The following is a 64,234-nucleotide window of genomic DNA, read 5'->3' on the forward strand; positions in this document are numbered from 1 at the left end:
ACTTACCCGCCAGTGTTGTGATTGGCTGCGATATTCGCCTATTGATTTCTCCCGGCGGAGCAGCATCTGTTGTCAAACTGGGAAAGCTGTCTTTACTTTGTGGCTGTGTTATCTAGTGGAAATTGTTCTGTCATTTCCTGGTTGCAAAAATTCTACACTGTGTGTGTGTGACCAAAACCGCTGTTTAAAGCTGGTGGTAACCTTCACATTTTGGTCCACCAGCTTCAAATAGCTGTAAAATAAATCAAACAGAGAATACTAGAGATACTGAGAATAACAGTAGACGGATGAACAGTGAAAACAAACCACGACACATTCCCATGCGTCACAGGAGACATGCACGCGTGTGGCTCTGTGTGTGCATGTGTGATACGTGCTCGTGTGCAGGTGCATGCGGGCGTAAGTGCTGTGTACTGTATATGTGCGTGCATTTATGTGCTTGAGTGCGTGCAACAGTGTCTGTGCATGTGTCTAACTGTGTGTGTGTGTGTGTGTGTGTTAGTGTGTGTATTTGTGTAGCAGTCTAGTAGCAGTCTACACTCATCCAATATAAAGTCAGTTGGAACAGTGTGGAATGCAGTGTGGGTTGCCATGACACCACTGTGTTAAGTCTCTTTTTCTCCCTCACACCACACAAACAGTCCAAACACAGCTGAGATGGAATGTTGGTGGGGTTGAGTGTGTGTGTGTGTGGGGGGGGGGGGACAGGGAGGGAGGGGGGAGTGAAAGAGTGGGGGGAGTGAAAGAGTGGACAGGAAAAGGGGCACAAAATAAGGAGAGGGGTGGGGGGGGGCATCTTTATTATACTCTTGGTGTGGGTCATATCAGGTCACTGCAGCACTTTTCAGCATAGGAAAAGTGTATTCAGTTTACATTTGTAATATATTTATATTACTGTAATAATTTTGATTGTTTCCCACCTATTTGGACCAAGGCAGTTGCTCTAGTTTTGCCTCACTGATACATGACTCGATGCTGACACGTCATCCCCTCCCAAAGACCTCGAAACCCAGTTTTGGCACAAGAACATGCAAATAATGTTTTAGGTTTTTAACCTAGTTCCAACCTAGTTTCATTGTATCTGTCGAAGTTGTCTGAGGGGTTGTGTGTCTTTGTCACTACAGGGCGAAGCTGGACCTCCCGGGCCAGGTGGACCTCCTGTAAGTACAAGTTCATCTTCCATCTCTGTTACATGCCCAATAAGACATCAACGTAGCCTGTATCACCGGTCCATGTTCATAACATATATTAAACCAGACTGATCACTAGAAATATAGATGCTGTTGATTACACACACTCACCTGTCAACAGCTAAATCCATAACTAGGGCCCAGAGTTTCCTGGTCGAGTCACATGGTCAAGAAAAATGCTGAGCCCTACCTATATGACACATACAAACGTTCCCAGTTATATCATAACACAAACACACACAAGCACACACAGCTGTCTATCACCGTATGCATACGGTGTACTGTCACACATCTTCAATTCCCCCTATACATTTGAACCATTCTAACATCAGCTAATGGCTAATAAGTTGTCTTGTGTGTGTGTGTGTATGTATGTATGTCTTAATATGCCTTTCCCTGTCTTCCGTAGGGCAGAGGGAGACCGGGAGCTCCAGTGAGTACAGATGGCGTGTGTGTGTGTGTGTGTGTGTGTGTGACTCTGTCTGTCTGTCTGTCTGTCTGTCTGTCTGTCTGTCTGTCTGTCTGTCTGTCTCTGTGTAGATATTTTTGCATGTCTATATATGACTTCTTCTAGTTACGCACGTGTTTGTGTATGTCCGTGCCTGCTGCGTGTGTGTGTGTGTGCTCTCACCCAACCCATTTCTATTGTTTCCAGGGGCCACCAGGAGCCAATGGGCTTGCGGGCGGAATCGGGCCACAGGGACCAGCAGTGAGTGTTAAGACCAATTAATGAATTCATCCCGATTAAGAAAGATGTACAACAGACAGGAAACAGGGAAATATACACATACACTTAATCACCTCTTTGACTGCCACTACTGGGTATCTAGTGGACTCCCTGGTAACTCACGATGAAGCAATCAAGTTTGCAAGTTTAATGTTTAACCACTGAATGACAAGTAAAATCTACAGTACCAGAAGCAGCATCACTCCAGGACCAACACTGGAGATCCCTGAGACAGAGAAGACAGGCACGTCTCTCCAATCGTTTTCCCATAAACACCTCCATAAACAGTTCTCATTTCCGGGGAGTGGAGTGGGGAAAGGGCCCTAGAGAGAGAACCAGGGCTGATTGGCGTGATCGTGATGAGGCATGATTTCAGTTGAGCTTCATATCGGAGACGCTGGTCAGAGGTTCAGCAATGGAGCGTTAGCTTTGATTTCCTTTATTTTAACATGATGAGAGTATGGGGAAGTGTAAGTCTATGCAGTGATTTTGGTACAGTTTATATGCAAATGAATCAGGTTGATTGATTGACTCTAACCTGTGTGTTCCTTTGCCTCTCTCCCAGGGCCCTGAGGGTCTTGCAGGATTGGCTGGACCACCCGGCCCTGACGGACCCCCAGTAAGTACAGAACATCTACATTATCTGTTGATTCTCCACCTTAGTGACATTGTTATTGCTGCCATCAGTCAGGGATGGATATGCGTGGTCACACAGATGTGGGGTGAAGAAATGCTTAAAGAAAGAAAGATGGAAATGTTACACATTCATTTGGGCTCCCGAGTGGCGCAGCGCTCTAAGGCACTGCATCTCAGTGCTAGAGGTGTCACTACAGACCTTGGTTCGATTCCAGGCTGTATCACAACCGGCCGTGATTGGGAGTCCCATAGGGTGGCGCACAATTGGCCCAGCGTCGTCCGGGGTAGGCCGTCATTGTAAATAAGAATTTGTTCTTGCCTAGTTAAATGAAGGTTAATTTTTAAAAAAAAGTATATATCAATCTGAACTTCATTCTACCTCTCTAAGGGTCTTCCTGGGGCTCTCCCTGATGGCAGTGGAGATCTGTTGGTAAGTGTCAGGACGTTTTTTCAGACCCAACACATTTAAGTACATCATCTGTGCTGCATTGAACAGCAATGGGACATTATTTTTATTACATGCCTTTGCCTAATGCAGTGTTGTCTTTCCCCTTTATAGTGTCCTGCCATCTGCCCTCCTGGCCCCTCCGGCCCTCCAGGAATGCCTGGATTCAAGGTGGGTACAGGACATTGTTGCTCTACTTTACTGAGTATGCCTTTTAAAGCTCGGAAATGTGCGCTTTTCAAATGACCATTTCCCCCAGGAACATGACAGCTAAACTAACTGTTGTATCTCTCCCATTCTCATGATCTACCCTTCTTGGTCTTTCTTTATATCTCTCGCCATCCCCCTCTAAATATGATTCCCTTGCTTCTTCCGTATGTCTTTCCTTCCATCCCCTTCCTCTCTCTCTCTCTCTCTCTCTCTCTCTCTCTCTCTCTCTCTCTCTCTCTCTTCATTTAGGGTCACACAGGACACAAAGGAGATAAGGGAGAGCTCGGGAAAGACGGAGAGAAGGTGAGATCAATTTAGAATGAAACTCGGGGAGCAGAAAGGTTTACTAGTCTGAAGTGTTAATTTGGATGCGGAATACCTATTGGTAACTGTGTGTCCTGTTGTCTCTCCCAGGGTTATGCTGGCCCATCTGGTCCTCCGGGTACTCCCGGCACTGTGGGCCTGCAGGTGAGGGATGTCACCTAATGTGGCTCGAAACACAGACATTTTTTATCTGTTGCCTGTTTGTTTAGATTGTCCAGTACTTTCTGCCTCGGGCCTGATGTGTGAATGGTATGCAGTGTTGATCGTTCTGATTGATTCTTATGGTTGGGATTGATTCTGATTGGTTCTTAACCATCCTGTGGTGTTTTTTTCCCAGGGTCCTCGTGGTTTGAGGGGACTTCAGGGCCCGATGGGTGCAGTAGGAGACCGGGTGAGTACCATGCCTCTGAATGTCTTTGTCACAGACCTCTGTCTTCTGTCTGGAACTTACAGACCAGCACTTCAATAGGCTGCGGTGGAAACGCTATGTCAATTTCCCTGATTGTAATGCATCTACTGTCTCTCTCTCATTATTCTTTTCAGGGTTTACCTGGTTTCCGAGGCAAACCTGGTATTGCTGGCATCATCGGCAAGACAGTGAGTCTCTCCTTGTTTGTACTATCTGTTGAGTAGCATATAACCCGTACCTCACTTCGGCACTGGTGTTTATTACATTGTGTTAGGTGTCTGCCATTGGTCCCATCAATAAAAAGCTCTGTGTCTGTCATTTGACAATCCCAGGGTGATGTTGGAGAGAAAGGACCAGAGGGATTTAGAGGGCCAAAGGGCGAGATTGTGAGTAAATAATACACACATGCTGTACATTTTTGTATTGATATTTTGCATGTCTGACTGAACATCCTCTTTAAAGGCAACTCTAATCTCTAATGACATAGCAGACTAAACAGCCATGTGATGGTACACGGTGTGAGTACAAGAGATTGTAAAGGATCTAATGTTGCGCTACAAACCGTTCAGGTAATGTAACATTGTACCTTGTCATTTCTCAATAGGGCAAAATTGGTCCAAAGGGAGTTCCCGGGGGAGCAGGACCCAAAGGGGAGCCTGTAAGTCTTAAAATACAAATCTCTTAAAATACACATCTCTAATAAAATGTAAATCTCTCATGAAAACAGATATTGGAGATCTCGGATCCCCTGACCAACAGAGTGTTTCTCTCCTCCGCAGGGCATCCCTGGCAGAGACGGGAAAGATGGCACCCAGGGACTGGACGGTGAGAAGGTAAAGTGGCACCCTTTCCTGCCAAAATGCTCTCTGCTCTACTGACATTTCCCATGAGCCCACGGTGGGTGTGGCTGATGTCATAAGTGACAGTGTTTCTCTGCGTTGCCAGGGCGACGCCGGACGGAATGGGGTACCCGGTGAGAAAGGACCCAACGGCCTTCCTGTGAGTATCAAACCCAGTGTGTCTCCCTCCCCGTGGCCGTAGCTGCTGTGTTAAGCATGACATTATCTGTCCCACTGTATCCTACTTAGGAGATCGCTTTTAACCTGCACACACTGATTCTCTTACACACTCTAACGACCACACAATCATGTCTAACTGAGTCTCTCACAGTGTGTTTACTAGGCCCAAGTCCCATTATAATCATCGTACTACTGTGGAAACTAGCCCAGAGTCATGTTTCTATGTCTGTGTTTCAGGGTTTACAAGGAAAGGCTGGCTCAAAGGGAGCCACAGGAGGAGTTGTGAGTATGACAACAATGCATAACCAGGTCATGAAGACAGTGATTTCATATAGGCACGGATATGATGTATACAATGGGGCCATCTAGAGAAGGATATCATCATTTTTACCACCCCAGAGATCATATTCAATTATTCAGTTCTAATATGTAATTCTATGGTTTAAACCCCAAGTCGCTATTCACTATTTCCACACCTTGGGGGTAAAATTGGGGGAGTTCTCATAGACAGCCAGCAAAAAAAGCCTACATTTACATGTAGCTTATGGGTGCATTTCACACTAGTTTTTGGTTCTAATTGGATTGTAGGGTTTGTATGAATGTCCTGCTTAATATAATGTTTGTGACATCGTTGTAAATAAACTGCATTATACAACAACAACAAAACACTTCAACTTAACCTTCAACCAGTAAAATGGCTCTTTGGCTACAGCCTATGTCAACGAGCAATAGCATTTTAGGTAACAACTGCTGCATCCAAAATAGGCATTTTGCAACTATCACAACCAAATGTAATTTTTGCGACTGTAAAAGCAATAATCAAAACAACAGTGCAAGCATATGAGAACTCCAACAAGTGTTTTTGTTTCGAAGTAAAAACGACGCAAATCTAGGCTATTTTCTTAGTGATGTCATAAAGCCATTGAGGTCACAATGATATTATGCAATCAAAAGATGGAATCATTCAGCTAATATTACAACTGATATCATAGACCCAGTTGGTATTAGATATAACGTCACAGCCCGCCTGTGGGGAAAACACATCATCTTTTTGGCATGTTTGTTTTCTTTTCTGTATAACAAAAAAATCGAAGTTGTCTCTTTTACCATAGGAGTCAAATGGAAAGAATGTTTGTTTTCCCCAATTTGTGGGCGTGGTCGAGGGGGATTCATTCTTATTATGTGAATACAGACTCAAAAGAAACAGCTAGTGGTGTCATAGTCAGTGATGTCATAAATGTGTACTGTGATGTCACACACCCAGTGACGTCACAAATGGTATCATACAATCAGATAATAAACCATACAGACAGTGATGTCACCAATTATGTCATGTCAATTACAATCAAAGGTTCCCTGCTCAGACGTTGCATGCAATGGTTGCGTGCCACTTCATCAACTGTGCCGTCAGGAACCAGATTGCTATAACATATGATGTGGTTAGCTAATACTTAAAATACCTATGCAGGTGTTGTAAGATCTGGCAAGAATGTGCCCATTGGAACCATGCCGACAGTAAAGTCACAAATGACATCATACTTTCAGATGAAATACACAGTGGTGTCACAAATGACATCATACAATTAGAGGAACCATTAAGCCAATGGCAGTGAAGTTAAGCCATCACATAACCCTTCTGTTAACCCTTTTCTTCCCAGGGCGACCCAGGAGAGATGGGAGAGGCAGGGCCGTCTGGAGAGCCAGGTATTCCTGTATGTATCTGATGGGCTTCTGGGGCAGTGGGGTATTTTCGGGGTGTCTGTGTGTTGTGTGTTGTTTTGTTACATTGCAGTTGTGGTGTATCAGCTCGTCTCACATGCCTGCACCATCATCTGACTCCTCCCACAGGGCGACATCGGTATCCCAGGAGAGAGGGGCGAGGCGGGAACCAGAGGAGTGGCTGTAAGTAGTCTAGGTCAAAGTTCAATACCGTATCCATGGAAACGTGGCAGCATCCACCTGTTGAGATGGCAGTGGGTAGAGTGGAGCCATGTACTAAGGTGGTAGGTAGTTTACTGGTTAGAGTGTTGGGCCAGTAACGGAACACTGGTTTGAATCCTGGAGCCGACAGGGTGAAAAATCAGCCGATGTGACCTTGAACAAGGCACTTATTAACCCTAATTTGTTGTAAAACAACACATTTCACTGCACCTATCTGGTGTGTGTGACAATAAAACATTATTTTATTTGTTTTATTACCAAGCAGAAGTGTTTTTCCTGACCGTTAGAAAGTATGGTTAAAACAGAGCGTAAAACTTCTGCCCTGCCAGAGCTTCCCTAGTCAACTGTAAGTGCTGTTATTGGGAAGTGGAAACTGCCGATGGAAGCAGCGTCAGCACAAGAACTGTTTGTCAGGAGCTTCATGAAATGGGTTTCCATGGCCGAGCAGCCGCACACAAGCCTAAGATCACCATGCGCAATGCCAAGTGTCGTCTTGAGTGGTGTAAAGCTCACCGTCATTGGACTCTGGAGTAGTGGAAAGACTGTCTCTGGAGTGATGAATCACGCTTCACTATCTGGCAGGCCGACAGACGAATCTGGGTTTGGCGGATGCCAGGAGATCACTAACTGCCTGAATGCATAGTGCCAACTGTAAAGTTTGGTGGAGGAGGAATAATGGTCTGGGGCTGTTTCTCAATGTTCGGGCTAGGCCCCTTAGTTCCAGTGAAGGTAAATCTTAACACTACAGCATACAATGACATTCTAGATGATTCTGTGCTTCCAACTTTGTGGCAAAAGTTTGGTGAAGGCCCTTTCCTGTTTTAGCATGATCATGCCCCGGTGCACAAGGTAAAGTCCATATAGAAATAGTTTGTTGAGATCGGTCTGGAAGAACTTGACTGGCCTGCACAGAGCCCTGACCTCAACTCCATCGAACACCTTTGAGATGAATTGGAACGCCGACTGCGAGTCAGACCTAATCGCCCAACATCAGTGCCCGACCTCACCAATGCTCTTGTGGCTGAATGGAAGGAAGTCCCCGCAGCAATGTTCCAACATCTAGTGGAAGCCTTCCCAGAAGCGCATAATTTTGGAATGAGATGTTTGACGAGCAGGTGTCCACATTCTTTTGGTCATGTAGTGTATTGTACATTACCTATTGATGAGTCTGCTGCTCTCTCATTCTCTCCCATTATACTTACAACAAGTCTGAAATGAAACAAGAGCACAGAGGCGTTATTAGAAGGATTTCAACGCCCAACAATACACAACTCTTTCCCTAAAGTTTGGGTGTGACATTCATTTTAAGTTCCAAAGCTTCTCGCCCCTAAAAGATAAGTCATAACTTCCTGGATTACTTGTATTGTTTTCATGTGGACATTAGCAAGTGAAACAAGATTGTGTTACACATTTTATCCATCGTCTTATTGTTTGTTTGAACATACAGTATGACGATTGAGAGAGGATAAGGGTGAAAACTTCCCCTTATTAGTTAAATGATAAAACACAATTGGTTGTGATCAACTAGGAGACTGTTGGATAGCAACATACAATATGAGTGAGAAAGGTACAGAGGAAGAAAGAACATAACACCCCCCAAAAAAAAATGCACCCCCCCATTACTAATAACAGGGGAGGTTAGATTATCTGGTTCGAATCCCAGAGCTTTGAGGAGGACACTTAACCCTAATTTATCCTGTAAGTCACTCTGGATACGACTAAAATGTAAATGTAAACGGTAAAACATATGTATGAAAATACCCTCAAATAAAAGATGACATTCTGTACTATTGCCTCATATGAAAGATTTGATCTCAAATCCAAAATGCTGGAGTATAGATCCAAATGTACATATTTTAGCTTCCCTGTCCAAATAAATACAGAGGGGCGTGGATATTCACACTATATACACACAGTGGCCCGTTTATTAGGTACACCATCCCATTCACTAAAATGGATTGCTCCTACAGACAGTGAGTAACGTGGCCATGGCTTGCTATATAAAGCAGGCAGACAGGCATCGAGTCATTCACTTACTGTTCGATTTAACTTTTCAATGGGAAAAACGAGTGCATAGTATAATCGTCGGTGCCAGGCTCGCCGGTTACTGTAGAAAAGGCCGGCCTCCTAGTCTTTTCACACACAACAGTGTCTAGGGTCTACTGAGAATGGTGCGACAAACAAATAGCATCCAGTCAGCGGCAGCTTGTTGATGAGAGGTCGAAGGAGAATGGCAAGAATAGTGCAAGCTAACAGGCGAGCCACAAACAGGCAAATAACAGCGCAGTACAACAGTGATGTGCAGAACGGCATCTCGGAACTCATTGGCCCTTGTCACAGATGGGCTACTACAGCAGACGACCACTCTGGGTTCCACTCCTATCAGCTAAAAACAAGAAGTAGAGTCTCCAGTGGGCACGCCATCACCAACACTGGACAGTAGAAAAAGTAGAAAAACATTTTCTACTGGTCCGACTAATCCCGGTTCCTGTTGCGTCATGCTGATGGCAAGAGTCAGGAATTTGCATAAGCAGCATGAGTCCATGCCCCCATCCTGCCTGGTGTCAATGGTACAGGCTAGTGGCTGGGGTGTAATGGTGTCGGGAACGTTTTCCCTTGATGCTAATTGAGCAACGTTTCCATGCCCTGAAGAATTCAGGCTGTTCTGGAGACAAAGCGGGGTACGACTCGGTACTGGAAGGGTGTACCTAATAAATTGTATATAGCTATTCTCCTCCAGTTAGATGGAGGTAGTGGTGAAGACAGGAGTGTATAAAAGAGGTATGGATGGAAGCGGGTCAGAGACACAGAGGGGATTTTGTCTTTGGATCCCCATCAGAACCCTAGAGGGAGGGAATTCAGGATACAGCCAGGATATAAAAGTGATTATCATGCTCTACACCAGGGTTTCCCAAACTGGGTCCTTGGGCCCCTCCCCCTCCACGGGTGAACTTTTTGGTTTTAGCCCCAGCACTACACAGCTGATTCAAATAACCAACTCATCGTCAATCTTTGATGATTTGAATCAACTTCGTAGTGCTAGGGCAAAAACCAAAACGTGCACCCAGGGCGGGGCCCCCAGAACCGAGTGTGGGAAACCCTGCATGACATCAACAATGACTCTTGGGCCTCTTTCATCAAGTGCAACCGCAATACCAAGTATAAACAATCATGTCCTTCTTTGTTGGTGTCTCTTAAAAAGGTGCGGTTCGGGCCTCCCGCAAAATTGGCCTAGCGTCGTCCGGGTTAGGGAGGGTTTGGTCAGTAGGGATATCCTTGTCTCATCACGCACTAGCGCTCCTGTGGCGGACCGGGCACAGTGCACACTGATCAGGTCGCCGGGTGCACAGTGTTTCCTCCGACACATTGGTGCGGTTGGCTTCCGGGTTGGATGCGCGCTGTGTTAAGAAGCAGTGCGGCTTGGTTGAGTTGTGTTTCGGAGGACGCATGGCTTTCGACCTTCGTCTCTCCCGAGCTCGTACGGGAGTTGTAGCGATGAGACAAGATAGTAACTATTAACAATTGGATACCACAAAAAGGGGGTAAAATTCACACACAAAAAAAGGTATGGTTAAAATAACAGATCATATTGGATGAGGGAAGGCAAAAAGTCAAAGGTCCGGATGAGATGTACTTCCTGTGTCTGCAGGCCCTGATGTATTTCTTGTTGTGCTAACAAAATGTTGTATATTTCCCAGGGGGGCATCGGACCAGTGGGCAACATCGGGGTACGGGGCAGCAAAGGCTTCCAGGTCAGTGGTATGATGGGATACATCCTTTCTGGACAATCCCTGAATGAAATTCTGTGTCATGTGTTGGAGGTCTTCTGATGGTGTCTGTCATGTTCAACAGGGAATAAAGGGGTCTCTGGGGGACCCTGGCCTTCCCGGACCAACCGGAATCCGCGGCGGATTTGGTGAGAGGGTGAGTGTGACCCCGAACAGAACGCTTGCTGGCCAAAGACTGCAGAAGTGACCCACAGTGATGTTCACCCTGGGGATTTGAACATTTCACCATCAGTTTCCAAGCCCACGAATCCCTATTCACCACACAGATGTCCTTGTGGGAATTAACAAGGCCTTTCATTTGTAGCTATGCCTTTAAAAACAGATTACAGCTATTGACCATCTGACCCAATATTGGACTGCACACAAACACGCACACACATAGCTCCTCCTGCCACACTCATTTAGATCAGAGCAGTGTATGCTCATAACCTGGACAGTGTGGGCTTACTCACTCCAGCCCTAACGGTGTACTGTACTGTACCCAGGAGAGAGGTGAGAAAGAAGAGTCCTGTTCAGGAGCCGAGGGCAGAACAAAGCCTGGCTTTATCCAGCTTCCTGCTCTGTCCCACTCCACAACCCCCCCCCCCCCCCCCCCTCTCCTCACTCAATGCACACAGTCTGCCATCTATGGAGCCATGGGCTCTGCTACTGGTCTCCACAACCACTGGCTCTCTTTTATTCAACAGTCCTCTCTCTCTCTCTCTCTCTCTCTCTCATTCTGTTCCTACTGCAGGGTCCAGTCGGAGCATCAGGCCCTAAAGGAGACGTGGTAAGTTCACATGTACTACACTTGTAGCTCTCTACAGTAGGGGTCAAAGGTCAAATTAAGTTGAGAATAATAATACCATAGAAACCCCGTACCCACTGTCTTCATTCAGCATTCAGTGTGCTCATGGGGTTACCCTGTTTCTTGCCTAGTTAAATATATATATTTTTAAATAAAGGGTTTGGAGAATATCTTGCCATTGTCATTGATAATGGGAAAGGTTATAAAGGTGGGAATATGTTTTTTTGGGCTCATTATGGAAGATATTGTGGGGGTATATTTTACTTTTGTAGGGACATAACCAAAGATAGATGTGATATTTTCTATGGAAGCTTCTATGCACACCCAATTATTGTTATTCAAATATTCACTCAGGCTTGAAAAGCAAAAGAAAAAATTATAACCACTCAGTAAATGGCATCAAAAAATAATTATTTTGTTTTCTGTTCAGGGTGTGGCAGGAGCTGATGGTTTGCCCGGGGAGAATGGAGAACCTGTAAGTTATCTTTCATATTTTAAGTTCAGTCAAATTAATATTCATCCAGTCAACATGAAAACATGTGTGTCATCCAATTTCTTTTGTCTTATTTATCATTTTCAGGGTCCCTTCGGTCCAGTTGGCCAAAAAGGAGAGGTGAGTAATCTCTTTATCTTCATCCAAACGATGGAGTGAGTCCTTGTCAGTGTTGAATGTATGTTTGACAACCACATATACAGTGCCTTGCGAAAGTATTCGGCCCCCTTGAACTTTGCGACCTTTTGCCACATTTCAGGCTTCAAACATAAAGATATAAAACTGTATTTTTTTGTGAAGAATCAACAACAAGTGGGACACAATCATGAAGTGGAACGACATTTATTGGATATTTCAAACTTTTTTAACAAATCAAAAACTGAAAAATTGGGCGTGCAAAATTATTCAGCCCCCTTAAGTTAATACTTTGTAGCGCCACCTTTTGCTGCGATTACAGCTGTAAGTCGCTTGGGGTATGTCTCTATCAGTTTTGCACATCGAGAGACTGAAATTTTTCCCCATTCCTCCTTGCAAAACAGCTCGAGCTCAGTGAGGTTGGATGGAGAGCATTTGTGAACAGCAGTTTTCAGTTCTTTCCACAGATTCTCGACTGGATTCAGGTCTGGACTTTGACTTGGCCATTCTAACACCTGGATATGTTTATTTTTGAACCATTCCATTGTAGATTTTGCTTTATGTTTTGGATCATTGTCTTGTTGGAAGACAAATCTCCGTCCCAGTCTCAGGTCTTTTGCAGACTCCATCAGGTTTTCTTCCAGAATGGTCCTGTATTTGGCTCCATCCATCTTCCCATCAATTTTAACCATCTTCCCTGTCCCTGCTGAAGAAAAGCAGGCCCAAACCATGAGGCTGCCACCACCATGTTTGACAGTGGGCATGGTGTGTTCAGGGTGATGAGCTGTGTTGCTTTTACGCCAAACATAACGTTTTGCATTGTTGCCAAAAAGTTCAATTTTGGTTTCATCTGACCAGAGCACCTTCTTCCACATGTTTGGTGTGTCTCCCAGGTGGCTTGTGGCAAACTTTAAACAACACTTTTTATGGATATCTTTAAGAAATGGCTTTCTTCTTGCCACTCTTCCATAAAGGCCAGATTTGTGCAATATACGACTGATTGTTGTCCTATGGACAGAGTCTCCCACCTCAGCTGTAGATCTCTGCAGTTCATCCAGAGTGATCATGGGCCTCTTGGCTGCATCTTTGATCAGTCTTCTCCTTGTATGAGCTGAAAGTTTAGAGGGACGGCCAGGTCTTGGTAGATTTGCAGTGGTCTGATACTCCTTCCATTTCAATATTATCGCTTGCACAGTGCTCCTTGGGATGTTTAAAGCTTGGGAAATATTTTTGTATCCAAATCCGGCTTTAAACTTCTTCACAACAGTATCTCGGACCTGCCTGGTGTGTTCCTTGTTCTTCATGACGCTCTCTGCGCTTTTAACGGACCTCTGAGACTATCACAGTGCAGGTGCATTTATACGGAGACTTGATTACACACAGGTGGATTGTATTTATCATCATTAGTCATTTAGGTCAACATTGGATCATTCAGAGATCCTCACTGAACTTCTGGAGAGAGTTTGCTGCACTGAAAGTAAAGGGGCTGAATAATTTTGCACGCCCAATTTTTCAGTTTTTGATTTGTTAAAAAAGTTTTAAATATCCAATAAATGTCGTTCCACTTCATGATTGTGTCCCACTTGTTGTTGATTCTTCACAAAAAAATACAGTTTTATATCTTTATGTTTGAAGCCTGAAATGTAGCAAAAGGTCGCAAAGTTCAAGGGGGCCGAATACTTTCGCAAGGCACTGTATGTTTAGGGCCTAGATTCAATCAGATCAAGCGTTAACCGGTGATAGCAGACACCCGCATTGCGGATGTTGTGGTGGTGTCAGAGATGGAACTGTGTTGGAGCAGTCGAATTGGTGAATAGCTACTCTTGCGATCATTGTCACAAAGCCACAACCACCCCACTCCAGTTAGAAGTTCAGAATGAGAAAGTGTAAGCTACATAGAAATGATTACGCTCAATTGGAAAAAATATATTTTTAAAGATAGGGCCTCCCGGGTGGCGCAGTGGTCTAAGACACTGCATCGCAGTCCTAGCTGTGCCACCAGAGACTCTGGGTTCGAGCCCAGGCTGGCTGCGACCGGGAGGCCCATGGGGCTGGCGCACAATTAGCCTAGCGTCGTCTGGGTTAGGAAGGGCTTGGCCGGCAGGGACATCCTTGTCTCATCGCTAGGTGTTTCCTCTTGGTGCGGCTGACTTCCGGGCTGGATGCGCGCTGTATTGAAAAGCAGTGCGGCTTGGTTGGGTTGTGTTTCGGAGGACGCATGGCTCTCGAACTTCGCCTCTCCCGAGTCCGTAGGGGAGTTGTAGCGATGAGACAAGACAGTAACTACTACTGCGACTCCATGCAGTGGGAGCCACTTGTGGATTTGACAGCTCTAGCTAAAGTGGATCTGATTGAATAGAGCCCTAGGTCCAACTCCATTCATTGACACATATTTTACTGGCAGGTTTGTCCCTCTAGATACCTACCACAACAGTTGTGATCACATTCACTAGGCGTACAGTCAAAAGCTCTACTTAGTTGGGCTTACTAGACCAGTCTATCATTGACCCTTTTTCACTATCTCACACATCTGTAGTGTCTCTTTCCCTTATTATGGTCTCTCTCCACTCTCTATCTTTTCTCTGATATGTTGCCAGAGATTTGGTGTTTGCACTAAATGCTGGTGCCCAGGCCAGACTGCAACTCACTAACTCATTGTACAGGATCCCAGCTCACATTCCAGGATTAGCTGGATTAATTAGCCTGCCATATGATTGCTTAGCCCAGTCTCTGCTATCCCCACTCTCTGCCATCCCCACAGGGGAGAAGGGAGTCACGCTAAGCTGCAGCACAGTTTACCTCACAATTAATGTAATTACAGCCAAGGCACTGAGGTGGCTCGCTAACACTACCTGCTGCTAGCTACAGCAACTCTCACACTTAGGATTTGTTGTGATCATTCAATTAATTATCATATGAGACATATGTACACTCCCACACTGATGTTCTCACGGAAGCGCACAACTACAGTGTTTACTTTTCCAACGCTCTTTGATAAGTCAGGTTGTTTCTTATTCTGGGGTCATCTCAAATGAACTACTGAACCAGAAACAATTGAGCTGTCTGATTCCCTTAGATCAAAATGTTGGAGAAGTTCTAAGTTTCGCCACAGAGTGCAATAGACCTACACTTTCTTCCCTGACAACGGAACACCTCCACTGAATTGAACTCTGTTTGACATTTACTTAGTGAACACAAGAGCTGTATATTTGATTTCGTTTTTTTTGTGTGTTTACAGTCTGGGAAGCGTGGAGAGCTGGGACCCAAGGGCGTGGTGGGACCACAGGGAGAGCTCGGAGCCAGAGGGGTTCCTGGGAAACCAGGCCTCATGGGCTTTCAGGGTGAACAGGGTCTGTCCGGAATCGCTGGCAAGATTGGTGTTCCCGTGAGTAACCTCTTTGAGTAACTAGGGTTAATGCTGTACTTCGATCCATGTCAACTTGGCAAGTTGGTGTCCCGGCAACAAGAATGTCTCAGATCGACTGAACTGTCACTGACGACACCTGCTGAATTAAATGTGTCTTCCCTGCCTCTGTTTTCAGGGTAAACTGGCAAGCGAACAGCACATCAGAGAATTGTGTGGATCTATGATTGATGGTGAGGATTTTGGAGATCAAAAGGGTTGTAAGGGTGCAGTGTCCTTTAACTCCTTTTTGACAAAAACATGTTTGCAAATTTCTTGTTCCTCTGTCCTGCCTCTCTCAGATCAGATTGCAAAGCTGGCTTCCAACCTCAGAAGACCCCTGTCCCCTGGCCAAGTGGGTCGCCCCGGCATTGCCGGACCTCCGGGGAAGCCAGGCGAGACTGGGTCTATCGGTCACCCCGGCTCCCGTGGACCTCCTGGCTACAGAGGACTGCCTGGAGACCTGGGAGACCCCGGTCCCAGAGGTAAGTAACAGGAGATACACAGGTCCATGCCGAGAAACAATACGGCTCAAACTGCCTATGTGATCAGCACAGAGCAATGGACTAACAGATAGTAACTTTGCAGCACAAAACGTACTGTACCTCTCATATGAAGGGTACAGACAGATGTGACCATCTCTAGTATGTTAGGCATATTGCACAGTTCTCAAAGTAGTGCCAATAGATAGTCTTTTTTTGTAACATTGTTTTCCGTCTCTTCCACAGGTGATCTTGGTGAACAGGGTGACAAGGGACCCATTGGAAAAGCCATCGAAGGGCCCGTTGGAGACCAAGGATACCAAGGTATGACAGTTTATACACCGTGCATTCACAATGAGTGTGGTTTGGGCTAGAATGATACAAGTTCATGGGTAGTGAAGGGGAGTTGTATCAGTAGACTCTCTTTGCCACAAACCCCTTTGTGGGACATCTGAGCCTCTATTTAAGAGTAACGCAGGGTTCCACTGTGTGTTTGAATCAGTGTGTACTTGTTGGGAGACTTGGCTCATCCCCTGCACTCTTGTTTCTGTGCCCATAGGTATCCCAGGAGTATTTGGAATCGTCAAAGACGGGCGTGACGGATCCCCAGGAGATCCAGGAGAACCAGGAGAGGCAGGTAGGACAGGAAGGACCGGGCACTCGGGCTCCCCAGGAATCTGCGACACTACCGCCTGCCAGGGGGCAAATGTCCATGCGAAAACCTCCAATCCCAAGAACCATTAAACATTACTTCCCTCATCCCGGAACTAGCCACCCCTGGGAGGAGAAAAGATGAGGAAGAGATGGAGGAGAGGAGAGAGACGAGTCACATAATGTCCTCTTTAAATGTATTTAAAACAAGACGGGAACAGTAGCAACAGATTTATTTTGAGGAAGAGAAGAACATCCCAAGAGTGTTAAAAGAAGGAAAACAGCAGTTTGGGAAAACAAAGAAACAAACTGAGACTACAAATCTAGACCACCCATCCATGAAGTGGACAAAGCTGAGTAAACATTTCACAAGAGAGTTAGAAAACACCAGCGTTGCTCCAAATACCATCAAAAGTGAATAACATTTTTTATTTTTTATTAACAACTGAAAACAACTTTACTGGAAAAGTGCTTATAGGCCATTATTTTTCAAAATCATTTATGCGTGTAAAAGTATGTACTTATGTTCTTTCACTCCATAAACATCTTGCGTCACATACCCCCCTATGGAAGATAACTCTCCAAAACACTACAACCGTGATTGTCCTTGCAGTGAATGTGTATGTGTCAAGGTCCTTTCTGCATAGGCCGCGGGTGTTACCTCACAAGACAAGCTTATGATATTGTAAAATAGGAAGATATGTGCCAGTGAGCAAAGTGAAGTCTGCCAAGGAGCTTTGTGTGTATCGCAAACAGGCAATGAAGAAACCTAAGTGCCCAGATATTTTGTATATTGATGCAACCACAGTATTTTCCAACTCTTGATAGATTCGTTGTTTTTTTTTTAATCAGTTTGTAAAGTTTTTTTTGTCAATTTCCTTTTTTTAAATTTCGTTTCACTTTTCACGATTTTCATGTTTGATTTTAAAATCTCCCCTTCCAATATGTTTTGAAAATAAATACAGTTGTGGATGCATCAGAAATTGTAATTGTAGAATAACACAATTTGTGTTCTTTATCTTTTTAATTTTGCAATGACCACATCCACTATATACCGGTGCTGTATTTATTAAATATACATGACTTTAAATACTATTTATTATTTGTGGGTGACAGTAAGATGCTACAGCACCATGTAAGAAATAACAAATAAAGCCACTTTTCAGTAAAACATTACTATTTTCTACATACAGTGCCTTGCAAAAGAATTCATCCCCCTTGGCATTTTTCCTATTTTGTTGCATTACAACCTGTAATTTAAATTGATTTTTATTTGGATTTCATGTAATGGACGTACACAAAATAGTCAAAATTGGTGAAGTGAAATAAATAACTTGTTTAAAAAAAAATCATAACAGAAAAGTGGTGTGTGCATATGTATTCACCCCCTTTGCTATGAAGCCCCTAAATAAGATCTGGTGCAACCAATTACCTTCAGAAGTCACATAATCAGTTAAATAAAGTCCACCTGTGTGCAATCTAAGTGTCACATGTTCTGTCACATGATCTCAGTATATCTACACCTGTTCTGAAAGGCCTCAGAGTCTGTAACACCACTAAGCAAGGGCCACCATGAAGACCAAGGAGCTCTCCAAACAGGTCAGGGACAAATTACAGATCAGGGTTGGGTTATAAAAAAAGTATCTGAAACTTTGAACATCCCACGGAGCACCATTAAATCCATTATTAAAAAATGTAAAGAATATAGCACCACAACAAACCTGCCAAGAGAGGGCTGCCCACCAAAACTCCAAGACCAGGCAAGGAGGGCATTAATCAGAGAGGCAACAAAGAGACCAAAGATAACCCTGAAGGAGCTGCAAAGCTCCACAGTGGAGATTGGAGTATCTGTCCGTAGGATCACTTTGAGCCGTACACTCCACATAGCTGGGCTTTACGGAAGAGTGGCCAGAAAAAATGCCATTGCTTAAAGAAATAAATAAGAAAACACGTTTGGTGTTCGCCAAAAGGCATGTGGGAGGCTCCCCTCTGGTCAGATGAGACTAAAATTGAGCTTTTTGGCCATCAAGGAAAATGTCTGGCGCAAACCCAACACCTCTCATCACCCCGAGAACACCATTCCTGCCGATGAAAAACATCAAGACTGGGAAACTGGTCAGAATTGAAGGAATGATGGATGGCGCTAAAAACAGGGACATTCTTCCAGAGATTTGAGACTGGGATGGAGGTTCACCTTCCAGCAGGACAATGACCCTAATCATACTGCTAAAGCAACACTCATGTTGTTTAAGGGGAAACATTTAAATGTCTTGGAAAGGCCTAGTCAAAGCCCAGACCTCAATCCAATTGAGAATCTGTGGTGTGACTTAAAGATTGCTGTACCCCAGCAGAACCCATCCAAATTGAAGGAACTGGAGCAGTTTTGCCTTGAAGAATGGGCAATAATCCCAGTGGCTAGATGTGCCAAGCTTACAGAGACATTCCCCAAGAGACTTGCAGCTAAAGTATTGACTTTGTGGGGTTGAATAGTTTTGCAAGCTCAAGTTGTTTTTTTGGTCTTATTTCTTGTTTGTTTCACAATAAAAATTATGTTGCATCTTCAAAGTGGTAGACATGTGTAAATCAAGTGACACAACCCCCCCAAAAAATATATATTTTAATTCCAGGTTGTAAGGCAACAAAATAGGAAAAATTCCAAGGAGGGTGAATACTTTCGCAAACCCCTGTATCAAGTTAATCAACTGAATATTCATGCCCGAAAACAATCAGTAGATAACACTAACCAAAAACAAGTCAATTGTCACATTTATTTTTCAACTATCCAATATAAGCAGGGTAATGTGAAAAACTGTCCCAATAACATACGAAACAACTTTTGAACAAGAGTAAAGCATCATTGAACAATATACATTTAGTGTGTTTACTGCAGCCACAAGTACTAAACAAACTTCTTCTAATTTTTGTAATGACTTGGTGCTGCCTATCTTGGCCAGGACGCTCTTGAAAAATAGATTTTAAATCTCAATGAGCCATTCCTGGTTAAATAAAGGTTAAATAAAAATAAATAAAAAATGAGTCTCCGATCTCAAAAACTTGTCTGGGACAGCTAAATCGAAGGCCAAAATCGTGTAGTGTCCATCCGGCTTAAGACATTGTTTCACTGCTTCGATGCCTGTGGGTCGCTTGGTGGCTCTGCGGTCTCCTGGCAGACCATGACCTGGCATGAGACACTGCTCGGCTTCATCCGCTGACCAGTCAACTCGTTCTCCTTCTGAGAAATAAGGTAGGCCACTTGATTTCAACATCTGAACAAAGTGGACAGGCTAGCATGCTGTTCAAGCAGTTTGAGGACAGAAGGGTGCATTCATAACAATTAAACTGCTTTAAATTGTTAGCTAGCAAATACTAGATCCAAATTGGCTAGATTTTCAATATAAAGATTAGCTGGCTACTCACTAGCACGTGGGCTTATGCTTGAGAGATTGTACATGAGACCTGTGCTCATTTTCTACAATGCCTGCTACCAGAAGTTGGTCATTATTAGTGACTGTGCATTTTGCATGGTTCTGGTTACATTTGTAACAAAAAGGGCATTGTCATAGACTGACTTGAAAACCAGATCAGTGATTATTGCAAAAAAAAAGCAGGGTGCATTTTGTTGATAAAGTACATTATTAGTGGTGGGTCTTATATTGCGGAATGCTTATATTTGGCCTAAGTATAATTTCACAAGCCCTGAATTCATTCGATTATTGCTGACTGTTTGAAATGCAGTGTATTTGAACGTTAATTGTACAACAAAGCTTATTTAAAGATCAAGTAAATAAACAGAGATATTGTGAGTCGCCCAAAATAAATGTATGATTTTTTAGGCCATATCGCCTAGCTCTACAATGAGGCTGATGTAAGAGATCAGACCGTTTATCTTAAAATGTTGATAGCGTTTTATTTATTCATATTATAAGCTCAACAATGCACACTTGGTTGTAGGCTACGTGGGAATGATCTAAAAATGCAATTGCGGGAAAACACCATTCTCAAAAGCGTACCACACGTGTGAGCGATTTCATGTGACAGAGATGAAAATATCAGTTAGAAATTAAGAAAGAGGGGAGCTCTAAAGATGCATCAACTAGCATGGGTTACTGACAATGCATTCGGGAAAGTATTCAGACCCCTTGACTTTTTCCACATTTTGGCACACACCTGTCTATATAAGTTCCAACGGGTTGACAGTGCATGTCAGAGCAAAAACAAAGCCATGACGTCGAAGGAATTGTCCGCAGAGCGCCTAGACAGGATTGAGTAAAGGGTCTGAATACTTATGTAAATGTGATATTTTATTTTATATATATATATATATAAAAGAAACACTCAGCAAAAAAAGAAACATCCCTTTTTCAGGACCCTGTCTTTCAAAGATAATTTGCAAAAATCCAAATAACTTCACAGATCTTCATTGTAAAGGGTTTAAACACTGTTTCCCATGCAACACCAAAAGAAAGATGCCCAGGGTCCCTGCTCTTCTGCGTGAACGTGCCTTAGGCATGCTGCAAGGAGGCCTGAGGACTACAGATGTGGCCAGGGCAATAAATTGCAATGTCCATACTGTGAGACGCCTAAGACAGTGCTACAGAGAGACAGGACGGACAGCTGATCGTCCTCGCAGTGGCAGACCACGTGTAATAACACCTGCACAGGATCGGTACATCCGAACATCACACATGCGGGACAGGTACAGGATGGCAACAACTGACCAAGTTACACCAGGAACGCACAATCCCTCCATAAGTGCTCAGACTGTCCGCAATAGGCTGAGAGAGGCTAGACTGAGGCCTTGTAGGCCTGTTGTAAATGCAGGTCCTCACCAGACATCACCGGCAACAACGTCGCCTATGGGCACAAACCCACCGTCTCTGGACCAGACAGAACTGGCAAAAAGTGCTCTTCACTGACGAGTCGCGGTTTGTCTCACCAGGGGTGATGGTTGGATTCGCGCTTATCGTCGAAGGAATGAGCATTACACCGAGGCCTGTACTCTGGAGCGGGAACGATTTGGAGGTGGAGGGTCCGTCATGGTCTGTGGCGGTGTGTCACAGCATTATCGGACTGAGCTTGTTGTCATTGCAGGCAATCTCAACGATGTGCGTTACAGGGAAGACATCCTCCTCCCTCATGTGGTATCCTTTCCTGCAGGCTCATCCTGACATGACCCTCCAGCGTGACAATGCCACCAGCCATGCTGCTCGTTCTGTGTGTGATTTCCTGCAAGACAGGAATATCAGTGTTCTGCCATGGCCAGCGAAGAGCCCGGATCTCAATCCCATTGAGCACGTCTGGGACCTGTTGGATCGGAGGGTGAGGGCTAGGGCCATTCCCCCCCAGAAATGTCCGGGAACTTGCAGGTGCCTTGGTGGAAGTGTGGGGTAACATCTCACAGCAAGAAAAGGCAAATCTGGTGCAGTCCATAAGGATAAAATGCACTACTGCAGCTGGTGGCCACATCAGATACTGACTGTTACTTTTGATTTTGACCCCCCCCCCCCCCCCTTTTTTCAGGGACACATTATTAAATTTCTGTTAGTCAGATGTCTGTGGAACAACTTCAGTTTATGTCTCAGTTGTTGAATCTTGTTATGTTCACACAAATATTTACACATGAAAATAAATGCAGTTGACAGTGAGGGGACGTTCCTTTTTTTTTGTTGCTGAGTTTAGTTATGTTTTGTAGGCAGTGCTTAATTTGAGCCAGAGCCTGTCGGAACAGGATCCCGCACCTCTCCGTTTTGGACTGTTTCGTGCTGGAACCTATTTTCCCAGATCTGGTACATCTCCTGACATGACAAATAATTTTCACTGTTTGCAATGTAAAACTTCCTTTGAAAGTGATTAGCGTTTATTCGACTGGCCTCCTCTGTAATTTTCCTGCCTCCTTAATAAACTTAATGTGAAAACGTGCCTGGTATTCTAATTTATTTGTGTTGGGCTGGCCGGGTTTATGGTTTGTGCAACATTGTAGGCTAGCCTAGAGACTGACCAAACGTGGCTGTTACTGTTGTGAGAGAGAGAAGGGCGCTTGAATCTCCCACATAACTACAGTGAGATTCATTGAAATAATTCTGAATTCTAAACCAGTCGTAGGCCTATAATTTAGACACACAGTATTAATAGCTTTTTAAAATGATTTTTTTATAGCCTAGCTGTGGGTTGTGTGTAGCCCAAATACATGGTATAGCCTAGTCGGGAACAGACGACAAATCTTTCAGTGAACAGAATGCAGCCAAAACAGGCCTTTCGCAATATTTCAAATACAATACAAACGCAGGTTGGATAGCAAATCTGCCCTGGCAAGCAAAAAGGCAGTAACTGCTCATGTGGTCGAAAATGAGATAATGTCTGGCCCTGGACCCCTCGTGTTTGACCCGGGACCTCTCGTGTCTGGCCCTGGACCTCTCGTGTCTGGCCCTGGACCCCTCATGTCTGGCCCTCTCCTCTCATCCCACATGTCTGGCCTTGGACCTCTCATGTCTGGCCTTGGACCTCTCATGTCTGGCCTTGGACCTCTCATGTCTGGCCTTGGACCTCTCATGTCTGGCCCTGGACCCCTCATGTCTGGCCCTCTCCTCTCACATGTCTGGCCCTGGGTCTCTCCTATCATCCCTTGTGTCCTGCCGTGGACCTCTGATGTCTGGACCCAGCCCTCTCCTATCAACCCTTGTGTCTGGTTCTGGATCTCTCCTGTCTGGCCCTCTTCTATCATCCCTAGTGTCTGGCCCTAGTCCCATCATATCTGGACTTCTGATTCCTGGCCCTGGGTTTCTCCTTCCCTCACTAGTATCAGGATCTCTCCTCTCTAAACTGCTGGACCGCTAACCCTGGTTGTTTGGAGAGGCCCTGTGGGGAAGACCTTGTGATGGTATCTGGCTTTCTTTCAGAATGTCCGAAGGGCTCTGTATACTGTGCTCCCTTGATGTTACAAGCGAGGCAGGAACAGGTGTTACCACTGGCTGTGGACACTCAAAACGGAACTGTGGCTGCCCCCCCCCCCCCCCCCTCCCATTGTCTGCAAAATGCCCTGGAGGTAACCCTCTGGGCTGGTTGAACCTCGAGGGACGAGGACCCCTGGGGCCATGGAAACCAGGATGATGTGTTCCCCTTTGATCCTCAAAATGTCCTCTTTGAACAGATGAGGAAATCTTTGGACTGTTGAAATAAGGCCTCCAAGGTTAGCTATAGGTGTGAAGTGGTCCCATTTCATGTCTGGACTTCTCAGGTCTGGATCTGGGCCTGGCATTTCTGGATCTCTCATGCCTGGGCCTGAACTCCTCATGTTTGTATTTCTAATGTCGGGTCCTGGATCCCTCATATCTGGGTGTCTCCGTTCTTTTCTCATATCTGGACCTCTCATGTCTGGCTCTGGACCTGTCTTGTCTGGCCCTGGACCTCTTCGATCATCCAAGATGTCTAGCCCTCTCCCATCACCCCTCATGTCTGGCCCTGGACCTCGCATGTCTGGGCTTCGACCACTCATATCTGGGCCTCGTACACTAATGTCTGGCCCTGGACCTCTCATGTCTGGGCCTCGACCCCTCATGTCTGGGCCTGGAACTTGCATGTCTGGGACTCGACCTCGTATGTCTGGCCCTGGACCTCTCATGTCTGGGCCTCGACCCCTCATATCTGGCCCTGGAACTTGCATGTCTGGGCCTCAACCACTCATGTCTGGACTTCAGTACACTCATGTCTGGCCCTGGACCTCTCATGTCTGGGCCTCGACCCCTCATGTCTGACCCTGGAACTTGCATGTCTTGGCCTCGACCTCGCATGTCTTGCCCTGAACCTCGACCCCTCATGTCTGGCCCTAGAATTTGCATATCTGGGCCTCGACCACTCATGTCTGGGCTTCGTACACGCATGTCTGGGCCTCGACCACTCATGTCTGGGCTTCGTACACTCATGTCTGGCCCTGGACCTCTCATGTCTGGGCCTCGACCCCTCATGTCTGGCCCTAGAATTTGCATATCTGGGCCTCGATCTTGCATGTCTGGGCCTGGAACTCACATGTCTTGACTTCGACCACTCATGTCTGGGCCTCGACCCCTCATGTCTGGCCCTGGAACTTGCATGTCTGGGCCTCGAGCACTCATGTCTGGGCTTCGTACACTCATGTCTGGGCTTCGTACACTCATGTCTGGCCCTGGATCTCTCATGTCTGGGCCTCGACCCCTCATGTCTGACCCTGGAACTTGCATGTTTGGGCCTCGACCACGCATGTCTGGCCCTGGACCTCGCATGTCTGGGCCTCGACCACTCATGTTTGGGTCTCGACCCCTCATGTCTGGCCCTGCAACTTGCATGTCTGGGCCTCGACCACTCATGTCTGGGCTTCGTACACTCATGTCTGGCCCTGGACCTCTCATGTCTGGGCCTCGACCCCTCATGTCTGGCCCTGGAACTTGCATGCCTAGGACTCGACCACTCATGTCTGGGCTTCGTACACTCATGTCTGGCCCTGGACCTCTCATGTCTGGGTCTCGACCCCTCATGTCTGGCCCTGCAACTTGCATGTCTGGGCCTCGACCACTCATGTCTGGGCTTCGTACACTCATGTCTGGCCCTGGACCTCTCATGTCTGGGCCTCGGCCCCTCATGTCTGGCCCTAGAACTTGCATGTCTGGGCCTCGACCACTCATGTCTGGGCTTCGTACACTCATGTCTGGCCCTGGACCTCTCATGTCTGGGCCTCGACCCCTCATGTCTGGCCCTGGAACTTGCATGCCTAGGACTCGACCACTCATGTCTGGGCTTCGTACACTCATGTCTGGCCCTGGACCTCTCATGTCTGGGCCTCGACCGCTCATGTCTGGCTCTAGAACTTGCATGTCTGGGCTTCGACCACTCATGTCTGAGCTTCGTACACTCATGTCTGGCCCTGGACCTCTCATGTCTGGGCCTCGACCCCTCATGTCTGGCCCTGGTACTCTCAGGTCTGGGCCTCGACCCCTCATGTCTAGCCCTGAGACTTGCATGTCTGGGCCTCGACCTTGCATGTCTGACCCTGGACCACGCATGTCTGGGCCTGGGCCTCGACCTCGCAAGTCTGGGCCTCGACCACTCATGTCTGGGCCTCGACCACTCATGTCTGGGCTTCGTACACTCATGTCTGGCCCTGGACCTCGCAAGTCTGGGCCTCGACCCCTCATGTCTGGCCCTGGAACTTGCATGCCTAGGACTCGACCACTCATGTCTGGGCTTCGTACACTCATGTCTGGCCCTGGACCTCTCATGTCTGGGTCTCGACCCCTCATGTCTGGCCCTGCAACTTGCATGTCTGGGCCTCGACCACTTATGTCTGGGCTTCGTACACTCATGTCTGGCCCTGGACCTCTCATGTCTGGGCCTCGGCCCCTCATGTCTGGCCCTAGAACTTGCATGTCTGGGCCTCGACCACTCATGTCTGGGCTTCGTACACTCATGTCTGGCCCTGGACCTCTCATGTCTGGGCCTCGGCCCCTCATGTCTGGCTCTAGAACTTGCATGTCTGGGCTTCGACCACTCATGTCTGAGCTTCGTACACTCATGTCTGGCCCTGGACCTCTCATGTCTGGGCCTCGACCCCTCATGTCTGGCCCTGGTACTCTCAGGTCTGGGCCTCGACCCCTCATGTCTAGCCCTGAGACTTGCATGTCTGGGCCTCGACCTTGCATGTCTGACCCTGGACCACGCATGTCTGGGCCTGGGCCTCGACCTCGCAAGTCTGGGCCTCGACCACTCATGTCTGGGCCTCGACCACTCATGTCTGGGCTTCGTACACTCATGTCTGGCCCTGGACCTCGCAAGTCTGGGCCTCGACCCCTCATGTCTGGCCCTGGAACTTGCATGCCTAGGACTCGACCACTCATGTCTGGGCTTCGTACACTCATGTCTGGCCCTGGACCTCTCATGTCTGGGTCTCGACCCCTCATGTCTGGCCCTGCAACTTGCATGTCTGGGCCTCGACCACTCATGTCTGGGCTTCGTACACTCATGTCTGGCCCTGGACCTCTCATGTCTGGGCCTCGGCCCCTCATGTCTGGCCCTAGAACTTGCATGTCTGGGCCTCGACCACTCATGTCTGGGCTTCGTACACTCATGTCTGGCCCTGGACCTCTCATGTCTGGGCCTCGACCCCTCATGTCTGGCCCTGGAACTTGCATGCCTAGGACTCGACCACTCATGTCTGGGCTTCGTACACTCATGTCTGGCCCTGGACCTCTCATGTCTGGGCCTCGACCGCTCATGTCTGGCTCTAGAACTTGCATGTCTGGGCTTCGACCACTCATGTCTGAGCTTCGTACACTCATGTCTGGCCCTGGACCTCTCATGTCTGGGCCTCGACCCCTCATGTCTGGCCCTGGTACTCTCAGGTCTGGGCCTCGACCCCTCATGTCTAGCCCTGAGACTTGCATGTCTGGGCCTCGACCTTGCATGTCTGACCCTGGACCACGCATGTCTGGGCCTGGGCCTCGACCTCGCAAGTCTGGGCCTCGACCACTCATGTCTGGGCCTCGACCACTCATGTCTGGGCTTCGTACACTCATGTCTGGCCCTGGACCTCTCATGTCTGGGCCCTCGAGCACTCATGTCTGGGCTTCGTACACTCATGTCTGGGCCTCGACCACTCGTGTCTGGGCTCCGACCCCTCATGTCTGGCCCTGGAACTTGCGAGGTCTGGGCCTCGACCACTCATGTCTGGGCTTCGTACACTCATGTCTGGCCCTGGACCTCTCATGTCTGGGCCTCGACCCCTCATGTCTGGCCCTGGAACTTGCATGCCTAGGACTCGACCACTCATGTCTGGGCTTCGTACACTCATGTCTGGCCCTGGACCTCTCATGTCTGGGTCTCGACCCCTCATGTCTGGCCCTGCAACTTGCATGTCTGGGCCTCGACCACTCATGTCTGGGCTTCGTACACTCATGTCTGGCCCTGGACCTCTCATGTCTGGGCCCTCGAGCACTCATGTCTGGGCTTCGTACACTCATGTCTGGGCCTCGACCACTCGTGTCTGGGCCTCGACCCCTCATGTCTGGCCCTGGAACTTGCATGTCTGGGCCTCGACCACTCATGTCTGGGCTTCGTACACTCATGTCTGGCCCTGGACCTCTCATGTCTGGGCCTCGGCCCCTCATGTCTGGCCCTAGAACTTGCATGTCTGGGCCTCGACCACTCATGTCTGGGCTTCGTACACTCATGTCTGGCCCTGGACCTCTCATGTCTGGGCCTCGACCCCTCATGTCTGGCCCTGGAACTTGCATGCCTAGGACTCGACCACTCATGTCTGGGCTTCGTACACTCATGTCTGGCCCTGGACCTCTCATGTCTGGGCCTCGACCGCTCATGTCTGGCTCTAGAACTTGCATGTCTGGGCTTCGACCACTCATGTCTGAGCTTCGTACACTCATGTCTGGCCCTGGACCTCTCATGTCTGGGCCTCGACCCCTCATGTCTGGCCCTGGTACTCTCAGGTCTGGGCCTCGACCCCTCATGTCTAGCCCTGAGACTTGCATGTCTGGGCCTCGACCTTGCATGTCTGACCCTGGACCACGCATGTCTGGGCCTGGGCCTCGACCTCGCAAGTCTGGGCCTCGACCACTCATGTCTGGGCCTCGACCACTCATGTCTGGGCTTCGTACACACATGTCTGGCCCTGGACCTCTCATGTCTGGGCCCTCGAGCACTCATGTCTGGGCTTCGTACACTCATGTCTGGGCCTCGACCACTCGTGTCTGGGCTCCGACCCCTCATGTCTGGCCCTGGAACTTGCATGTCTGGGCCTCGACCACTCATGTCTGGGCTTCGTACACTCATGTCTGGCCCTGGACCTCTCATGTCTGGGCCTCGGCCCCTCATGTCTGGCCCTAGAACTTGCATGTCTGGGCCTCGACCACTCATGTCTGGGCTTCGTACACTCATGTCTGGCCCTGGACCTCTCATGTCTGGGCCCTCGAGCACTCATGTCTGGGCTTCGTACACTCATGTCTGGGCCTCGACCACTCGTGTCTGGGCCTCGACCCCTCATGTCTGGCCCTGCAACTTGCATGTCTGGGCCTCGACCACTCATGTCTGGGCTTCGTACACTCATGTCTGGCCCTGGACCTCTCATGTCTGGGCCTCGGCCCCTCATGTCTGGCCCTAGAACTTGCATGTCTGGGCCTCGACCACTCATGTCTGGGCTTCGTACACTCATGTCTGGCCCTGGACCTCTCATGTCTGGGCCTCGACCCCTCATGTCTGGCCCTGGAACTTGCATGCCTAGGACTCGACCACTCATGTCTGGGCTTCGTACACTCATGTCTGGCCCTGGACCTCTCATGTCTGGGCCTCGACCGCTCATGTCTGGCTCTAGAACTTGCATGTCTGGGCTTCGACCACTCATGTCTGAGCTTCGTACACTCATGTCTGGCCCTGGACCTCTCATGTCTGGGCCTCGACCCCTCATGTCTGGCCCTGGTACTCTCAGGTCTGGGCCTCGACCCCTCATGTCTAGCCCTGAGACTTGCATGTCTGGGCCTCGACCTTGCATGTCTGACCCTGGACCACGCATGTCTGGGCCTGGGCCTCGACCTCGCAAGTCTGGGCCTCGACCACTCATGTCTGGGCCTCGACCACTCATGTCTGGGCTTCGTACACTCATGTCTGGCCCTGGACCTCTCATGTCTGGGCCCTCGAGCACTCATGTCTGGGCTTCGTACACTCATGTCTGGGCCTCGACCACTCGTGTCTGGGCCTCGACCCCTCATGTCTGGCCCTGGAACTTGCATGTCTGGGCCTCGACCACTCATGTCTGGGCTTCGTACACTCATGTCTGGCCCTGGACCTCTCATGTCTGGGCCTCGGCCCCTCATGTCTGGCCCTAGAACTTGCATGTCTGGGCCTCGACCACTCATGTCTGGGCTTCGTACACTCATGTCTGGCCCTGGACCTCTCATGTCTGGGCCCTCGAGCACTCATGTCTGGGCTTCGTACACTCATGTCTGGGCCTCGACCACTCGTGTCTGGGCCTCGACCCCTCATGTCTGGCCCTGGAACTTGCATGTCTGGGCCTCGACCACTCATGTCTGGGCTTCGTACACTCATGTCTGGCCCTGGACCTCTCATGTCTGGGCCTCGGCCCCTCATGTCTGGCCCTAGAACTTGCATGTCTGGGCCTCGACCACTCATGTCTGGGCTTCGTACACTCATGTCTGGCCCTGGACCTCTCATGTCTGGGCCTCGACCCCTCATGTCTGGCCCTGGAACTTGCATGCCTAGGACTCGACCACTCATGTCTGGGCTTCGTACACTCATGTCTGGCCCTGGACCTCTCATGTCTGGGCCTCGACCGCTCATGTCTGGCTCTAGAACTTGCATGTCTGGGCTTCGACCACTCATGTCTGAGCTTCGTACACTCATGTCTGGCCCTGGACCTCTCATGTCTGGGCCTCGACCCCTCATGTCTGGCCCTGGTACTCTCAGGTCTGGGCCTCGACCCCTCATGTCTAGCCCTGAGACTTGCATGTCTGGGCCTCGACCTTGCATGTCTGACCCTGGACCACGCATGTCTGGGCCTGGGCCTCGACCTCGCAAGTCTGGGCCTCGACCACTCATGTCTGGGCCTCGACCACTCATGTCTGGGCTTCGTACACTCATGTCTGGCCCTGGACCTCTCATGTCTGGGCCCTCGAGCACTCATGTCTGGGCTTCGTACACTCATGTCTGGGCCTCGACCACTCGTGTCTGGGCCTCGACCCCTCATGTCTGGCCCTGGAACTTGCATGTCTGGGCCTCGACCACTCATGTCTGGGCTTCGTACACTCATGTCTGGCCCTGGACCTCTCATGTCTGGGCCTCAACCCCTCATGTCTGACCCTGGAACTTGCATGTCTTGGCCTCGACCTCGCATGTCTTGCCCTGAACCTCGCATGTCTGGGCCTCGACCACTCATGTCTGGGCTTCGTACACTCATGTCTGGCCCTGGACCTCTCATGTCTGGGCCTCGACCCCTCATGTCTGGCCCTAGAATTTGCATATCTGGGCCTCGACCACTCATGTCTGGGCTTCGTACACGCATGTCTGGGCCTCGACCACTCATGTCTGGGCTTCGTACACTCATGTCTGGCCCTGGACCTCTCATGTCTGGGCCTCGACCCCTCATGTCTGGCCCTAGAATTTGCATATCTGGGCCTCGATCTTGCATGTCTGGGCCTGGAACTCACATGTCTTGACTTCGACCACTCATGTCTGGGCCTCGACCCCTCATGTCTGGCCCTGGAACTTGCATGTCTGGGCCTCGAGCACTCATATCTGGGCTTCGTACACTCATGTCTGGGCTTCGTACACTCATGTCTGGCCCTGGATCTCTCATGTCTGGGCCTCGACCCCTCATGTCTGACCCTGGAACTTGCATGTTTGGGCCTCGACCACGCATGTCTGGCCCTGGACCTCGCATGTCTGGGCCTCGACCACTCATGTCTGGGTCTCGACCCCTCATGTCTGGCCCTGCAACTTGCATGTCTGGGCCTCGACCACTCATGTCTGGGCTTCGTACACTCATGTCTGGCCCTGGACCTCTCATGTCTGGGCCTCGACCCCTCATGTCTGGCCCTGGAACTTGCATGCCTAGGACTCGACCACTCATGTCTGGGCTTCGTACACTCATGTCTGGCCCTGGACCTCTCATGTCTGGGTCTCGACCCCTCATGTCTGGCCCTGCAACTTGCATGTCTGGGCCTCGACCACTCATGTCTGGGCTTCGTACACTCATGTCTGGCCCTGGACCTCTCATGTCTGGGCCTCGGCCCCTCATGTCTGGCCCTAGAACTTGCATGTCTGGGCCTCGACCACTCATGTCTGGGCTTCGTACACTCATGTCTGGCCCTGGACCTCTCATGTCTGGGCCTCGACCCCTCATGTCTGGCCCTGGAACTTGCATGCCTAGGACTCGACCACTCATGTCTGGGCTTCGTACACTCATGTCTGGCCCTGGACCTCTCATGTCTGGGCCTCGACCGCTCATGTCTGGCTCTAGAACTTGCATGTCTGGGCTTCGACCACTCATGTCTGGGCTTCGTACACTCATGTCTGGCCCTGGACCTCTCATGTCTGGGCCTCGACCCCTCATGTCTGGCCCTGGTACTCTCAGGTCTGGGCCTCGACCCCTCATGTCTAGCCCTGGGACTTGCATGTCTGGGCCTCGACCTTGCATGTCTGGCCCTGGACCTCGCATGTCTGGGCCTGGGCCTCGACCTCGCAAGTCTGGGCCTCGACCACTCATGTCTGGGCTTCGTACACTCATGTCTGGCCCTGGACCTCTCATGTCTGGGCCCTCGAGCACTCATGTCTGGGCTTCGTACACTCATGTCTGGGCCTCGACCACTCGTGTCTGGGCCTCGACCCCTCATGTCTGGCCCTGGAACTTGCATGTCTGGGCCTCGACCACTCATGTCTGGGCTTCGTACACTCATGTCTGGCCCTGGACCTCTCATGTCTGGGCCTCGACCGCTCATGTCTGGCTCTAGAACTTGCATGTCTGGGCTTCGACCTCTCATGTCTGGCCCTGGTACTCTCAGGTCTGGGCCTCGACCTTGCATGTCTGGCCCTGGACCTCGCATGTCTGGGCCTGGGCCTCGACCTCGCAAGTCTGGGCCTCGACCCCTCATGTCTGGCCCTAGAACTTGCATGTCTGGGCCTCGACCACTCATGCCTGGGCTTCGTTTACTCATGTCTGGCCCTGGACCTCTCGTGTCTGGCTCTCGACCCCTCATGTCTGGCCCTAGAACTTGCATGTCTGGGCCTCGACCACTCATGTCTGGGCTTCGTACACTCATGTCTGGGCCTCGACCCCTCATGTCTGGCCCTGGAACTTGCATGTCTGGGCCTCGACCTCGCATGTCTGCGCCTTGACCTCGCATGTCTGGGCCTCGACCACTCATGTCTGGGCCTCGACCACTCATGTCTGGCCCTGGACCTCTCATGTCTGGGCTTCGACCACTCATGTCTGGCCCTGGACCACTCATGTCTGGGCCTCAACCTCGCATGTCTGGGCCTCGACCTCGCATGTCTGAGCCTCGACCACTCTTGTCTGGCCCTATCCTTCTCATGTCTGGGCTTCGACCAATGTTTCTCTCTCATAATCTCTGATGGACTCTGTACAATGTTTTGCTCCTTTATTTCTGATTGAACAGCCCCACCTTCATTGTCATGATGCTGGTTGTTGGCGTCTCTTGTGGTTTCTAGCAGCCCTTGAAGTCTGATCACGGGCTGATGTGGACCATCAAACCAGGACCGTGGATGCCTCATTTGCAGCCCTCTCCTTCCCCCCCTCATGTCTTGCCCTTGTCCTATCATATCTGGCCCTTGGTTTGGAGACGCCTTGTGGGGAGTACCTTGTAAGGAAAACAGTTTCTTTCTCATAATGTCTGCGTTGCTCTAGTATTTCCTGTTGAGAGGGCCTATCCCTATTGTCTTGACGCTGTAAGTTGAGGCCTTGCTGGTTGTTGAGGCCTGCTGGTGGTGATCGGAGCAAGCTTTGAGGAGGTTGTTGATCCCCAGGTTGCTGGGGAGTGGGATTTTCATGGGGCAATTGATGGCCTGCGTACTCAATCTCTCCCTGTGGTGGACGTCCAGAACGATCACACAGCGATTCATTAATGTCCTTTCTATCAAGAGGGGGCTGAGGTGAGTCATTAGTCTCCATGACCAGTGCTGGAGCTGGGCTCGTAGGACCCATGTCTTCAGGAGCCTCTGGACCCTTGGAGTCTTCCGACACTGGAGGAGGAGAAGACTCCCTTTGACTCCCCTAGAGGCGAAATCTAGTTTTTTTCTTGGTGTAGATGGGGATCTGCTATGGCTACCAGAGCTGCGCCGAGAAGTGCGCTCTTTATGAGGGAGATGGCGGCCTGTGCGGTCAGAGTGGTCACAATCTCTGTGATGCGGTTGGCTCCTCTCACCCCGTCTGTGTCTGTCCCTCCGCCTATCAGAGCGTCCAGGGGACCACCTGCCAGATCTACGAGGAGGGCTTTTGTGGCGGTCCTTAACTTTACGGTCCCGTCTTTTGGGTGAGTGAGTATCCGGCTGGCTGCTATGCTTACGCCTCCTATCAGGAGTGTCATTGCACGATGTGCCACGACACGAGCTAGACACCAAGGAGTCACGAGACCGCTCAGAACGCCTTGCTGAATGTGATAGAGTTTTCACCTTCTCTCCTCCATTACTTTCTTGCAGCTCATCAAAGATAGTGTCATCCTCTGGGACGTAAGCTACATCAGAGTCCTGGATCTCACCAGCTTCAGGATCTGAATTGTCGGTTGCCTGAATATTTCCCTTTTTAATCTCTTTGACCCGCTTCGGTGTTGCACTGGGCATTTCCACATTTCTTGACTCTGAAAGAGGTACAGTCTTCGTCTCGGTCTTAATCTCTTGTTTTATTGGTACTTCTGTTTTCAAGAGACCTTTCAAAGCTTTTTGATTCGCTGAAGGATTTGACTGCTCTCCATCAGTCTGCTGTGTTTGGAAGTGAGACAGCACAGATTTAGGAGGGGGAGACATCAAGGCATCAGAAACAGAGAAGTGGGCCATGAACATGCCCACTGCCTCTCTCTGCTGACGCAGTGCCCACTCCTGCTCCTTCAACTGCTGTTTCTGCTCCTCGATCTGCCTGCTGAGCTCCTCAAGCATTTGCTGTTGTTCAGTCAGAGTAGCGGCTGAGACAATTACATCACCAGTAATGGGGAGGCTCAGAGGGGCTGGAGTGGGAGCTGGGACTGGGGCTTGTACTGTGACTGGGGTAGGAGCTTGAGCTGGGGTAGGAGTTGGAGAGGGGGCTTTTGCTACACTGACCCCATCATTGTGCATATCCTCAATGATAGTCTCATCTTCAGGGTCGTAAGCCACGTCGTCATCATCAGCACAAATGGCCAGAGAGGCAGCTTTCGCCTCAAACATTTTATCAGTACAAATTGGGGCAACCAATCCATTGCCCATTGCTGGATCATACTCTTCCCCTGGGTCGTATGGTCGATTGTATTCATTTCCCTCCTCCTCAATCTCTTTGACTTTGGATTTCTGCCCGTACTGCTGGACTATTGGATCCACCATTGAGAGAGGGGGAAGAATGGATGGAGGGGCACTGCTGCAACTGCTGGGACTGCAGGAGAGTACATCCCAAACAGTGACTTCAGGATGGTCTGCAGGGGACTGGTGGCCGTGCTGCTTGGTGTAGCGGAGGAGCTAGTGGTGGGGGAGGGGCAGAAGCCGGCGGAGCAGCTCTAATGGAAGACAGAAGTGATGGGCTAGTCAGTGAGCCAGAGGAGGAGGAGTGTGACAGGGATCCAGTGGAAGGAGGGGAACCAGGATGGGTGGACATGATGGGCATCTCTGGGTCATAGGGCAAGAATTCCTCCATTCTAGGGTCAGACCCATACAGCGAAGGGGGTCTAGGGAGGCCTATATCTCTGGGGTCTTTGGACATGTGGATCTTGGGTCTCTTCTCTTCGACCGCTTGTGGTACGCTTCCCGCACGTTTGGGTTTCTGGCAAATAACCAGTCCCAGAAGAAGATTGGGGCTTGTTACATAAAGAGGGTGAAGGGAGATGAGTTTTGAAAAAATAATGCAGTGTGTGCCATCTGTATGGCCTTCTACATGTTGGCCTAAATGACAGCATTTTCTTACCTGATCCTTCGAAAGGTTGGAGTTTGGATGGAATGGATTCCTTTGCGCTGACTGGGATGAGGTAGATATCCTTGATGCTGCGGCTTTTGTTGGCCACCACCCCAAAGCGCCGTCTGCTGCTGAAATAGGAGAACAGAGACACGTAGGCCACTTCCTCCTCCTCTGTCGCTGGGTGGAACCGAATCACACAAAGCTCCTGTGGACCGACAATCATCTCTTAACATTGAGATTCCAATACATACACAGACCCCATCTAAATTGTATAGGTTTTTCCATAATGACAGAGGGAGGGCTTGCCTTTGTAACAGAGGCCTTCACTCTCCCGATGTAGTCCCACACAGTTTGAGGCATGATTCTTCCACCAATCTGGATGGTATCAGGCAGGTCCTAATAAACTTGTTGTAAATATCCACATAGCCAAAACTGCTATGTTTGTTTATGAGATTAATTGTTTTAAATGTTTAGAAAGAAACTATCCAAAAAGACTATCTGAAAATGCTCTCCTATTTTTTCTCTTGCAGTCACGGTAGCAAAGTTCTGTTCTGTTATATCTGTTACCTCTTTGAGATATTCGGAGGGCCCTGAGACCAGATAGCCCTTGGTGACGAACTTGGCCACGCTGATCATGTTGAGGAAGCCCTTCCACACTACTTCCTGCTTGGCCAGGAACTGGGCCGTCTCCCCATCTGGAGGGGTGTGGGAGTTCATAGACCTGCAAACACAACATCACAATGAGAGTTTACTACTACCCATTCACTCAGCTGTAAAGCAAATATTGCTCATGCACAGAGGACAAAACAAGACTCATATTATGACTGAAATGAACCTGCACTAATTATCTTAAAACCCTTTCTTATCAAGGTTCACTTGTAGTGATAGTGGCAAACTGAGAGGAGATACCTTGAAGAGGCTGCAGATGATCCAGATGAACCATAGAACGATGAGGAGGATGGCTTCATCGGGATAGATTTGGGTAATGCTGGCATTGGTGGCTGGGATGGGGGGGGGTGGCGAGGGCATGAATGGCTTGCTCAGAGTACCACTCTGTTTCACAGGGGCATAAAAGACTGGTGGAAGTGGGGCTGTAGACAAGGCGACACTTGCCATGGCAGGAGTGCAGTTGTCAGCTGTGCGGGGGTCACCATAAAGAGCAGCAGAACGGTTGCCAATGGGGGTCACGCCTTGTGATGGTTACCGTAGAAACAGCTGGGATCATGACTGGGGTATACATTCTGGACGGTGTCTTGGCTTTGCAGTTTTCCGGAATAGAGGAGGCAGGAGAATCCAAAATGGGGGAGGCGGGAGATTCCATTGTTGTAGAAGCGGGAGATTCCATTGTTGGAGAAGCTGGAGATTCCATTGTGGGAGAAGTGGGGGATTCCATGATGGTTAAGGCAGGGTCGTCCTCCATTACTGGGGAAGCAGAGGATTCCATGGTGGGGGAGTCGGGGGGTGCAAGGAGGGGTGATTCATCTCCAGCTGGAGTTCTCCATCCTCTCTCCTCTGTTCTGAGAGCTGTTCTGGCATACATCCAGGGTGGCCGAGACAGCCTGTCTCTCCATTGGTCTGGTTTGGTGGAGGACGACGATGACCCAGAGAGTTTAGGCTTCTTGGCTAAAGGCTCCGCCTCATCCTCGACTGATATCTGACCTGAAGGGCAGAAACAGACACCAACCCACACAAAACATCTGCTAGCAACATCATCACCCTCTACAGAATACAGAATGCATTAAATCATTCATTTTGACGTTGGGAGTGATTGTGGTTGATATCAACACGGGAGCCAACCCTGTGGCCCTTCACAATCATAGTTTGACACATTGCAAAAGACAAAACATAATTTTATGGTGTTTGTTGGATGTTGTGATGTGTACACTGTAATTGTGCTTTCTCTTTTTTCCATTTACCTGTGCAGATCTTGCACTTGAGGTCAAACAGGTGAGCTCTGTGCTCGGCAGTTGTGTCTTTCAGCATGCAGCTGAGGATGTCTGGCACTGAGCTGCTCTGGCTCGACTGGCTAGGTCTGGCCTTAGGGGCAGCATGGAGAGTGGTCTTCTGTTCCTGAGAAAAGAGGATCATGTCACACTCTCATTTACTAAAATGTTACACACAGATTCTCACGCACAAACACACACAAATCTAATAAAACGTATGGCACATTTGAAGATGAAACAAAACATCTAGGAATCAGTTCATCAACATGACCAAACAATACATGTTAGATAACACGTAAAAAGTATAGCCATGCAAGATGTGGAGGTCATGGGTAATTCCACGGTAACATAATGATGCTTTGTGCAGTGCCGTCATTCTGCTACCAAACATCTGAAAATGTAATGTGTTTTTGTAAAACATTTCTGTGGAAATTCTTAAAAGTCGTCCTTGTGCATAGAGTTTTGTTTAACTTTGCAATAATTGTTTTTTGTTTGGCATACATTTGAAAGTGAATACCTTCATATTTAGTTGCGCACCCCCAGCAAACAACCCAGCAGCGTTGCAGTTCTTGACACACACCGGTGCGCCTGGGAACTACCATGTTCAAAGGCACTTAAATCTTGTCTTGCACATTCACACTCGATGGCACAGATACACAATCCATGTCAACTGTCTCAATGCTTAAAAATCCTCCTTTAAACTGTCTCCTCCCCTTCATCTACACTGATTGAATTGGATTCCCTTTCTCTCTCTCGGAGGACCTGGGCCCTAGGACCATGCCCCAGGAATACCTGACATGACAGTGCTGCTGCTCCAGTTTCAACTGTTCTGCCTTATTATTATTCGACCATGCTGGTCATTTATGAACATTTGAACATCTTGACCATGTTCTGTTATAATCTCCACCCGGCACAGCCAGAAGAGGACTGGCCACCCCACATAGCCTGGTTCCTCTCTAGGTTTCTTCCTAGGTTTTGGCCTTTCTAGGGAGTTTTTCGTCTACACCTGCATTGCTTGCTGTTTGGGGTTTTAGGCTGGGTTTCTGTACAGCACTTTGAGATATCAGCTGATGCACGAAGGGCTATATAAATAAATTTGATTTGATTTGATTTGAATGTGCAGGGGCACCGGTTAGTTGAGGTAATATGTACATGTAGGTAGAGTTAAAGTGACTATGCATAGATAATAAACAGAGAGTAGCAGCAGCGTAAAAGAGGGGTCTGGGTAGCCTGTTGATTAGCTGTTCAGCAGTCTTATGGCTTGGGGGTAGAAGCTGTTAAGAAGCCTTTTGGACCTTGACTTGGCGCCAGTGATGTATTGAGCCATACGCACTACCCTTTGTAGTGCCATGCTTGTCGGAGGCCGAGCAGTTGCCATACCAGGCAGTGATGCAACCAGTCAGGATGCTCTCGATGGTGCAGCTGTAGAACCTTTTGAGGATCTGAGGACCCATGCCAAATCTTTTCAGTCTCCTTAGGGGGAATAGGCTTTGTCGTGCCCGACTGTCTTAGTGTGTTTGGCCCATGATAGTTTGTTGTGATGTGGACACCATGGAATGTGAAGCTCTCAACCTGTTCCACTACAGCCTTGTCGATGAGAATGAATTGAGCACCCCCAGCATACAACCCAGCAGCATGGTCCTCCTTTTCCTGTAGTCCACAATCATCTCCTTTGTCTTGATCTCGTTGAGGGACAGGTTGTTGTCCTGGTACCACATGACCAGGTCTCTGACCTCCCTATAGGCGGTCTCATTGTTGTCGTGATCAGGCCTACCACTGTTGTGTCATCGGCAAACTTGATGGTGTTGGAGTCATTCCTGGCCATGCAGTCATGAGTGAACATGGAGTACAGGGGGGGACTGAGCACGCACCCCTGAGGGGTCCCCGTGTTGAGGATCAGCGTGGCGGATGTGTTGTTCCCTACCCTTATCAACTGGGGATGGCCCGTCAGGAAGTCCAGGATCCAGTTGCAGAGGGAGGTGTTTAGTCCCAGGGTCCTTAGCTTAGTGATGAGCTTTGAGGGCACTATGGTGTTGAATGCTGAGCTGTAGTCAATGAATAGCATTCTCACATAGGTGTTCCTTTTGTCCAGGTGGAAAGGGCAGTGTTGTGGATCTGTTGGGGCGGTCTCTGTTGGGGCGGTCTCGGGTTTCTGGGATAATTGTGTTGATGTGAGCCATGGCCAGCATTTCAAATCCCTTCATGGCTACAGACGTGAGTGCTATGGGTCGGTAGTCATTTAGGCAGGTTATTTTAGTGTTCTTGGGCACAAAGACTATAGTGGTCTGCTTGAAACATGTTGGTATTACAGACTGGTATTACAGGTTGAAAATGTCAGTGAAGACACTTGCCAGTTGGCCAGAGCAAGCTGGGAGTACACATCCTGGTAATCCGTCTGGCCCTGCGGCCTTGTGAATGTTGACCTGTTTAAAGGTCTTACTCACATCGGCTACGGAGAGCGTGATCACACAGTCATCCGGAACGGCTGGTGCTCTCATGCATGTCTCAGTGTTACTTTCCTCAAAGCGAGCATAGAAGTAATTTAACTCGTCTGGTAGGTTCGTGTCACTGGGCAGCTCGTAGCTGTGCTTCCCTTTGTAGTCTGTAATAGTTTGCAAGCCCTGACACATCCGACGATTCAATCTTAGTCCTGTATTGACGCTTTACCTGTTTAATGGTTCGTCAGAGCCTAGCAGGATTTATTTTTATAATTTTTTTCGAATTTTACCCACTTTTCTCCACAATTTTGTGGTATCTAATTGTTAGTAGTTACTATCTTGTCTCATCGCTACAACTCCCGTACGGGCTCGGGAGAGACGAAGGTCGAAAGCCATGCGTCCTCCAAAACACAACCCAACCAAGCCGCCCTGCTTCTTAACACAGGGCGCAACCAACCCGGAAGCCAGCCGCACCAATGTGTTGGAGGAAACACCGTACACCTGGCGACCTGGTTAGCGTGCACTGCGCCCGGCCCGCCACAGGAGTCGCTAGTGCGCGATGAGACAAGGATATCCTAACGGCCAAACCCTCCCTAACCCGGACGACGCTAGGCCAAATGGACCTCCCGGTCGCGGCCGACTGCGACAGAGCCTGGGCTCGAACCCAGAGTCTCTGGTGGCACAGCTAGCACTGCGATGCAGTGCCCTAGACCACTTTGCCACCCGGGAGGATAGCAGGCTTTCGTATTGGCTTCCGAGTTAGAGTCCCGCTCCTTGAAAACGGCAGCTGTACCCTTTAGCTCAGTGCGGATGTTGCCTGTAATCCATGGCTTCTGGTTGGGGTATGTACGTATGGTCATTGTGGAAATGACGTCATTGATGCACTTATTGATGAAGCCAGTGACTCATGTGGTGTACTCCTCAATGCCATTGGAGGAATCCTGGAACATTTTCCAGTCTGTACTAGAAAAAAAGTCCTGTAGCTTAGCATCTGCTTCAACTGACCACTTTCTTATTGACCGAGTCACTGTTGTTTCCTGCTGTAGTTTTTGCTTGTAAGCAGGAATCAGAAGGATAGAATTATGGTCAGATTTGCCAAATGGAGGGCGAGGGAGAGCTTTGTACACGTCTCTGTTTGTGTAGTAAAAGTGGTCTAGAGTTTTTTCCCTCTGGTTGCACATTTAACATGCTGATAGAAATGAAGTAAAACTGATTTGAGTTTCCCTGCACTAAAGTCACTAGGAGCGCTGCCTCTGGATGAGTGTTTTCCTGTTTGCTTATGACCGTATACAGCTCATTGAGTGCAGTCTTAGTGTCAGCATCGGTCTGCGGTGGTATAAGATGTAAACTCTCTTGGTAAATAGTGTGATCTACAGCTTATCATGAGATACTCTACCTCAGGCGAGCAAAACCTCAAGACTCCCTTTGATTTCGTGCACCAGCTGTTGTCTACAAATATGCATAGGCCACCTCCCCTTGTCTTACCAGAGGCCGCTGTTCTATCCTGCCAAAAAAGCTTAAAACCCGGCAGCTGTATGTTAATCATGTCGTCGTTCAGCCACGACTCGGTGACACATAATATATTACAGTTTTTATTGTCCCGTTGGTAGGATATACGTGCTCGTAGTTCATCTATTTTATTATCGATTGACTGTAAATTGGCTAATAGGAACGATGCTAAAGGTAGATTACCCTCTCGGCGGCGGATCCTTACAAGGCACCCGGACCGTCGTCCACAATAACTCCATCTTTTCCTTCTGCGAATGATGAGGATGAGGGCCTTGTCGGGTGTCTGGAGTAAATCCTTCCCATCCGACTCGTCATAAGACACGGTGGCAGAAACTTTATGTACAAAATAAGTTACAAATAACGAGAAAAAACATACACAATAGCACAACTGGTTACGGGATCGTAAAACGGCGGCCAACTCCTTCGGCGCCATTGTAACAGATCAGAGTATAATGTTCATATTCATAATGTTTTGCATACGTCTACTTGTCCTGGGGGGAAGACTGAGTATGTCAACCTTCACTGGCTCAGGCGCTGGGTTTGGAAGTACACATGGGGCTTTGGGATCAGACTCCTGGACCTGCAAGACACATCGACAACAATCAGGGAATTAGAACACAGCACCTCAATCAACTAGGATGGATGATCAATACCGTTCTCAATGAAGTATGATAATGGTCTTATTTAGTCATTTGTTTGGTAACACTTCATTTGGATAGTCCCTAGTAGATGCTTTGTAGATGTGCAGTAGATTTTCAATAACTGTCAACAACATTTCAACTAACTATTTACTAACCCTAAACCAAACCCTCACCCAAACCTTTATTCTAAACCTAACCAAGCAGTTGCTTATAAACAGACAGTTTTGTTGATAGTTTGTAGATCATCTACATGACATGACCAAAAGTATGTGGACACATGCTTGTCAAACATCTCATTCCAAAATCCTGGGCATGAAAATGGAGTTGGTCCCCGCTTTGCTGCTTATAACAGGCTCTACTCTTCCGGTTAGGGTTTCCACTAGATGTTGGAACATTTCTGCGGGGACTTGCTTCCATTCAGCCAGAAGAGCATTAGTGAGGCCGGGCACTGATGTTTGGCGCTTAGGCCTGGCTCGCAGTTGGCGTTCCAATTCATCCCAAAGGCGTTTAATGGGGTTGAGGTCAGGGCTCTGTGCAGGCAAGTCAAGTTCTTCCACACCGATCTTGACAAACCATTTCTGTACGGACCCCCATGCCTCCCGTGTTATGGATTCTCCCGCCTCCCCTATTCCGGAAAACTGCAAAACCAAGACACTGCATTGGGACATTGTCATGTTGAAACAGGAAAAGGCCTTACCCAAACTGTTGCCACAAAGTTGGAAGTACAGAATTGTCTAAAATGTCATTGTATGCTATAGCATTACACTTTCCCTTCACTGGAACTAAGGGGCCTAGCCCGAACCAGGAAAAACAGCCACAGACCATTATTTATTTCTCCACCAAACTTTACAGTTGGCACTATGCATTCAGGCAGGTAGCGTTCTCCTGGCATCCGCCAAACCCGGATTAGTCTGTCGGATTTCCAGATGGTGAAGCGTGATTCATCACTCCAGAGAACGTGTTTCCACTGCTCCAGAGTCCAATGGCGACCTAAGATCGTCATCTTAGGCTTGTGTGCAGCCGCTCGGCCACGGTAACCCATTTCATGAAGCTCCCGAAATAACATTTATTGCGCTGACGTTGCTTCCAGAGGCAGTTTGGAACACTGTAGTGAGTGTTGCAACCGAGGACAGAGGATTTTTATGCGCTTCAGCAGTAAGCGGTCCCGTTCTGTGAGTTTATATGACCTTCCACTTTGCGGCTAAGCTGTTGTTGCTCCTAGACGTTTCCACTTCATAATAACAGCACTTACAGTTGACCGGGGCAGCTCTAGCAGGGCAGAAATGTTATATACTTTTGTATATATTGTATTTGGGACTATCCAAATGTGGTGTACCTGACTGCCATAACAAAAAAGATAAAGCTATCATAATTATACTCTACCGCTAGAGAGTCCCTTTTGCTCGGCTCAGACACCTTTGTGGCTTGCATGGCTCATCCTGGCCAGTCTGAAGGGACTGACTTCACCACGGATGACACTGTAGAACAAACCCTGGAGACCCACCCCACCACAATCAGTAAAGCGTACAACCACATAGTGATCCAGATGTCTACTTTGTGAGAAAGGGGCACATTTGTTAAATTGAATAGTGGTTTTGACAACTTATTGAATGAAATGCACTAACTGTATAGCAGATCATTTTATTATGCAACTGGAGTTGAGATTGTATTCTTATGATAAGGCACGTGTTTTTTCTGTCATCTGTAGACCAACCTTATTGTTGGGGTCTTTAAGGTTGAACATGATGGTTCGGTACTTGTTCATGTACTCGCCTCGATGTTGGTGACCAGTTTTCCCACTTCACTCTCAGACCTCTCCAAATCGTCACAGTCGCACACCCTTATAAAATCAAAATGCAATTAGTCATCTTTCAATAAAAATGTTGTCCTGCACTCAAAAGAGCTTAAGCAATGCTGCTTTGTCAATCAATGTTATCCAGTGTGTGTGTGTGTGTGTGAGAGAGAGAGAAATGCTATCCACCATCTCTATATGCTTGCATCTTTCTATATTCACCTCTTGAACAGGATGTTGGTAAGAGAGCGTTGGATGCTCTGCCTGACCTGGTTATTGGCTGGCTGGGGGGGGGGGGTCGAGAGGAAGGGGCGATTGGGTCTGGGGACACAGGCAGGGTCCTGGTTTCATTCAGTGGGACTGGGGGTGAAGGTGAGGATGGAGTGGGGGTGACAGGCTGCTTCTTGGGGATGGTGAAGGAGGTTTTGACGATCCTCAGGGCCCCTGTTTTCGTGGTGTCTGGAGGCTGAGGTGTTTGGGACCTCGGGAGACGTAGAGAAGCTTGATTTGGGGGGGTTGGGTTGTTTGACAGGGGGCGTATCCTCAGATGGTTTCTTGCCGATGTTCGCTGGTCTCTTGGTTCTTCCTGGAGCACCTCGCAGAGGAGGAGCGGGCTCAGTGATGTTGTCTGACGGAGAGCTTTGTGGAGAATGTGTCTGAGGAGCCATGGGCTCAATCTCAACCTGCCCACTGGCCCTTTTTGCTGTTATAAAATAGAATAACAGGGGAGCTGAATCAGTGCCGATAAGTAAATATGGCATCTGGTAGCTATGACTGGAATCAAGGAAGTCAGTGTAATAAGCCGTGAGGTAAATTTGAAAGCGTATATATAAGCGTGTTTTGAAACCAGTTAAGCATGAATAGTGCATGCATGTGATTAACCACTACCATTAAGACAGCTTCACCACCATTGACTAAGACAGCTTCAGTATTGCATTTCTTGGCCTGAGAATTCCGTGTGAATGTGTACTCTCTCTAAAAGTGAATACTGCAAGGAGAAGCAGAAATATAATAAAACCTGAAAGAAAGATTTGAGACAAGATAGTAGCTACTACAACAATTGGATACCACGAAATTGGGGAGAAAAAGGGGTAAAAAAAAAATAAAATTAGAAGAAATAACTCAATGGGATTAGGTTTGTTCTACCTGATAATTACCAAAAAAAAAGGTAGCTTTGAATGGTAGACAAATGATGTAGAGCTTTAAATTATGTTTGTAAAAAGGTAAATGTGGCTCTCATGGAATGTTGTTGCTTGAATACATGTTATTTGCGTGGGGAAATGTGATGGGGTGTATTTGCACTATTGTTTATGTTTTTGTTGATGGCCCACTTATTGATGGTATGTACAGTGTGGCTTAAATGAATTCCTCAATTCATTACTAGAAATAAGAGTCCCCCTTTGTGAGCATCACAGCTAGTAAAATCCCAGGGAAGGAAATGACGGGTTTTCTTTTTCAGCTAAATGTAAGTATTTTGATTGAAAACAGTAAGGTAAGGGCAGAGGGCAGAGGGCAGGATATGATAACGGGAAAACCAAAATATTTAATGCTGCTAACAATGTTTAAGAACGGACTGTTCATACATAGCCCACTTAGATTGTTGTTGTTACAAATACTATGCAACATGTGAATAACACATTTACATCAAATTAACGGGGAGGGGGGGGGGGGTTGCTGCCATTAGGCAAGACAAGACACCCTTGACCCAATGCTCTGCGGCTGACCGTGTGATGTGTACAAACTCTCGTGTTTGTGCGTGTATTTGAATCGGCTGTCTCAGGCAGTTGGGTGCCGGTATTGTGACAGCAAAAATATAACCTATAACCAGATTTCCATCCAGCCTGTTTATGCAAGTAAAATGTTGGATAAAAATGTCATGACAGGCCTGATGGAGACAGAACATTTTCCGGTTAACTTTCCCAAATGTCGATAAAAACAAAATATGCTTGACAAAGGTGGGATCTTTTTGTGTCGGTAAAAATAAGTGAAATGTCAGTGGAAACGCTTTTACAGTGCATTCGGAAAGTATTCAGACCTCTTAACTTTTTCCCCATTTGGTTACGCTACAGCCTTATTCGAAAATGGTTTAAATAGCTTTTTTCCCCTCATCAATATACACAAAATACTCCATAATGACAAAGCATAAAGAGGTTTTTAGAAAATGTTGCAAATGTATTAAGAATAAAAAACAGAAATATCACAATTACATAAGTATTCAGACCCTTTGCTCAGTACTTTGTTGAAGCACCTTTGGCTGTGATTACAGCATCGAGTCTTCTTGGGTATGATACTACAAGCTTGGCACACCTGTATTTGGGGAGTTCCTCTCATTCTTCTCTGCAGATTTTGTCAAGCTCTGTCAGGTTGGATGGGGAGCATCGCTGCACAGCTATTTGACTGATAAATGGAACGAGGGAGAGCTCAGTTTTGTTGTTTTGAAAGTGTATTGGAAAGTTCTTAATAGCTAGCTAACTTTTAGTTTGGATCCCGTGACCCAGTTGACATCAGTTGCAGGGACTGCTAGTGTCTGTCCAGTGATCCTGCCGACCAAGGATGTGTCTATTTGGCGTAGCAGCTAACTAGCCTACTGTTTGTTGTTTTCAATCTTCCCTGTGACCTGCGAGGAGTAACGGAGTAACCTACATTGCTAGCTACCATGACAAAGACCAAAGCCGGTGGGAGTACCATTGAGGACAGTGGTGCCTCTCTGTCACACGTCAAGGATCTTTTAAAACAAACAAAAAGAGTTATACAAGCAGTAGTTAAAACAACAAGACAATTACTTCTAATGTTGTGTGCAAATACTGGTTGATTCAACTAATAAAATAATGGACGACCTGACCAGAGAGGTCCAGGACCTGAAGAACTGTTTGCAGCTCTCCCAGCGTCAGCTCAATGAGTTGAAAGAGGAGAGCAGCAAGATAATAGCAATCTGTGAGTCATTGAGAAATGACATTTCTGTATGTGAATCCATGTTAACAATGATGGAGAAATCAGATTATCTTGAGGGACAATAAAGGCTGAACAAAATGGTTGTGGGCAGAATTGCAGAATCTCCACATGAGACCTGGATGGAGTCAGAGGACAAAGTTAGGGAAATGATCTCTGAGAAATTAAAGATGGACCACAGGAAGATTGAGGTGGAGCGCACCCACAGGACTGGAAAACCCACCACAGGCCCAGGTGACAGGCCCAGGCCGATAGCGGTCAAGTTCCTGAGGTTCAAGGACAAGGTAGCTGTTCTGGAAAGAGCCAAGAACTTGAGAGGAATGTACAATACCAGGTAAAAGTTTGGACACATCTACTCATTCTTTTTTTTCTTTATTTTTACAATTTTCTACATAGTAGAATATTAGTGAAGACATCACAACTATGAAATAACACACAGGGAATAATTTAGTAACCAAAAAAGTGTTAAACAAATTTAAATGTTTTATATTTTAGATTCTTCAAAGTAGCCACCCTTTACCTTGATGACAGCGTTGCACACTCATGGCATTCTCTCAACCAGCTTCATGAGGTAGTCACCTGGAATGCATTTCGATTAACAGGTGCGCCTTGTTAAAAGTTAATTTGCGGAATTTCTTTCCTTCTTAATGCATTTGAGCCAATCCGTTGTGTTGTGACAAGGTAGGGGTGGTATACAGAAGATAATCCTATTTGGTAAAAGATCAAGATCATATTATGGCAAGAACAGCTCAAATAAGCAAAGAGAAATGACAGTCCCATTATTACTTTAAGACATGAAGGTCAGTCAATCCGGAACATTTCAAGAACTTTGAAAGTTTCTTCAAGTGCAGTCGCAAAAACCATCAAGAGCTATGATGAAACTGGCTCTCATGAGGACCGCCAAGGAAAGGAAGACTCAGAGTTCCCTCTGCTGCAGAGGATAAGTTCATTAGAGTTACCAGCCTCAGAAATTGCAGCCCAAATAAAGGTTTCACAGAGTTCAAGTAACAGACACACCTCAACATCAACTGTTCAGAGGAGACTGCGTGAATCAGGCCTTTATGGTCGAATTGCTGCAAATAAACCACTATTAAAAGGCCATCAATAATAAGAAGAGACTTGCTTGGGCCAAAAAACACAAGCAATGGACATTAGACCGGTGGAAATCTGTCCATTGGTCTGATAAGTCCAAATTTGAGATTTTTGGATCAAACCGCCGTGTCTTTGTGAGACGCAGAGTAGGTGAACGGATGATCTCCGCGTGTGTGGTTCCCACTGTGAAGCATGGAGGAGGAGGTGTGATGGTGTGGGGGTGGTTTGATGGTGACTGTATTCAATTCATTTAGAATTCAAGGCACAATTAACCAGCAATGCTACCACAGCATTCTGCAGCGATACGCCATCCCATCTGGTTTGCGCATTGTGGGACTATCATTTGTTTTTCAACAGGACAATGACCCAACACACTTCCAGGCTGTGTAAGGGCTATTTGATCAAGAAGGAAAGTGATGGAGTGCTGCATCAGATGACCCGGCCTCCACAATCACCCGACCTCAACCCAATTGAGATGGTTTTGGATGAGTTGGACTACAGAGTGAAGGAAAAGCAGCCAACAAGTGCTCATCATATGTGGGAACGCCTTCAAAACTGTTGGAAAAGCATTCCAGGTGAAGCTGGTTGAGAAAATGCCAAAAGTGTGCAAAGCTGTCATCAAGGCAAAGGGCGGCTACTTTGAAGAATCTCAAATATAAAATGGAATTTTAACTTATTTAACACTTTTTTTGGTTATTACATAATTCCATGTGTTATTTCATAGTTTTGATGTCTTCACTAATATTCTACAATGTAGAAAATAGTTTAAAAAAAAATAAAGACCCTTGAATGAGCAGGTGTGTCCAAACTCTTGACTGGTACTGTATGTCTTCCTCAACGAGGACTATCCTGAAGCTGTGCGCCAGAAGAGGAAACAACTTATCCCAGTCATGAAAGCTGCCAGAGTGAATAGGGACATTGCTTACATCCGCTATGACTGGCTCATTGTCCAACCTCCCTCCCAGAAGCCTGGACGGGTTGAGAGAGCCAATCCTATGGTTTCGTAGCTTCAACCCCGCAGCACACACACCAATTGATTATGGACTGCTGAAGGTATATTTTTTATCTTGCTTAGTAATACTTTTCAGTATTATGGCTATCTCTGATAAGCTACCCAGAAAGGGGCTGAAAATAGCCCATATTAATATACTGTATGTAGCCTTTGAAATAGGGTTCATGAAATCAATAATTAGCTCAAATCTGATATCAGTCATATATTACTTGATGATACAGAAGTACCAATACAAGAATGTAACATCTATAGAAGAGACAGAAATGCTTATGGGGGAGGTGTTGATATATATATACAGTGCCTTGCGAAAGTATTCGGCCCCCTTGAACTTTGCAACCTTTTGCCACATTTCAGGCTTCAAACATAAAGATATAAAACTGTATTTTTTTGTGAAGAATCAACAACAAGTGGGACACAATCATGAAGTGGAACGACATTTATTGGATATTTCAAACTTTTTTAACAAATCAAAAACTGAAAAATTGGGCGTGCAAAATTATTCAGCCCCCTTAAGTTAATACTTTGTAGCGCCACCTTTTGCTGCGATTACAGCTGTAAGTCGCTTGGGGTATGTCTCTATCAGTTTTGCACATCGAGAGACTGAATTTTTTTCCCATTCCTCCTTGCAAAACAGCTCGAGCTCAGTGAGGTTGGATGGAGAGCATTTGTGAACAGCAGTTTTCAGTTCTTTCCACAGATTCTCGACTGGATTCAGGTCTGGACTTTGACTTGGCCATTCTAACACCTGGATATGTTTATTTTTGAACCATTCCATTGTAGATTTTGCTTTATGTTTTGGATCATTGTCTTGTTGGAAGACAAATCTCCGTCCCAGTCTCAGGTCTTTTGCAGACTCCATCAGGTTTTCTTCCAAAATGGTCCTGTATTTGGCTCCATCCATCTTCCCATCAATTTTAACCATCTTCCCTGTCCCTGCTGAAGAAAAGCAGGCCCAAACCATGATGCTGCCACCACCATGTTTGACAGTGGGGATGGTGTGTTCAGGGTGTTGAGCTGTGTTGCTTTTACGCCAAACATAACGTTTTGCATTGTTGCCAAAAAGTTACATTTTGGTTTCATCTGACCAGAGCACCTTCTTCCACATGTTTGGTGTGTCTCCCAGGTGGCTTGTGGCAAACTTTAAACGGCACTTTTTATGGATATCTTTAAGAAATGGCTTTCTTGCCACTCTTCCATAAAGGCCAGATTTGTGCAATATACGACTGATTGTTGTCCTATGGACAGAGTCTCCCACCTCAGCTGTAGATCTCTGCAGTTCATCCAGAGTGATCATGGGCCTCTTGGCTGCATCTCTGATCAGTCTTCTCCTTGTATGAGTTGACAGTTTAGAGGGACGGCCAGGTCTTGGTAGATTTGCAGTGGTCTGATACTCCTTCCATTTCAATATTATCGCTTGCACAGTGCTCCTTGGGATGTTTAAAGCTTGGGAAATATTTGTGTATCCAAATCCGGCTTTAAACCTCTTCACAACAGTATCTCGGACCTGCCTGGTGTGTTCCTTGTTCTTCATGATGCTCTCTGCGCTTTTAACGGACCTCTGAGACTATCACAGTGCAGGTGCATTTATACGGAGACTTGATTACACACAGGTGGATTGTATTTATCATCATTAGTCATTTAGGTCAACATTGGATCATTCAGAGATCCTCACTGAACTTCTGGAGAGAGTTTGCTGCACTGAAAGTAAAGGGGCTGAATAATTTTGCACGCCCAATTTTTCAGTTTTTGATTTGTTAAAAAAGTTTGAAATATCCAATAAATGTCGTTCCACTTCATGATTGTGTCCCACTTGTTGATTCTTCACAAAAAAATACAGTTTTATAGGACCAAAATGCGGCGTGTAGATTGCGATCCATGTTTATTGTGACTATAGCAACACGAATCTAAATACAAACAGTGCAAAATAATAAACGTAATGAAAACCGAAACAGCCTAAACTGGTGCAAACTAACACTAAGGACAATCACCCACAAACACACAGTGAAACCCAGGCTACCTAAATATGGTTCCCAATCAGAGACAATGACTAACACCTGCCTCTGATTGATGTTTTGTAACGGTTTTCATCGGACCAAAATGCGGCGTGTAGATTGGATCCATGTTTATTGTGACTATAGCAACACGAATCTAAATACAAACAGAAATAGACAAACAAGACATGAAACCCAGGCAACATAGACTAACAATGCCCACCCAGTTCACGTCCTGACCAACACTAAAACAAGGAAAACACACACGAACGATGGTCAGAACGTGACATGTTTGAAGCCTGAAATGTGGCAAAAGGTCGCAAAGTTCAAGGGGGCCGAATACTTTCGCAAGGCACTGTATATATATATATATATATATATATATATATATATATATATAAACTCAGCATAAAAATAAATGTCCTCTCACTGTCAGCTGCGTTTATTTTCAGCAAACTTAACGTGTAAATATTTGTATGAACATAACAAGATTCAACAACTGAGACATAAACTGAACAAGTTCCACAGACTTATGACTAACAGAAACTAAATAATGTGTCCCTGAACAAACGGGGGGTCAAAATCAGATGCATTAATTACTGCAGTGCATCTCCTCCTCACGGACTACACCAGATTTGCCAGTTCTTGCTGTGAGATGTTACCCCACTCTTCCACCAAGGCACCTGCAAGTTCCCGTACATTTCTGGGGGGAATGACCCTAGCCTTCACCCTCCGAACCAGTAAATGACTTACAATCATCCAATGTTGAACAAGCTGAGGTTGGGCCTAAGTAACGCAATAAACTCTTATTTTGGTTGGTGATGTGAAAGGTGATATATGTATCATGTTACGATGAGAACTTAATCTTAGAATGGAAAGTATGTACATAAATGGAGGACACCAAGATAAAGAATTTATGCTTTCAAATTTGACAACAGCATTGAAGCAAATTTGACCAAAAATGTCAAAAAGGGCAACGGGAAAACAATATATTGGGCAATATTGGGATAATCCAGACATGCTCAATGGGATTGAGATCCGGGCTCTTCGCTGGCCATGGCAGCACACTGACAACGAGCAGTATGGCTAGTGGCATTGTCATGCTGGAGGGTCATGTCAGGACGAGCCTGCAGGAAGGGTACCACATGAGGGAGGAGGATGTCTTCCCTGTAACGCACAGCATTGAGATTGACTGCAATGTCAACAAGCTCATTCCGATGGTGTGTCATTGACGGACCCTCCACCTCCAAATCGATCCCGCTCCAGAGTACAGGCCTCGGTGTAACGCTCATTCCTTCGATGATAACCGATAATCCGACCATCTCCCCTGGTGAGAGAAAACACCGACTTGTCAGTGAAGAGCACTTTTTGCCAGTTCTGTCTGGTCCAGCGAAGGTGGGTTTGTTCCCATAGGCGACGTTGTTGCCAGTGATGTCTGGTGAGGACCTGCCTTACAACAGGCCAACAAGCCCTCAGTCCAGCCTCTCTCAGCCAACTGCGGACAGTCTGTGCACTGATGGAGGGACTGTGGTTAGTGTCTTAACGACTGTTCCACAGGTGCACGTTCATTAATTGTTTATGGTTCATTGAACAAGCATAGGAAACAGTGTTTAACCCCTTTACAATGAAGATCTGTGAAGTTATTTGTATTTTTATTAATTCTCTTTGAAAGACAGGGTCCTGAAAAAAGGCAGCTTTTATATATATATATATATATATATATCCAGAACCATATCCCTGTAATGCTTAGAAAATATCTTATGTCAAGTGTTATTATTTTGGGGTGTTGCTGAAGGCCACCGAGTGCTAACAGTCAGTATCAAAATAATGTGTGTGAAATGCTTGATAGCGTATGTGATGTAAACAGAGAGGTCTACTTTCTTGGGGACCTGAATATTGACTGATTTCCATCAAGCTGTCCGCTCAAGAGGAAGCTTCTTAACCAGTAACCAGTGTCTGTAAACTGGTTCAGGTTATTAATCAACCTACCAGGGTGTTTACAAACACTACAGGAACAAGATCATCCACATGTATTGATCACATTTTTACTAATACTGCAGAACTCTGTATCCGTACCCATTGGATACAGTGATCACAATATAGTGGCTATATCCAGGAGAGCCAAAGTTCCAACAGCTGGGCCTAAAATAGTGTATAAGAGATCATAGCAAAAGAATTTGCTGTGACTCTTATGTAGATGATGTAAAAAAAAATGTGTTGGTCTGATGTGATTAATAAGGAGCATCCAGACCCTGCATTTGATGAATTTATGAAATTGCTTTGTCCAATTATTGAGAAGCATGCACCTGTTAAGAAACGAACTGAAGACACAAACTGTTAATGCTCCATGGATTGATGAGGAATTGAACAATTATATGGTTGAAAGAGATGGCAAAAGGAGTGGCTAATAAGTCTGGTTCCACATCTAACTAGCTGGCTTACTGGAAATTGAGAAATTATGTGACTAAACTCAACAAAAATAAGAAGAAACTGTATTATGAAGGGGGGAGTACTTTAAATGAAATGATGGGCAGAAAGACTAGTTCAACTCCATTTTTCATCAAATCAGACGGCTTATTCATCACAAAACCATTTGATGTTGCGAATAATTTGAATGATTGGCAAAGTGGGCAAATTTAGGTAGGAAATGCCAACAATGAACAGTGAGCCATCGTATAAATGCATAGAAAAACTAATAATGAAAGAAAATTGAAAATTAGAATTTTGTAAATTAAGTGTGGGAGAGGTTTTACAAACCTCCTGGCATTGACAACTTAGATGGAAAGCTCCTGAGGATGGTGGCTGACTCTACAGCCACTCCTATCTGTCATATCTTTAATCTGAGTCTAGAGGAGAGTCTTTGTCCTCAGGCCTGGATGGAAGCCAAAGTAATTCCGCTACCCAAGAGTGGTAAAGCAGCCTTTACTGGTTCTAACAACCTACAAGCTTGCTGCCAGCTCTTAGCAAAATGTTGGAAAAAATTGTGTTTGAACAAATACAATGCTATTTATCTGTAAACAAATGAACAACAGACTTTCAGCTTGCTTATAGAGAAGGGCACTCAATATGTACTGCACTGACACAAATGTCTGATGATTGGTTGAAAGAAATTGATAATAAACATATTGTGGGAGCTGTTCTGTTTGATTTCAGTGCAGCCTTTGATATTATTGATAACCTGTTGTTGTAAAAACTACCAGCTGAATCTGGTAATGAATGGTGTGAGATTGAACTAGTTGAGGAGACTAAATTACTTGGCGTTACCTTAGATTGTAAACTGTCATGGTCAAAATATATACAGTGCATTTGGAAAGTATTCAGACCCCTTGACTTTTTCCACATTTTGTTACGTTACAGCCTTATCCTAAAATTGATTCAATAGTTTTTCTCCCTCATCAATCTACACACAATACCCCATCATGACAAAGCAAAAACAGTTTTTTAGAAATGTTTGCAAATGTATTAAAAAATTATAATAAAAATATATCACATTTACATAAGTATTCAGACCCTTTATTCAGTACTTTGTTGATGCACCTTTGGCAGCGATTACAGCCTCAAGTCTTCTTGGGTAGGACACTACAAGCTTGGGACACCTGTATTCGGGGAGTTTCTCCCATTATTCTTTGCAGATCCTCTCTAGGTCTGTCAGGTTGAATGAGGAGCGTTGCTGCAAAGCTATTATCAGGTCTCTCCAGAGATGTTCAATCGGGTTCAAGTCCGGGCTCTGGCTGGGCCACTCAAGGACATTCAGAGACTTGTCCAGAAGCCACTCCTGCGTTGTCTTGGCTGTGTGTTTAGGGTCGTTGTCCTGTTGGAACTTTGCTCCTTTCATCTTTCCCTCGATCCTGACTAGTCTCCCAGTCCCTGCTGCTGAAAAACATCTCCCCGGCATGATGATGTCACCACCATGCTTCACCGTAGGGATGGTGCCAGACATGACGCTTGGCATTGAATCTTGTTTGTCATGGTCTGAGAGTCTTTAGGTGTGTTTTGGCCAACTCCAAGCAGGCCTTCATGTGCCTTTTACTGAGGATTTTTTCCTAAAATTTCAAACATGGTTGCATTTCATTTAAATGTGTGTAATGTTCTAGGAATGTTATCCAACTGTTTTGAAATTGGGAATGTTCACAAATAGTTCAGAAAACATTAAGAAACAACGTTCTTCTGTAAAAATGTTAGTACTTCAGCATAACGTTTCCTACAAGTTTACTCATGGTTCTATTTAAACTCATGTTCTCAAATTGTTCCAAGAACGTAAAGAAACAATGTGGGAAATTCAGCTCGAGATAATATTTCCTCATGGTTCTATTTCAAGTAGTTTTCTCAAATTGTTTATAGAACGTTAAGAAACCACGTTCTTCTGTGGGAATTTCAGTACTTTAGCATGATGTTTCCTCATTCAGAGAATGTTCTAAGAATTATATACCACAACGAGATCCTGAGGCCCATTGCCGTGCCATTTATCCGCTGCCATCATTGAGCATGTTTGGGATGCTTTGGATCGACGTATATGGCAGCATGTTCCAGTTCCCGCCAATATCCAGCAACTTTACACAGCCCTTTTGTCCATGTGCAATGTTGTCCCACTCCTCTTCAATCTACAGCCTGATCAACGTTATGCGAAGGAGATGCGGTGCTGCATGAGGAAAATGGTGCCGCGCTGCATGAGGAAAATGGTGCCAATTGACTGATTTCCTTATATGAACTGTAAAATCTTTGAAATTGTTGCATGTTGCGTTTATACATGTTGCGTTGTGTATGTATTGACCAGTACATTCAAGTTCCTTAAATGTGCTGAACGCCTGCACCATTCTCAGGATGTTGTGGGATGGTTGTATGCAAAATAACAACGACGCTCTCACCAAGCTCTAAGAAACATATGGTTCTCAGAATGTTTTGTGCTAGCTGGGGAATTTTTGTATGTTGGTCAATGAGTATAGAATTTGGTCAACAACAAAAAAGTTGTGAATTTGCTATGCGAGGCATATTTGATTGAATAGAAGTTTCGTAATATTTAGTTTGTTTTACGAATGCACTGATATAAATTGGGCGCACGTGGCATTTCGGCAACTTTTTAAAAAACAGCTTTGTATCAGAGGTGTGCCTGTTGTTCACACACATATTTGCCCTCTCATTGTCTAGAATGGTCCCACCTGGTCTCATCCTGCCTGCTTCCATCATAGACAGTACAGTGCTTGCATCTTTGAGGACATGTATTTCCATTGCTAGAGCGGTTACTTGTCAATTATAATAGATCATCTTTGGTTACATGCATCATAAAAGTAAGGGCAAGGGATAGCAACAGGCGGCTCCAGGGAGGGGCTTGACAGTGCTGAAGCCTCCTCAAAAATAGGCCTGGCACCCCCAAGAGACCATTAGTACATGCACACCATAGATTGGTGTTTGCGAAGGGGTGCTTTCAAACTGCCCCAGTGAAAAATTCCTAGTGACACCACTGGACATGACAGATTTGTTCCATACAGATAGTGTGTATTCCAACTTTCTAATTCATCTTCTGTCATTATAAAGCAGAGGTACACAAAACTAGTACTTGGACGCAGTATACGCTCCCTTTTCATAAGAAACTGGAACCTGGATTTTCAGGTGGTCGGTGGCTAACCAATGACACAAATTGATCAATGAAGTGCCAAGGAGACACGACAAGTACGACCGCCTGCATGGTAGACCCCCGTCATGGAGCGACACGCGGTACATTCATTTATCTTTCCCTCAGCCATGTAGCCCCCTTTTATGATCACTGATATTGAAGCCTGCCTGTATATACCGGAAAGTATATTATGGGTCCCGCCATGAGGTCTGGAACATTATGGCACAGGACTTGAATTGTCCTCTAGTGGTCGCTGGTTCAAGCGCCTCTTTAGCTGTTCTCGCTTCAATCTCTACATTGATGGAAAATGTAAATGACCCCTGTATTCTTTGTTACTCCAGGGCTTTTGTTGAAGTGTCCCCTTGTGTGTGTGTGTGTGTGTGCAGGATGCTCCTTAACAGAGGAAGAGCCTCCCTGTATGTTAGCACACAGTGACATCTGCTTGTTCGCCACAAGTTTCCCCAGAGGTTCAGAAGTCGATGCAAATTTGCGGCAACAATCAGCCAAAAAAACGAATTTGCGTGTGAAAATAGTGGTAGGTTATCCAAAAGATTTACCACAACTGCTTGCAGGAAACCTGATTTTTTTTCGGTAAGGGTGTGTTGAGATTCTAAACGGATCCTGTCGTGACCCTACTATTTAGGAAAATCTAGATAAGGTCACTTCCAATCCACCCAATGTTGATCAAGGCAAAAATGATAACATACAGATGAATCGTACAGATGATAATTTATGCACTTTATCAGACTTTCATATGATAATAAGTCAGATTGAGGTTAAAGTGTGTCTAGTGCGCATTTGGGAGAGGTAGGTCTTCCTTTAAGGCATCTGTTAAGATAGTTGCTTTTACAATCAGCTGTACGCTTAATTCTTAAAAAGTAACATTAGCAAGTGAATGAAACTGCAACCTTGCAGCAATCAAGTGACTTGGATATACAGGCCATAATGAAAAATTTAACTAATTACGACCAGGGCATTAATTGTGTGTAGTTTTTTTCTCTTTCCCTGGACTTTTACAGCATCTGATATGTCTACGGCAGAAAAACGAAATGAGGACGTAATGTAACGAAATGAGGAATAAACATCTTATTGTCACAGTCATTGAAGTATTAGTATTGGAGATTTTTACATGACACTTGCTCGGGGGTACGTGAATGTGCTAGATTCTCAGCATAGCAGAACACCAGACACACAAAGTAGGAGTGCACTGTTGAAAAGCTATTCTAACGTCTGGCCAGTAGAGGGTGCTTGTGTTTAACCATTTTAACAAGAAGAGAAGATAAAATGGCAGATACACTATATATATACAAAAGTATGTGGACAACCCTTCATATTTGTGGATTCGGGCTATTTCAGCCACACCCGTTGCTGTCAGGTATATAAAATCAAGCACAGAGCCATGCAATCTCCATACACAAACATTGGCAGTAGTACCGCCTTACTGAAGAGCTCAGTGACTTTTCAATCGTTATAGGATGCCACCTTTTCAACTAGTCAGTTCTGCCAATTTCTGCCTTGCTAGAGCTACCCCGGTCAACTGTAAGTGCTGTTATTGTGAAGAAGAAATATCTAGGAGCAACAACTGCTCAGCCACGAAGTGGTAGGCCCACACAAACTCACAGAACGGGACCACCAAGTGCTGAAGCGCGTAGCACGTAAAAATCATCTGTCCTCGGTTGCAACACTCACTAAAGAGTTCCAGACTGCCTCTGGAATCAACGTCAATAGAAGAACCAGTTAGTCGGGAGCTTCATGAAATGAGTTTCCATGGCCGAGCAGCCGCACACAAGCCTAAGATCACCATGTGCAATGCCAGCGTTGAAACATCTGGAGTGATGAATCACGCTTCACCATCTGGCAGTCCGACAGACTAATCTGGGTTTGGCAGATGCCAGGAGAACGCTGCCTATCCCAATGCATAGCGCCAACTGTAAAGTTTGGTGGTGGAGAAATAATGGTCTGGAAATTGTTTTATGGTATGGGCTAGGCCCCTTAGTTCCAGTGAAAGGAAATCTTAATGCTACAGCATACAATAACATTCTAGATGATTCTGTGCATCCAACTTTGTGGCAACAGTTTGGGGAAGGCCCTTTCCTGTTTCAGCGTGACAATGCCCCCGTGCACAAAGCAAAGTCCATACAGAAATGTATTGTTGGGATTGGTGTGGAAGAACTTGACTGGCCTGCACAGAGCCCTGAACTCAAGCCCAAGGAACACCTTCGGGATGAATTGGAACGCCGACTGCGAGCCAGGCCTAATCGCCCAACATCAGTGCCTGACCTCACTAATGGTCTTGTGGCTGAATGGAAGCAAATCCCCGCAGCAATGTTCCAACATCTAGTGGAAAGCCTTCCCAGAAGAGTGGAGGCTGTTATAGCAGCAATGGAATGAGATGTTTGACCGATACTTTTGGTCATGTTTTTTATAACTGTGTAACAGAAAGCAGATTGTGGAAACAAATACCCATAATGCCTAGCTACACCTATCCAGTTCCTTCAGATCTGCCAACAGATCACATTGAAAGGGTATTAGCAATGAGGTTGCTTTCCTCAGATGCAAGTGTCCGATGTGTTCAGGACTTTTAATTGCCAAAAATAAAAAAACGTAACCACAGAAAAACTCTAAAGAAACTGAAATGAAATGCATGCCTGTTGGGTGGCAGATCCTTCGATGGTATAGAATAATGCTTGTGTACTTAACCAGGTTACTAAATGTGTAACTGGGAATTATCGTTGTTCCATGTGTGAACTGACACTAACTAAAACAACTTACTGTACTCCTCTCACACACACACACACACACACACACACACACACACACACACACACACACACACACACACACACACACACACACACACACACACACACACACACACACACACACACACACACACACACTGCATTTCACTGAAGCCCATTCATGTGCAGAATTCAAACAGATGTTCATTGATGCACGTTATCCCAGGTACCTATAAACTATAACCCAACGGGAAAGCAAAGGAGCAACTGTCATTTTGTGAGTGATAAGTCATTTCCAAAAAGGAATTATTGGAAGGAGTATTTTACAACTCCTGCTGATCTGTCAGGCATTTCAGTATTGAGCACGTCAGTGGAATTGGCCAGCTAGGTACTTCAGTCTTCTTCATTGAAATGAATCAATGTGTCCTGTGGGAAATTCTTCCTGGCATCTGGTCATCCTCTCGGGGCCTCCATGCTGCAGCTGAAAAGTCCCTGTCTGTATGGACTCCTCTTTCCCTCTGGTTTGAGTGTCTTAAATGTAGAGTATGTCTGTGTGTGTTAATGTCTTTTGTGTGTGTGTGTGTGTGTGTGTGTGTGTGTTAATGTCTTGTGTGTGTGTGTGTGTGTGTGAAAATGACCACACAGGGCCAAAGAAGGCAAATACAATAAAAAAGGTTACCCTTTTGAATTGTTTGAGTTTGTGTTTCATCAACAAATGATATGTGCTGCAATATTATGACATTTTGTTTTGCTAAATGCACTAACTAGAACCTGTAAAATCATGTCAGTTGCTGGCGAGTGTGAGAAGTCAGAAATGTGTTGGGAAATCTGATAGACCATTTAACACTGCAGAACACGAGTACTCTTTTGAATACTAAATCTGAAGTGGCATGGGTAAAGGGGTAACATTTACCAGAGGGCAAAGCAGAGGACCCTTGAAGACCGAGTGCCTCTGTGGACATTAGTGAAAAGGACCAAACTCTCAATTTCCTTGGCAGGGTGGAAAGGTTCAAACTCACTGAGGGGGAAACTGTGCACAAGAATGTATCTATCCAGGTGACAACCAAATCAAGGCCACATTCAACAGCACTGAACACGTCAATGGTCTGGTATGGAAAAGGTGCAAAAGTGGACATAAGCACTAGCTGGGACTGCCTTTTGTTGTACACAATTACTATTACCATTACAGACAGCTTTCCACCATTACTTCCAGATGCTGCTCTACTGCCCCATTCCCGCCCTTGCTGCTTTACCCTACCCACTGATGCCGCCGCATTCGCCCGACCTACTGGTCTGTCCCATCATGCTGTGTCAGCAATGTCTATACCCTAAAACGTACGGTTTTTATGGACAACTATCTGGCCAAAAGGTCCTTAACTGTATGTGTCTCAGCAGATACGGAAAACAGTCTATCCCTACTTGAAATTCTCTGAACAACATACGAGTACAATGTATGTAACCTCTACCTGGTACAACCAAAGGAGGATGGGCCTCCCCTCAGTCTGGTTAACCTCGAGGGTTATATTATTTCCCCCCCTTGCTGCTGTGGTTCTTCTTGTCCTTTGGGTTCTAGGCCAGGTTACTGCCAAGCACTTTGCGACAACTTGACATTAAAAAAGGCTCTCTGGGGATGTAGCAGAAAAGTTGCCAACGATGGTAGCTTTCTTTCAACCACACGTATAAGCTACAACTGTACCCTTTACGAACAGATGCTTCTGAAAACAAAGCCCATGTCTGGATAGATAGTGAAGTCTCTGGTGCTCAGGTGAATATCATCATCCTTTCCTTTGATGAATAGCTGAAGCTTTATTTTCAAACAGCAAAGACAGCCTTGTAGACGTGGTTTATAGTGAAGCAATGGAGCTGAAGAAGCTAGTCATGTGACGATGAGCTCGATCTTGCATGTAAAGACTAATGCATCTCAATAGTCTAGAATGGCTTCCTCCCTCCTCGACCACTCTCCTTCATGAGCACTAGTCTGATTGTACAGTGTGTCTGTGTGTGTTGGCGTCCCGTGTGTATGTGTGTGTATATGGCACTGCAGGTCGTTGAAGATTTAAAAAAAATGTTTCATTACAAAAATGGACAAAAGTGCAGGTGCGTGGCACTCGTCCTCTCTCCTCCATGAGCACTGATATGAAAACACAGGTTATATGACAGCCACAGGAGGAGGTTGGTGGCAATCCTGGGCCTCTTCTACATTGCTCTATAAATCTAATCATAAGCTAGACTGGATGATTCTGTATATTCCTCTGTATACTCCCCCGGTAACAGGTCCAACTCCATTGCACAGAGAATTCAAACCAGTTCCTCCAAAAGCTCTACCGCTCTGGTTTGAGAGGCAGAAAATGTGTTATTTCCCACATCTGATCTGTGTCGCCTGTGTTTTTCATGCATGGTTGAATTCATCTATTTCCCATATCAGGCACTACTGGATGACTTGAGAGGCCTTTGTGTTTGGACACCTTTATTTAACTAGGCAAGTCAGTTAAGAACAAATTCTTATTTTCAATGACGGCCTAGGAACAGTGGGTTAACTGCCTGTTCAGGGGCAGAACGACAGATTTGTACCTTGTCAGCTCGGGGGTTTGAACTTGCAACCTACATGTTGTTGCCGTATAAGGCTCTTATTGAACCGGATGTATTATTTGTCAAATAAAAAAATTGACAACTATTGAAATACTGGAATGAAGAAAAATGGTGGTATTGAAGTAGAATCATCTCTGAACCCAACTATACTAAACATTCTTCTACTACTTGGTAACTGAGGAAATGTCATTTGGATTGTTGATTGGTTCGGCTTGTTTTCTTTTTCAACGTTTCCAACTAGTTGAAGAAAAACATTTTATAGCACATTTGCCAACATTAGTACACTTACCCACTACTGCTGACTACTGCAAATCACTTTGTATCCCTACACCTAAAGATTGTGTGATGGCTGAGGTAACGTTATAGCTAGAGTCTGATGAACACCAACTGAGTGAAAGTAAAGTATTCTGTATGTGTTGGATATGGATGTGCTGTGAGTGATACATACTCAACTTGTAAAACATAGATGATTCTATGGATGTGGCCTGTACGGCAGTGAGACTATGGTTGCAGTGTAAGGGAGATGTAGATGTGTCAGATTCCTTGTCCTCAACGTCTTCAACCTCCTTCTCCTCTTCATCACCCTCTTCTTCGGGCCGCTCCGCCGAAAATCTCTGGGGAATCCTAGCCGACCTCTGACCCTGAGGTCAAAATATTCACAGATCTAATTTGGGTTTTAATTAACTAATACTATGTGACTGAGTCAGTGTCAGCTTTATCTGTTTCTAAAGCAAACGTAATCTCAGCACACATTCATCAACAAAATGAAACGAGCACAACATGCAAAATGAAACAAGCACAACATGCAAAATGAAACAAGCACAACATGCAAAATGAAACAAGCACAACATGCAAAATGAAACAAGCACAACATGCAAAATGAAACAAGCACAACATGCAAAATGAAACGAGCACAACATGCAAAATGAAACAAGCACAACATGCAAAATGAAACAAGCACAACATGCAAAATGAAACAAGCACAACATGCAAAATGAAACAAGCACAACATGCAAAATGAAACAAGCACAACATGCAAAATGAAACAAGCACAACATGCAAAATGAAACAAGCACAACATGCAAAATGAAACAAGCACAACATGCAAAATGAAACAAGCACAACATGCAAAATGAAACAAGCACAACATGCAAAATGAAACAAGCACAACATGCAAAATGAAACAAGCACAACATGCAAAATGAAACAAGCACAACATGCAAAATGAAACAAGCACAACATGCAAAATGAAACAAGCACAACATGCAAAATGAAACAAGCACAACATGCAAAATGAAACAAGCACAACATGCAAAATGAAACAAGCACAACATGCAGAAGAAAGAAAAAATTACCAAAAAGGGAAGAAAAAAAAAAAGTGTAGGCACTGGTTACCTTAGGACCAGGTTTGGCTGCTGCTCTCCTCTGTGGGCTTTGCTTGGCATTGGTCTCTTTGGGGTCAGATAGGGTCTTCATAGTGGCAGCCGCATGCCGGAGGATGCAGTCTGTGCCACAGTAAACCGAGTCGGGCATGGCGTAGATACTGCACCCTGGGCCAATGCACTGCGGTAGGGAACTGTCCGTCTCCATTTCAGCCTTAGCAACCAATTCAGTCTCCTCCTGCACTACAGCCTCCTAGGACCAGACTCGCTTGTCAGCCTAGATCTCAAACATGCAACTAAACACCATTGTAAAATGGGCTGTGCAAAGCAAGGGAAACCAAATAACACTACAAACTAGATTTGATTTCCATTCTTCCTCGCAAAGGAATCAGTATGCGTTTCTGTTCTCACCTTACTGGCTTGCTCCTCATGCACTCTCTCCTCCTCCCCACAGGACGGCAGTATCAGGCAGTCAGGGGGGCTCTGCTGGGGGTCTGGCTGGCTCTGGCTCTTATTCGTGCAGTTGGGGCAGATCCCGTCCGCTCCTCTCCAGCTTGCTGCCCTGCGTCTCGCTGACGCCAACGCAGTCGCCATGGAACCACTCCTGACAATTGTCACAGGAGATCATGAACCTGGACAATGAATCAAACGGCAATAAGAAAATTACAGCTAAAGAACAGCAATTAACTAAAGTCCATAACCATCCCAAATAATGAGTATGGCAGATGGAAAGAGCTGAGATGTGGTGCTGCTATACCAACAACATTAGGCTTGCTTGTTTTCAGAGGTGAATATCGTCCTAGACAACGCTACACACATACCTTTTATTCTGCCACTGTCGACAGATGCAGTAAAGGGCATGGGGTTTGTAGCCCTCACTGTCTGATATGCTAGAATACTCTGACTTTTCTTCCTCAATCCTCTCCTCCACCTCGTCCTTCTCCTCGTCTTTCTCCTCCTCCTCCACCTCGTCCTTCTCCTCCTCATCCTCCTCCTCCACCACCTCGTCCTTCTCCACCTCTGTTACATTATCATTATTGTCTGGGCTTTTCTTCTGTTGTCTCTGGCTCTGGATCAGATTCAAGAGGCATAGACTCGGAGCTGGACTGTTGAGAAGGAGAAAGGCTTTGAGGTTCAACCACTACAACAGCCTCCTCAGGACCCTGCTCCCTCTCCTCCTCCTGAGGCTGATACACCTGCTGCTGTTCCAACTCATTTACAAAAATCACTGCTTCTTCATCTGCAGTGCTCGACTCTGGCT

At 46.4% G+C, this 64,234-nt stretch overlaps 2 protein-coding genes and 1 pseudogene across 2 annotated transcripts in view; 1 reads left to right on the forward strand and 2 right to left on the reverse strand.

Moving 5' to 3' along the window:
* Nucleotides 1-17,623, forward strand: part of LOC139416290 (collagen alpha-3(IX) chain-like) — a 22,990-nt gene extending 5,367 nt beyond the window's left edge. Inside the window, exons 6-32 of the mRNA XM_071164771.1 lie at nt 1,125-1,160; nt 1,600-1,623; nt 1,846-1,899; nt 2,483-2,536; nt 2,942-2,983; nt 3,113-3,169; nt 3,458-3,511; nt 3,623-3,676; nt 3,870-3,923; nt 4,076-4,129; nt 4,274-4,327; nt 4,546-4,599; nt 4,721-4,774; nt 4,887-4,940; nt 5,198-5,242; nt 6,619-6,672; nt 6,809-6,862; nt 10,600-10,653; nt 10,754-10,825; nt 11,423-11,458; nt 11,907-11,951; nt 12,057-12,089; nt 15,343-15,489; nt 15,647-15,701; nt 15,810-15,992; nt 16,236-16,313; nt 16,549-17,623. Coding sequence (XP_071020872.1) covers nt 1,125-1,160; nt 1,600-1,623; nt 1,846-1,899; nt 2,483-2,536; nt 2,942-2,983; nt 3,113-3,169; nt 3,458-3,511; nt 3,623-3,676; nt 3,870-3,923; nt 4,076-4,129; nt 4,274-4,327; nt 4,546-4,599; nt 4,721-4,774; nt 4,887-4,940; nt 5,198-5,242; nt 6,619-6,672; nt 6,809-6,862; nt 10,600-10,653; nt 10,754-10,825; nt 11,423-11,458; nt 11,907-11,951; nt 12,057-12,089; nt 15,343-15,489; nt 15,647-15,701; nt 15,810-15,992; nt 16,236-16,313; nt 16,549-16,733 — 1,740 coding nt within the window. The 3' untranslated portion in view covers nt 16,734-17,623. The remainder of the gene's footprint in view (nt 1-1,124; nt 1,161-1,599; nt 1,624-1,845; nt 1,900-2,482; nt 2,537-2,941; nt 2,984-3,112; nt 3,170-3,457; nt 3,512-3,622; nt 3,677-3,869; nt 3,924-4,075; nt 4,130-4,273; nt 4,328-4,545; nt 4,600-4,720; nt 4,775-4,886; nt 4,941-5,197; nt 5,243-6,618; nt 6,673-6,808; nt 6,863-10,599; nt 10,654-10,753; nt 10,826-11,422; nt 11,459-11,906; nt 11,952-12,056; nt 12,090-15,342; nt 15,490-15,646; nt 15,702-15,809; nt 15,993-16,235; nt 16,314-16,548) is intronic.
* Nucleotides 17,624-30,834: 13,211 nt separating this feature from the next.
* Nucleotides 30,835-31,785, reverse strand: LOC139417545 (vesicle-associated protein-like). The gene has a single exon (XM_071166789.1). It carries the CDS (start codon nt 31,783-31,785, stop codon nt 30,835-30,837), a length of 951 nt encoding a protein of 316 aa, XP_071022890.1.
* A 1,265-nt stretch (nt 31,786-33,050) lies between these two features.
* Nucleotides 33,051-44,274, reverse strand: LOC139417546 (death-inducer obliterator 1-like; annotated as a pseudogene).
* Between the last annotated feature and the right edge of the window lie 19,960 nt (nt 44,275-64,234).

Source organism: Oncorhynchus clarkii, chromosome 9 (assembly GCF_045791955.1).
Source record: "Oncorhynchus clarkii lewisi isolate Uvic-CL-2024 chromosome 9, UVic_Ocla_1.0, whole genome shotgun sequence".
Classification (NCBI taxonomy): Eukaryota; Metazoa; Chordata; class Actinopteri; order Salmoniformes; family Salmonidae; genus Oncorhynchus; species Oncorhynchus clarkii.

What these genes read in the sequence shown, in the direction of transcription:
- LOC139417545 (XM_071166789.1), bottom strand. Translation starts at nt 31,785, where the DNA reads ATGAGGGGTCGAGGCCCAGACCTGAGAGTACCAGGGCCAGACATGAGG.